The sequence below is a fragment of the Urocitellus parryii genome, chromosome 10 (genome assembly GCF_045843805.1).
Source record: "Urocitellus parryii isolate mUroPar1 chromosome 10, mUroPar1.hap1, whole genome shotgun sequence".
In the NCBI taxonomy this organism is placed as follows: Eukaryota; Metazoa; Chordata; class Mammalia; order Rodentia; family Sciuridae; genus Urocitellus; species Urocitellus parryii.
In genome coordinates, this window is record NC_135540.1 from 49,699,622 (window position 1) to 49,756,559 (window position 56,938).

General features: G+C 36.9%; 1 protein-coding gene and 1 pseudogene across 1 annotated transcript; one reads left to right on the plus strand and one right to left on the minus strand.

The window, feature by feature from the left end:
• Positions 1-1,057: 1,057 nt before the first annotated feature.
• Positions 1,058-49,693, minus strand: Slc9b2 (solute carrier family 9 member B2). The gene is made up of 13 exons (XM_026398135.2): positions 49,624-49,693; positions 34,199-34,338; positions 33,086-33,266; positions 26,846-27,016; positions 23,918-24,060; positions 22,908-23,035; positions 21,447-21,622; positions 18,353-18,459; positions 16,157-16,306; positions 10,753-10,861; positions 8,167-8,303; positions 3,582-3,802; positions 1,058-1,134 (listed from the first exon to the last, which is right to left on the minus strand). The coding sequence occupies exons 2-12, from the start codon at positions 34,286-34,288 to the stop codon at positions 3,584-3,586; spliced, it is 1,611 nt and encodes a 536-aa protein (XP_026253920.1). The 5' UTR covers positions 34,289-34,338; positions 49,624-49,693; the 3' UTR covers positions 1,058-1,134; positions 3,582-3,583.
• LOC144257345 (U2 spliceosomal RNA) lies at positions 20,994-21,127 on the plus strand (annotated as a pseudogene).
• Positions 49,694-56,938: the final 7,245 nt, after the last annotated feature.

Consider the following 56,938-nt stretch of genomic DNA (forward strand, 5'->3'; position numbering starts at 1 on the left):
GGGTGTGTGGGATCAAAGGCAGAGTGAACAAAAAGAACACACACATTCCCAGAGTACAAAATAACTTTAGGAAAAAAACACTGAGGTAAAATAGAATATAATATTAATCAGAGAAGCAATGTCAGTCCAGTCCCCTCATGTGCTCAAATACTCACAGCTTACACACATAGCCCATGACTGGCTCTCTACACTTTTCTAGCCTTATCTCTCATTAATTCTCTTTATCAAGCTCAAGTGCTAATCACTATGTTCCAGACTTCACTGTCTTCAAACTTTGCTCATCTTCCAGCCTTCCACCTTGTTATTCCTATCTTTACCTTACTCTCTGCTATTAACCTATCCATCCTAGTTCTGTCCACTCTGGAACACCCAAGTCAAGTATCACCTCCTCTAAGAAACTTATTAGCAAATAAGATGTATACAAAAGCTGAAATCCAAATGAAAAATTTACAGCTTGTTCTTAGTGGGGAAGTGGAGGAACACCTCTTAGAGGAAGGTGATGCTGTGAACTCAGTTTGCATGTCATCAGTAGTCATTTCTTCAAGTAACTGTCTGGAATACTAATTAACTTATACAAAATATAATTGGTTTAACCAAATCAGAATACTATTAAAAATTTTCAGGATCCCAAAGCATTAGAAATGGAAGTCTGTATAACAGCTCTTAAGCTATTTTGTAATCTTTTGTTTGCCTCTTCTACTAGGCTGTCAAATCCTTAAGGAGAGGAACTGGACTAGTCCTGATGATGTGCCTGCATCACCAAAGACTTTCAGTAAGCACAGTTGCCTTTTTATTTGGGGGTTTCACAACTATGAATTCAAAAATCTGGAGATCAAAGATATTGGGGGAAAAATCCAGAAATTTCCAACTAGCAAAACTTGAATTTGTAGCATACTGAGTACTACAGTACATGTGAATGAAATGATAGGCAGGCATTATATTAGGTGTTATAAGCAATCTAGAGATGACCTAATGTATATAAGAGGATGTGTTTCTGTTGTATACAAATATCACTCTATTTTATATAAGGAACTTAAGCATCCATACATTTTGGTATCTAATGGGGAACTTGAACCTAACTTCCACTGATGTCCAGGACAACTGTTATCTGTTGAAGGAATGAAGTTTCAGAGTCTGCAAAAGTAGAGAAACAGGTAAGCATTACATTTATGGTGTCCCATCAAAGTGTACCTAATTAATAAAGTTCAATTTGAAACACCCATATGACTTTTGGTATAATTTAATTCTATTCATACTGAGAAAAATACAGAACCAGAGAATAACTAGAGTCAGGCTGACATAAGAATGAACTCTTTGCTTAAAAGAGGTGAATATTAAGTTAGTTAGAAGAGCCATGGTGGAAAGGGCTGGCATTCTGGAGATTAGCTTTGTAGGATTAGAATATTCATAATTCAGTTATTTAATACATATTTAATATCTACTTCAAGATTAGATTGTAGGGCTGGGGCTGTAGCTCCGTGGCAGAGTGCTAGCCTCGCATGTGTGAGGCACTGGGTTTGACCCTCAGCACCACATAAAAATAAACAAATAAAATAAAGGCATGCTGTCCATCTACAACTACAAAAATTTTTTTAAAAAATTAGATTGTACTTTGAATTCCAGGTCAAAAGGGTTAGTTGGGATATGACAGATAAGCAAAAAACACTTTGGAGATACACACACACACACACACACACACACACATATATATACATGCACGCACACATATAAATTAATGTGTGTCATGATAGAAACCTAAAAATACATATACGATGGTGTGAGGGGGAAGGGAAGAAAAAAAAAGAGAGAGAGAGAGAGGGAGATAAGTGTCACAGTAGTATGGGTAGACAATAGGGATGGGAGGGGAGGGGAGGGGAGGGGAGGGGAGGGGGGAGAGGGAGGGCAGCAGAATACAACTGATACTAGGATTGCTGTATGTATACACATGGATGTATAACCAATGTGATCCTGCAATCTGTACATTTGGATAAATGACAATTCATACCCTATTTGAATCAAATGTATGATATGTCAAGATCATTGTATTATCTTGAGCAACTAATAAAAAATAAATAAAATTTAAAAAAAAAGAAACCTAAACTATATTTGAGTGTTATTCTTTTAGCAGCGAGGACAGAGATGACCTAGTATTCCTAGAGGGATTTGGGGTGATACATAAAAGCAGAGAGAGCCTGTTCTAAAGTGGGATAAAATATGACTTATGGGCAGGTTCACCTTTCTTCTTATTTTCTCTGCTGTCATGTCACAATGTCTGGAATTCCCAAGACACAAGTTAATCTTTTGCTTTAGTTACCATCTTTAAAAACCCCTGATAACATGCAAAAATACATTGTTAATATTGTTAAGTAATGTTAGTAAAACCTAACACAATGGTGGCTCTGGCCAAGTATTAACTTGCCTTCCCCCTAGGGATATGCATGCTTAGGTAGAGATGCTTCCTCACAGCTGGATAATGTCAGCACCAATAGAAAGTAAGAAGAGAAATGTGTCTGACCTCCACATCACTTCCTTAAAAATAAATGGCTTTACATGCATTTTCTTTTTTTCCCATACCCCAAGGGCTAAAAAAGAGACCTGGTAGAGATCTGTCTTTAAACCAGGTTCTAAGCTAAGGCATGGCAGACCTTCACGATAGAAAGACATGGGTCTCAGAGAAGCCCCATGAGCTAAGCCCTTTATTAGCATTAACTGACCACCAGTTTCATGAGAGGGAAATAGAATTGTGTTTTGAGAATTTATTTTTTGATTCCCTCCTTATAGCAACTTATATTACCCCAATTAATGTGACATTTCATGACATTTGCCAAGATTTGAAAAATTAGCTCTCTCTTACTAGAGAATTGGAAAAGCCCAAAGATGTGGGCCACAAGAAGCAAATAAGAGTTGGATCAGGGAACTGGCACAATTGGGAGGTAGATTCAGAAGGGCCACTGACATGAGGACTGAGTATCCAGGTAGGGGATAGATAGGTTCTTTTAATATCTGGATGGACCAAAACCAAGAATCAATGAAGACACTTTGTATACTTTAAAATTTTGGTGGGGCCAAACAGTTACAATACTTCATAGAAAGGGAGTGAGAAAGGTAAAGATAGAGAAGGAGAAGAATAGTAAGGGCAGAAATTGACAAGCGACTGCATTTTGGTTTTTAAAAATAAAAAAGGAAGTGAAGCCAGAAACAATTCAAGTCATGAGAGCTCAGTGACCATGAATCCTGAAACTGTTACAGTAAGTTAGAACAAGCTATTGGATAGCTGAGGAAGGTACTGAACTTGGTCTCTGCCATGTTGACTTTAAATCGTGGCAGTAAAGTAGATATGTCCTTATACAAATTAAGATAAAGGATGAAGGGGTGTCTAGGGGGAAAAAAAAAGACATCCGTAGATGTAGAACATTTCCACCCACATGCTAAAGGCAAGGGCTAAAAATGCTGTTTAAGACAGTAACACGTTTGTTCTATTACATTTTAAATTTAAAATATTACAAATATCAGTATCCATTCTGATGAAATTGGCTTCTGGGAGAAGCTTTTTATCATTGGGTTCAGCATTTTTCTTTCACCTCTAAACTGGTTGAGAAGTCTCTCCTTGAACCTCATCTTGATTTTGCTGTTCAAATTTCTGGAGAAGCTTGGGACCAAGCAAACCAATAAGCAGACTTCCAATTGGGGCTGTGATGAGGATGGACAAAAACGCCACTGTCAACACATCCATTCCATATTCTTCCAACTCTTTATCTCCATGTGATCTTGCTGTGTCCAAAGCCACAGATCCTATTGCAGCCTACAAAAGTTTAAGGGTAAGGTTGGAAATATAAGACAAGCACATATTTTAAAAAATGACTTATGTTATCATTTGCAAAAACAACATTCTTATTCTTTGGCTCAACTAAGAAAGTTGAATTTGTCTTCTTTCAACACCTACTGCAGCTGGTTTTAATTATCTATAAATTCTGCTCTTGCATGGGGACAGACTGTTGACTCCAATGTACCTCTTTGCATAAGGCTTGGTTAATAATGGTCAGTCACCTACATTTCAAAACGCAAGGCAAATATGGACTATTAATCAAATATAGCCTGAAGTGCTATATAACAAATTTCTTTGGAGTGAAGATGAAACTTACTAGTTGTTTCATTCATTTATCTTTGCAAGTGAGAAATTAAAATGATTTATAAAAGGAATAATATTTATTGGAAGATTTAAATGAATAAGTATTAGTTTGGAGCCTGAACTAATGGTTCAAACAGCATGAAACATGAAAGCAGCAGAGACTTTCAAAACTTGAAGTTAATCTTATTAGGTATTTGTTTAACTTTGCCACCAGAGTTGGTGAAATGTTTTATTTAAAATGTATCTCCTAGAGAGTATTATGAAAATTCTCATTTTCTTTTAGAGGATAAATGTATTATTATGAATGTACATGGGGAAAGATGTATTGATCAATGTGGTTAACCTCTTATTCCTTAGCAGAAAAATGTTCACCTCTAAAATAATAAAACAGAAGAGAAAGTATTATACATCAGACACAAGGGCTAGTTGCCCACAAATATCTAAATGTTTCTTTTCCCTTCTATAATAAAACTCCCCAGTTTTCTCTGTCACATTGCTGTTCAATCAGAGAACTTATATTTTTTTTTCAGCCTCTTTTATACCTAGATGTAGCTTGTATCTAAGTTCTGGCCACTAAGAGATGAGTAGAAGTGATAACTGCTACTTATAAATTGTTCCTGAAAGGAATGGACATATATATTTTATTCATTTCTCCCTTCAAATTGGATTTAAAAAATACTAAAAGCTGGACTCCTGGGTAGAAGGCACATGCTGAGGATTGTGCTCACCTTGACAGGTCTGGAATGTCCTTGCTGGATTGTTAGTAAAAGATTTTTTAAAATCTGTTTTATTTAGTCCCTACACACAGAGGCTCTTTGTTGTTGTGGGTTACTCTGTTCCGTAACTAATTTCAACATTTTATGAATTCCTGGATGTGCTTCACACATTACATTACAATGCCTACTTCTCTTTCAGTTCTCTATTGTGTGTTGTTATTGTTTGGATCTTGAATATCTACTGAAAGCTCATGTGTTAGGCAATGCAGGAATGTTCAGAGGTGAGATGATTAGATTATGACAGATGTAACCTTCCAGCTGGATTAATGCATTTAATCGATTCATAATGTGAATGGATTACTGGGTGGTCACTGCAGGCTGGAGGAAAGAGGTCACTGGGAGGCATGCCCTTGGACTACATCTGGCTCCTCTCTTGCTTTTTCCTCTTCTTGGCTGCTATGAGCTGAACAGCTTTCTTCTGTCATTCCTTTCTGCCATGACATTCTGCCTCATCTTGGGCCCAGAGCAATGGAGCTGGCCAAACATGAACTGAACCTCTGAAACCATGATCCCAACATAAACCTTTCCTCCTCTAAATTGTTGATGTCAGGTAATTTGGTCACAGTGATGAAAAGCTGAATGTCTTTCTTCTGTCATGCCCTTCTGCCATGACATTCTGCCTCATCTTGTGCCTAGAGCAATGGAGTTCACCAAATATGAACTGAACCTCTGAAACCGAAGCCCAACATATACCTTTCCTCCTCTAAGTTGTTGTTGTCAGGTAATTGGTCACGGTAATGAAAAGCTGACTAGCACATGTGTGTTTGTGTATGTACATTTTGGGTTTTGTGTGTATGCTGAATTGTGCTTTCAAATACATTTCTTATAACAGATCACAGACAAAGTTTAAAAACACTAGTATCACTAATATAGAATATGCATATATTAGAAAGTCTTATTTCTTCTGTAGTGCCAACAGAAGAAAAAGAAAATTCTATACAATATAGTCAGCCCTCCCTGTCCATGGATTCTGAATCTATAAATTCAATAAATACAGATTGAAAATATAAAAAAATTATATCTGTACTGAATGTGCCTAGTCTATTTCCTTGTCAATAATCCCTAGACAAATAAATAAATATTATTTATTTGTAAATAAGCAAAAATACAGTATAACCACTTTTCACAGCATTTATATTGTATTAGGAATTATAAATAATTCGGAGATAATTTAGACTATATGGGAGTATATGTATAAATTACATGCAAATACCATGCCATTTTATATAAGGAACTTGAGTGTCTGCAGATGTTTGTAGTTAGATGTGGTCCTGAAACCAATTCCCCATGGGTACTGAGAGATGATTGTACTTGCTCCCATTAGACTTACATTATCCAACACATCCTAGATAATTTTACTTATTTTAAATGTTGTTCTCATGGTGGGAGAGTGCTAGCTTTCAAATTTTAACATTTAGAAACAACTCTCTCATACACAAGGTAAAGTCATTATTTTGATATTTATCTATTGAAGTTACTAGAATTTGAATGAAAGCTGAAAACACTGTGAGGGAGAAATTATTCCATTTACTATATTGCACTATCTCTGAGCCATTATATCTCTGAAATCTTTTGAAAGTCTGATGGAAAATTTTTTTTTCAGGAAGAATACCCAAGCTCAGGGCCACACAAAATCTGGAATATAATTAGAGAACATACACATCTTCCAAAGCCACTTAAATTAAGAACATCTAATTTTCAGTTTATGACAATAAAAGTTTACATACTTCAATAATTGCCAAATAATCAGGTATAGAACAGTTTAATCTTGTTAGATATAATTAATCTGTAAATACACAATATAATCAGGGATGTATTGCATTTGCAATAAATCATAATCTAGACAGTTCTAATTTAACTAGCAATAAAAAGTATTCTAAGGCGTGCTTGGTCAACAGTTTCAAGCACCTATCCTTAAGGGCTTTCTTTGTACGTTGTTCATTGGAGTGCACAAATTTTGTGTCAAGTGATCAAGACACATGTCATATCAAGTAATGATCTAGGAAATGAATACAATAGTCCTCCTTTATCTGTGGGGGTTATGTTTCAAAATCCTTAGTGGATGAATGAAATTCTAGATAGCCCTGAGCCCTACATATTACCATGTTTTTCCCCCTTTAAGTGAAGAACTTTCACCATTTAAACTAAAGGTTAAAAGAAGTACTTAATGGTTTTCTTTGGCATGTTGAAATTGCCAGCATCACTCTCTTGCAAGTTGGAGCCATTATTGAGTAAAGCAAGGGTCACTTGAAAAAAAGCACTACTGCCAGGAATGGTGGCACATGTCTGTAATCCCAGCAGCTCAGGAGGCTGAGGCAGGAGGATCGAGATTTCAAATCCAGTCTCAGCAAAAGTGAGGTGCTAAGTAACTCAGTGAGACCCCGTCTCTACATAAAATACAAAACAGGGCTGAATATGTGGCTCAGTGGTCGAGTGCCCCTGGGTTCAATCCCCGGTACCACCAACCCCCCACACAAAAAATTAAGAAAGAAAAGAAAACAAGCACTGCAAGACTGAAACAGTTCATATGACAACTGAGACAAACACTAAGTGACCACCAGGTGAGTGGATACTTTGGACAAAGGGATGATTTATGTCCCCAGGCAGGACAAAGCAAGATGGTGCAACATTTCACGATGCTATTCAAAATGGCAAGTAATTCAAAAGTACAGAATTATTTATTTCTGGCATTTTCCACTTAATATTTTTAGACTGGGTGGGCCATGGGTAAGAGAAACCACAGACAGTGAAACTATGGATAAAGGAAGATTACTGAAAAGCATTTTTTCTGAGTTCTTCTTCAATAAATCTTTTCTCAATTACATATGCAATTTCTGACAAATCATAATTTATTCTAATCTTTTTGACATTGAAGTTTCTCAAAACATTAAATGGGTCAAGCCATTTCTGTTTTACTCTTCTGGGAAGATAATGAAATAAAAAGGGTTAAAAACTCTCACTTTCAGTGACTTAGGGAGCTCTAACTTATGAAAATGCAAACCATTCCCTTCTGTCACCACCAGTTTCTAGTACTGTAGGAATTTATTGGAATTTTAGTTATATTCTGGTGATCTAAAGAAATTTAAATGAGCCATCACATTTAATCACCAACATACCAAAAATAAACTTTAAAAGAGTGTATTAGTATAAATGTTTCCTAAATCCACCTCAATTATTAATTTTCACAAAATTTAAACAAGTCTTCTTATTTGTCATCTTAAGAAGTCTTATAAAGTGCTAAGACATCCTATCCATCATTACCTGGACTGTGGCCTTCGGAAGCCATGCAAAAGAAATAAATATCTTTTCCTTTATGTTAAAACCAGCAAAACACACCATCAGAAATGTAGTCAAAATTCGTATCAATACTGCAATGCCCAAGGTGGCAACACAAAGGCCTGAAAGAAATACTTCATTTTTAGAAATAACAAAATATCTCATATTTAGTTGCTGATTCAAAAAAATAACACTAACAGCAATAATTTTAAAACATTAAACTATTAAAATATTGCAATGATTAGGCATTATTTATGAAAAAAATCAATATTAAGTATTGATCAGTTTGTTCAAAAACAGATATTTCCCTTAGATTAAAACCAGAAATTCAACATATTTGAATTTTTACAAAGGAGATTTGAATGTTATCTCTCATATACTTTTATAGTAAGAGCCACACTTTATTCTACTTGTTTAACAAGAATTTATTAAATGATATCATGAATGTCAAGCTTTAAGCTAGTTACTGGGGACACAAAAATGTATCATGTACAAACTTTGCTTCTATGAGCCTTACAATTAGAAAAAGGCAGAAACATAAATATCTAATTCATAAATACTATATGATAACTGAAGGATAAACAAATTGGTAAGTATTCGTAGAAGTGGAAAAAATAATATTTCATCAAAGTAATTGAGAACTCTTTGCAGAGTATAAAATTAGAGGTGATATTAAAAATATTCATCAGCCAGCATGAAGGGAATGAGCCAATCAGATGGAGCTATAGACGGCTAGTGTCTTCAACAAAGAGCCACAAGAGTTTCATAAAGAAACCATATTCTAGATTCACAACAGATTCTCCTGCAATGTCTATGTGAAGTTCAGAAGGGATATGTTATTTTTTCAAGTTCAAAGGATAGACATCACAGGAGGGTCTTTTGTGAACCCTCAATATGATTTCTTTATGGAAGGTTTTTGTGGCTCTTTGTTGAAACATATTTCTCTCGGGTATTCAAAAGTGTCTGTTGCCTGCTGCACAAGATACAAAAGATTTGATTCTGGAATGAGATGGTTTACAATTGATGTCACTGGGATAAGTAAGATCAGAGAATTGATAGAGGAATGAAAAGCCTTGGTAGAAACTTTGATGAAGAGCAATGTTTAAGCTACATATGTTATAAATGAGGACTTGGAGGACTCTGGAAAATAGCAGAATTCAATATAAGAGTGCTTTAAAGAGACACAGCACCAAATGATTTTGAGAAATCAAGTAAAACAAAGGCAAGATTTAGCAATGAAATCATTCTGAGAACACAGTTGGTTATATGATGGGCCAGAAGTAGACTGAAATGTATTGAGGAAGGGAATGGGAATTTAAATGGAATCTAAGTTCAAAAGGAGGAAAAAAGAAATAATGTTTATAGGTAATAGGCAAGATAAATGAAGAAAGAATACATATATTTATCTATTTTCAATACATTTTTCCATGTATGCATTATTTCAAATTGTAAAATACTTATAACATCTACCAACTTAGCCATTTTTAAGTGCACATTCATACTATTGTGCAGCCAATCTTCAGGACATTTTCACCTTGCAAAACTTAAAAATTTAAAAACTCTGTGCTCACTTTCCCCTACCCCTAGCCCCTGACAACCACAAACTACTCTGGATACCTTATATAAGTGGAGTCATAATAGTATTAATTTTTTTTTGTTACTGGCTTATTTCACTTAGCCTAATGTTCTCCAGGTTTAACCATGTTGTAGCATGTGTGAGAATGGGAGAATATTGTTTTTTTTTTTTTTTACTAATATCTTTTTTTTTCTTTTAGAGAGAGAGAGGAGAGAGAGAGAATTTTTTTAATATTTATTTTTCAGTATTTGGGCTGGGGCTGTAGCTCAGTGGTAGAATGCTTGCACTGAGTTTGATCCTTAGCACATAAAAATAAACAAATAAAATAAAGGTATTCTGTTCATGTACAACTACAAAATAAAAATTTTTAAAAAAGATAAGTGAGATTAGAGACTGATTAAATTCTAAAGAGGAAAAAACTGTAACAAGTATATTTGAAGATGCATGAGAAAAAGAAAAGAATCTATATGTGTGATTCAGAAGGCAGTAGCAAGGGATGGGGCTCATACTATGGATAGGAGAATATCGTGATGAGGAAAGGAGAAAAGAATGAATATATATACACATTGCTGTGTGTGAATCAATGTACTTTTGAATTGTTTGAGTGAATAAAAGATTGAGTGAACAACAAACATTTGTGTTTCATGGATACTTATTATAGAACTAACTAGTTATCTTTAAAATTCCAGCCCTTAATCAGATCAGGGCTAGATGAACATTCCTATCCTTCAAAAAAGAATTTTAACACCTGAATTTTCTGGATAGGAGTCAGTAGTGATTTTTTCTTTACCAGGAACTGTATTAAAGGAATAGAATTTAATGTCTTAGATTAACAAGCATTGTTTTCTAACCAACCACTCTAAAAGATTCAGATCATAATTAACATTTTATTTAACTGTAAAAGTGGGAACCACTGAACACATAACCATTGAATATATTTCTCCTGAATATAAAAAGACCTGATTTTAGTTCAAGAAGCACTTTGAAATTCTTACCAACAGTTTCTGGTCTGAGAGATACAATAGATACCTCTGCTCCAATCAGTCCAAAAAGAAGTGGCTGAAAAATGTCCCAGGCAACTGCAATTATCTTTTCAACCTCTGCCTAAAGAAAACAAACAAAACACATGCATTTTTATTATGTGAAGCTACAAATGTCAAGAACTTAACTAATTGAATCAGAATAATTTGATCTGAGACAGATTCTTTCTTTCGTGTGTGTGTGTGTGTGTGTGTGTGTGTGTGTGTGTGTGTGTGTGTTGCTAGAGATCAAATGCAGGGCCTCTTGCATTGCTAAGTAAGCACTCTACCACTGAGCTACATCTCCAGCTCAAGATAGGCTTTATTTCTGTGACAACTATAAACAAAAGATGAGCTAAGAACAGCAAAACAAGTAAATGAAGATATTTCTAACACAAAAGTGTAAATGGCCAAAGAAATTAAGATGCTAAAACTCAGGGAAATCAGAGAAACACAAATTAAAATGATCTTTTGAGGGGCAGGAAGGAGGACCCATTACATAAGAAAAAATATTAAGTTTTCATAACGTCAAGTATTTGTGAGATTGAAAGGAAACTCTAATTGGTAGGAGAGCAAATTGATAAGCTTTTTTATGGAAGAGAAATTAGGATCTGTTAACATTGTTTAAGAATTTACATTGAACAGATATTCTTTTCAATTAACTAATAAGAATCTATATTTTTAGATGACATTTAATGCTCACTGTCATATCTCTTTAAGGATCTGTAATTCCTTATTAAGCAAATTGACAGAGAAAGATTACATTATTTCTCTTTTCCCTTCATTTTAATTTTTATTATTTCTGGTATGTTTATTAGGGTGAAGATTCTATTTCTGTTAGCTTATAAATGTTGAAAGACAAAGCACTTTAGGGTTTGATTTATTTAACAGTTCTATAGCTATAAAATGCAAAAACTTTATAGTTTCACATCATAAGGAAAGAGATAAACTTAGGTTCAAAACTATCACCATTAATTGCAAGTAGCCTATATCTTAGTACCTTATTTGTAAAATAATAGATTTATATTAAGATTTTTTACCATTGAATAACAAAAACTAGTTCTACCAAAACTCAAGTCCATTTGCTACCCTTCCACACATCTTCAAATTTTACCCTAATTTAATCTTTTGAGAATATCATAAGAAAGCTTAGACTTTAATTGATAATCATAATGATAAAAAAAGAATGAATGATGCTAACTTTAAGTTGCTTAGTTTTTTGTTGGGATGACTAATTTTAAGGGGAGTCTTCAAATATATTTCATACATTCAGGACACCAATAAAAGTGGAAAAACTAAAGAGTTTATCAGATTACTTCTATTTCTAAATAGCAGACAAAAGCCACAATTTGTTTTTTTTATTATGACACTGGACTTGAGCTTATTATATACTGTAAAACTTTAAAATGGGAGAAGAATCACATCTTCTTATGGCTTTTAAATAATTTCAAAACTAAAATGATTTTTTAAATAAAATGGAGTCATCAAGTAGGCAAAGTACAAAAGAGTTAAGACTACAGCAATAAAAGTTATTATCTGTTGAAAATGAAGGCTACTTTATACATCTTTATACACCATTATAAAATCCTCAGAAATGTAAATCACTTCCAAGGATGGACAAAAGAAGAAAGTTAAGAGAAAGAGGGGAGATTTCTTTATGAGTTAAATATCTACTTGAATTGATAATTCTCAGATAATTTAGCAATTCATAAAATTCAAAGTATATGAAGAAAAGAAAACTTTATAATTATAAAGGTCATCAAAAGAAGCACTGAATTTGAAAACACAGATGAATGAGGGATTTAAAACGGTGACCGTATTTAAAAGACACAATTAATGATTATAATGAAAACTAAGCAGAAAACATGAGATTGTGTCAGAAAAATACATACACAAACACAGTTTTATAAAATATTTTAGTTTCTTTAAGTATAACAACTTGGGGAACTGCTGTCTTCCAGTAATTTGCCAAAATAATAAAAACAAAGTGAAAGAGAAGAGGCACCAGATATATGTTCTCCAGGCCTTTTAGAAAACATGAAGCTGTTACTTTGGTCACATTGCTGGGAATATGCAAGAAGGATGATATTGTGGACATCAAGGGAATGGATATTGTTCAAAAGGAATGCCCCACAAATGTTACCACGGCAAAACAGGGAGCCTACAAGCTACCCAGCATGCTGTTGGCAATGTAAACATGCAAGCTAAGGTCAAGGTTTTGCCAAGAGAATCAATGTGTATATTGATCATATCAACCCAAGATATCTTTCTGAAATGCATGCATGAAGGAAAATGATCAGAAGAAGAAGGAAGCCAAAGAGAAAGTAGCTGGGTTCAACTGAAGCACAAGCCCGCACTCCCCAGAGAAGCACACTTTGTGAGAACTATTAAAAACAATAAAAATAAAAATCTGAGCTTCTGGAACCTATCATGGTATAATAGCTGTAAAAAAACAAAACAAAAAAACAAAAAACAAAAAAATCTCCTTGGACAGTAAAATACTTTTCTTAATTGAGTGGAAGTGTGGTGTTCTATCTTAAAGAAATATTTAAATAAAAAAAGAAAGTATAACAACTTAACAGCAATGTTGCTAAAGTATTGCAGAATTTACAGGAGTGTCATTTCCATTTTCCTATGTAATAGTTACAACAAGTTTGTAGAATTTTTTAAAATAATTTTATTGTTGAGAAAACAGTATTAAAGAAGGCAAATAATTTGCTTGGGATTATACAGCTAGAGGGTAGTAGAACTGGAATTAGAATTCCATCTCCATAGCTTAAATCTTATACACTTTTCATTATGTCATGCTGCTTTGGTAGTAGTCAACAGAAATAATAAGGGCTATTATTTACTGAGTATTCATTCAAAGACTAAGTGCTAAAAGCTCTAGAGGATTTCACTTATTCCTCTGCTCGATGAAGATGTTGCTATAATCACTCCCCATTTTACAGAAAAGTAAATTGAAGCTTGAGAAATTAGATAATTTCTACATGGTCATATAGTAGTAAACTACAGAGTAGATATTAGCATTAGAAATCTCAGCTCTTATACTATGTTATCCTATTGAACAAGGAAGAAAAGAATCCCAATTCTGGACTCATTGGTTTGGTGCCCTCAGAAGTAGGAACTTATCCAGAGTCCTAAATTAGAAAAGATATGGAGAGTATCTGCATATTACTGATTCAATAAACATTAGTTTTCTTTCCTTTCTTTAAGGAACCATTTTGATTTACAAAAATGGCCTGTTTTTATCCAGGCTCTGCCACTTACTAGCTATTTGACCTCAGGCAATCTATTAAATATTAATAATCCTTGGTGTACCCATTTGGAAAATAGGTCTAATATCTACCTTTCAAGGTTATTAATATAAATAAGTGATATATCTTTAAGGAAAATTTTAAATTATGAGAGAAAAGCTTATAATAAGATATTGTTAGGTCTGATGCCACAAAAATAGGAGATCTGAGTGCTGAACAAGATAAAAAAAAAGGTACAAAAGGTTAATATATATTTAGATGTCTATGTGAGTGCATATACTTAATAATAACTTAACAATCAACACTTTATACTTCAGACAGATTCCCATCATAGTCTACCTATATTCTAAGCAGATGAAGTTGTAATGAGATAGGTATCACATTATTACTGGTAGAAAAGTAAGCAGATACAATTCTAGAAAGCAGAAACTAACAGACAAAAAAGACCTGTCAATGAAAAAGGGAAAAAATATAAATGGTTAAATACATTTTTTAAAAGGTTCAATTTCATTGTTCATAAAAGAAGCTTAAAAGAAAACAAGATACTACATTTTACCTCTTAGTATGACTAAAGATCAAAAACAACAATATTCAAAGCTAGTGTTTGAGTGTGGTCCCCAGACTAGCAGCATCAGCAAACTTTAAGAATTACCTATAGACTCATTCATACAAGATATTTATCTATTAAAGAGAATCTTCCTATTATAAACTGAGTACTTATATCATCCCTCATTTTCCTATCACTTCACTTTCCTTGTGGGTAGAGGCAAGGTTATAGGATGAAGGGGTGTGCTGCTGCCTTGCTTCTTTCTAAGGATTCTGCTTTCTGTCCCCCCTGCCAGCCTGGGCTGCTGATTAATGAATCCTGCTCTTGGAAGCACTGACCCACTCCTTTACAGAATAGCATATGATCTTGCCAAGTTCAAATTTATTTTTTTAAAAAAAGAATCTGGAAATTAAAATAAATAAATGGCAACCAGCCAAGTTTCAGAATACATATTGAGAAAATGAATATTGTTAAAGTTTTTGAAAATAAGAAAAACCAAAATAATTTTATTTAAATAAAAAAAAACTTTTGACAAATTAGCTAGTAATTTCATGAAAAGATCATTAGCTTTACTCATAAAGAAAAATAAATCAAATTAGTAGTGATATATTTTTCACCTCTCAGATTTCAAACAATCTGAAGACTAAAAATTACTTAAATAAAAAAAGCAGATCCTCTTATATACCATTGTTGGGAATGTAAATCTGTACAACTTTTTAATGTAGAAAATTGATACTCTCAAAAATACAATTATGCATACTCTTTCCTAGAGCAATCCTATTTCTAAAAAATGTATTCTATAAAGAAACTCAAAGATATACTATATTTTGTTGATTTTAAGACATTTTTACATTTCTGAAATTAGAATGTTATGGTATAATTTAATTGGTAGTATTTTTCTTTCTTAGTTGTATATAAAGTAATGGTATTTTTAAGAATTGATAATGTCTTAGAATTTAGGAAATATGGTATATGTGAAGATATTTTATTGAAGCACTGTTTATCTAGGCATAAAACTAGAATAACCTAAACATCTTTCAGTAGGAGACTGGTTAAATAAAGTGTCATCTACCCATATAGTGCAATATTCTACAACCATTAAAATGTAATATAATAAGGAAAGAGACTGGTGTGGTAGCCCATGCTTATAATATCAGCTACTCAGGAAGCAGAGGCAGGAGGATCACAATTTCAAGGTCAGCCTGGACAATTTAGTGAGACCCTCTCTCAAAATACAAAATGGGGATGTAGCTCAGTAGCAGAGCCCTGCCCTAGCATGTATAAGGCTTTAAGTTCCATCCCTAAAACCATAAAAGATAATAAAAATAAAAACAGAATAAGGAAGACATCAGGATAATATGACCATGATATATTTTTAAGTAAAGCATCAAGTTTAAATTAATATGTAAGGAGGGAAAAGGATATGCATGTATGCACTGAGTATACATTTGCATATGGACAGAAAATAACTTTCATGATTAAAATTTTGCTTAATTTAATGTTAAGAAAGTATCTGAAAAGAAAAAAATTAGTCTGGCCAAAAAGAACCATTAGCCAGATTTAAAATGCTGCTCACCTTTTTGTTGCTCCATCCCATGCCTGCAAGGAAAGCCATGACCAATGTGCACAGTCCTCCTGATCCAGGAAATCCAAAGTGCACACTGCTGAACACAGCTAGCACAGAGAACCCCAAAACCAGGAATGCCCTCTTCCACACAAGCTTGTCCTTTAAGAGAAAAATGCTGATTAGCTCAATTATTTCAAATTGATTTTTAATTATTGATTCAAATAACCGATTTTTAATTATTTATTTTTCCACATCCACAATGTAGAGGGAAATGAAAATGTCCATTTCAGTGTATGACATTTATTTTCTCTTCCTTAATAAGCAGAGTTACCAATGTAAGATCCTCTTTTAGGAACACCAATTCTCTTCCTCTGCATTTATCAATGCAGAATTTCACAAGGTTTAAGACAGTTGGCACCAAAAAGTACATGGGCTTTGGAGCCAGAAAGAACAGGTTAAAAGTCACTTTTTTATATCATTGGTTTAACTTTTCCAAGTTCTGTTTCCTCATGTCTGAAAGAATGTACATCAATAGGGTTTTTGTGAAGCTTAAAGGTACAACTTTATTATTTTCAGTCTCTCTCTTTAATTGGATGCTTCCTTGGGTTTTTTTTTTTAATTCTTGAATACCAACAGGCTTTAAGAGCCAACAGACTGAGACAGTAGTTGTTTGTTCTTGTTATTGCCAAGTGTAAGAACTGTGCAGTTTTTTTCCTTTTCAAATTTCTTTGTCACTTTAGAAAGTAGGCCTTAAAAGGTGATTGATGGGGAGGCATGCAACTCTGGAGATAGATTACCTGAGTTCTTTCCCAGCTCCACTATTTTCTAGCTACATGACCTTGTTCTCCTTACTTACTTTCCTAAGCCTCAATTTTCTTATCAGTTAAAAGTTTATATTAATAGTACTCTCTTTATTGATTATTGTGTAGACTGCATGAGATGAGCACTTCCCTCAGAATGTTTAGTGATGACAGAAATGTTCTGTCTGCCCTGTCTATAGAAATGATGTATATCTGCTACAGTCACATGTATCTATTGGCTGCCGTATTGAACAGAGCCCCTAGATGATTTACTATGTCATTTTAGCACAGTAAGAAACAAATGTAAGCTATCATTTTTATTTTATTGTGCAATTATAATAATCTTATAAGGAGCTAGGGATGTTGCTCAGTAGTAGAGCAATTTCCTAGCATGCACAAAGCCGTGGGTTCAATTCCCAGTACCACAAAAAAGAGAATAAAGAATAATACCATAATATCTGCATTCATAAAATTCTTTACAGATATTTTTACTTGAAAGTTTTTGAAGTGCAATAAAAATTTAAATCCGTATATACTCTGATATGGTACCAGGATTTAACCTGGGATGCTTTACCACTGAGCAACATCCAGCCCTTTTTATTTCTGAGACAGAGTCTCACTAAGTTGCTTAAGGCCTCACTAAGTTGCTGAGGTTGGCTTGAACTTGAGATCCTCATATCTCAGCTTCCCTAGCTGCTGGGATTATAGGCATGTATCACCGCATCCACCATTATTTTTATTAATTAAATTTATTTATAGTTGTTAAGTTTATGATTCTCTTCAAAGTACTCAGAAACTTCAGAATAAGGCCAATTTATAGAAAGAACATATTTTCATAGGTTTATCTGCTCAACAAGAAATAGGAGAAGAAAACAAAACATTTGTTTCTCATTAGGAAATAATTGTGTATAGTCAAGAACTTTGATATACTTGAAAAGAAATGCTTTACTGTATTTTAATAAGATGTTAAAAGTCTTATCTATTTGAAAATATTAGAATCTAAGAAATTTTGATTCTAAAAAAGAGGATCCAAAAAGGCCATCATATAATCTTAACTTAGTTGAGTATTATGAAACTTCAAAAACTTCAAAAAACACGCATATCTTATTATTTTGGAATTGATGTTATTTATTTTAATGTGAAATTCAAAATGTACATAATATATTTTATATAATATAATGTATTCATATAAAATACAAATATAACCCAGGACTGCATTAAAATCTCATATATTTCAGCCTTCATCATAAATTTCATGAATAGCATAGACATAGCAATAAGCAACTTTAAAAAGATGAACCATTTTATGAAACATGTCCCTCATATCCACTTTAAGGGAAGTATTCTAAAATGTTTTTCTAATGACATTTTAGAGTGTAACTTTCCTACAGATTAATTCTTTCACCTGGTCACAGCTTGGAAAATACTGATTAAAAAATCCAAGAAGAGATCCAGTTGCCACACCAATTACCACCTCCAAGACACCTCTGAGGACATTAAAAACTGTGGAGCCTGAAAAACACAAAAAAGAAAAACTCCAGAACTCTAAATCCATAAAATACACAAGCTTTAGACCACAACCACCAACAGAAAGCACCTAATATGTGGAACGAAATTCTTACAAACATTTCCTACTCTTTACATTCTTTTTTTTTTTTTAAGTAGCTGATTCTTTTTTTATATTTTCTTTTTAGTTTTAGGTGGACACAATATCTTTATTTTATTTTTATGTGGTGCTGAGGATCGAACCCAGTGACTCACACATGCCAGGCGAGCGAGTGCGCTACTACTTGAGCCACATCCCCAGCCCCACTCTTTACATTCTTAAATCTAAGTGTTTTTAAATGTCTAATAAAATGGGTCTATCTTATAAGAGTATTCAGATTATTGGGAACCAATTTCAAAACAAGCATAAGGTATAATTTATGCATTTCTTTATGTTTACCTTACCTACTTAAAAGGCCTGACAAATTGTGAAAAATTCAATTCATGACTCAGACCTAGCTTGTTCTACTACATTATATGTATAGGCAAAGGGAGTAAACAGATGTAGTTAAGTTGTCAAATTACCACTTAAGAGCTGGATATTAAAAAAATATTAACAGATAGACATTGATTTTAGTAGCAGATAGACATTGATTTTAGTAGCTCTGATTTGTATGGAATACCGTAACTTAAGGACCTTGTATGAACTGGGGATGTAGCTCTGTAGTAGAGCACTTTCCTTTTGTGAGTGTGTGAGGCCCTGAGTTGAACCTCCAGTGTTGCAGTGGGGAAAAAGAATCTGGTCATTAAAATCAAGAACTGTCTTCTTCTTCTAAAATGTTTACTCTAAAAATAAATCTGAAATTATTTTTGAAATTTCCCCTAGAAGGCTCTTTGTTGCCTAACCTCTTTGAAATATTATAATAAAGCAGTAAACAGAACCTACATTTCTCCCCTCACAGCAAATAGGATTTTGGAAACTAATTTTTAAAACAATCTTTGTTAGCACATTGTATAGAAAATTATATTAAAATTGTCCTACACATCAGCAATTCTTCAAGACTGTCCTAAGGAAATAACTGTACTACTTATTGTGATTTCTTGTTATTATGGCAATCACTTATCTTATTTAAAAAGAACTCCCTCTGATGTAATTTCATTTAGCTAATGTATCTCTGCTAGGTAAATGGTGTGCCTGTCAAAAGCCTCTAGCTACAATAGCAGTATTGTGCTCAAGCTGTTACAGTCAATAATTTATTCTAAGTGAAAAAAATGTATCAAATACCACTGTTAATCATTGTAGATTTTTTACCAAGTTTTTGTTTGTTTGTTGTTTGTTTTTTATAAAATGTGGGGTGCAACCATTACTCAAAACTTTTATTTTTAAATTGTGCTAGTATTACTTAAAAATCATTTATTACTAAACTTTTTGATGCATGATTAGGATGTATGGGATACTTGTGAATATATGTTAATGCAGTAGCAATGACTATGTGGTGAAATACAGTAGCTAATTAGTTTCAGTCTTTTGTAAAATAAGGTCTTTATAAAAAAAAACCTGTCTCAAAATTAAAAAAAAAAAAAAGGCTGGGGATGTGGCTCAGTGTTTAGGCACCTCTGGGTTCAATCACTGGTATTAATACACACACACACACACACACACATATGTACACACACACACACACACACATACACACATTTACACACATTGGGCATCTCCCCTGAAATTTCTAATTCAGTAACCTATCAGGGTTCAGATCCAAAAGGTCAGAGGACCAAATTTAGGGGGTAAGGTAGATTAACATGACAGAATCAGCTTGGAAGGTTCTTGAAGTTATCACATTCTTCCCCTCCGCCCTCCCCAACCTGGACCCTCTTCTCAACTCCATTTCTCACCTCATCCCCTTCTTCCCAGTCCTCACTGTGATGTTAATGCAGACTCTGCTCAAAGCAGTGGTTCCTCATCCTGGCAGCACTGGTTTCCATTCCCAAGAGCTCTGGTTTAATTGGTCTAAGGTAATGTCTACATAACAGTATTTTAAAAGACTATTCCCCAGATAATTCTAATGTGCTTTCAAGGCTGAGAACAATTGTTTTAAAGACATACCAGGAAAGCAGCTAGAACATGGTCTGCATAGGTTGAGGAGAGTTAAAATTAAGACAAGAATGTCAATTGGAACTCATAGGGTAAAAAGAAAATTTTTAATTTTTATTGGTGCTTGAACAAGAAAGTAACATCATGAAAATAATGTTTTGAAAAGATGATGTAATTTACCAGGACTGGGGAAGGCTGATTCTGAAAAATAACAAGGGATGAGGTTCTAGATAATCTGTATGAATCATATATAATCATAAAATGGAAAGATAACTGTAGGGATTGAAGAGAATGAGAATAGCAAATTTTCAAAAAAGTGTTTTTACTGAAGAATCTGAAGCTAAATTTAGTCTATAATTACACTCTGTCAATAATAGGAAGTTACAAATTTTATTTTCCAATTTTTGCAAAAGATTAAAAAAGAAACTTAATCTTGTGCTATGTCAAAGGATAATAAAGGTGCTGAATCTCTTCTAAGCCTTTTGCCTAAGATCAAGTGTAGTATCTGTTAACATCCTTTCAGTAAAGGTATTAAATAACAGCAGAGAGGAATGCCTTCAGTTTTTCTTTTGTTACTACTTGAAACAAAATACATCCATTGCAGTATGTATTACTATTAGTATGCTACCCATTAAAATCGTTGCTTTTATTTTTCTTTGTGTGAAATCTCTAGAATTAAGTTTTCCTAGATCTCTCCAAGGAAGGCTTTAAACTTGCTTGCACTGGCTGCTCACTCCTTGGGCAATCTGTATCTAGAGGGAAGAAGTGAAATTAGATACTTCGGTGCCTCTCTAGGTTCAGGACTTTTACCCTTGTTTCCCCGATTTTGAATTTACCTTAGGCAAAAATGCTATGCTTCCAACATTTTAACCTATGTCTCTCAAGAATGAGAGACCAACATAGGAACAGATTAGTCTACCTGTGGAAAAGGCCATGCCCAAGCATGTGTTGAAGCCGGTGATGGCCAGAATGTCATCGAAGCTGCCAGCAGCCATGAGTAGGGTTGGGACCCCCTTCTCAACACCATAGCCTCCTGCCTGCAAAAGGAGCATGGATGGCACCACAACAGCTGGAGACACGGCTCCTAGGACAAAACTAAGTACAGGCTGCTTCAGTCACATGTCACCGTATTCTGCCCATTCTTATTATTTAAAAAAAAAAATTTTACAACAACCTCTATTGCTTTAGATTTTTAGATTTTGGACAGCTATAATCTTGAATGGCAGAGAAACACTATACACATGAAAGTTCTACAGAACATTGTTTTCCAAAATAAGTATACCCATGACCAACCTGTTTGGGAACTATTTAGGTTGCCTAGAATAAATATTTATGAATGGTACAGAAGTCTTCATTGGGTTAGGCCCCGGCAAAGCTACCTTTTTAAAAACAAACCATTCATTTTAAGAGGTCAGAAAAATGACCATGGTTGTTCTGAACTTGTACCCAATGATGCTGGATCTTTAATTAGAGCTTGGTATGCAAATCAAGGCAACAGATTCAAACAAGAGCGCCGCAATGACAGTGACAGTGATCTTAATAATCGCAGCAGTTGTGGGCTGCGTTAGAGTGCTTGCCTCACATGTGTGAGGCACTGGGTTCAATCCTCAGCACCACATAATAATAAATAAATAAATAATAAAGATATCATGTCCATCTACAACTAAAAAAATAATAATAGCAGCAGTTGTAATACCGAAGAACATTTTATGTGCCTAACACCACTTTGAGCACTTCACATATATTAACTAATTTAATCTTCCTAACAGCCCTATGAGATTGATACAGTCTACCTTCATTTTATAAATGAGGAAATTGAAGTACAGACAGACTACATAATTTGTCAAAAATCACACTCTGGAAAATCACAAAGTTGGGATTGGATGCCAAGTAATCCAGAATCTTAACCATGAGAAGAATTTTATCCTTCTAGCCTACTTATTAGCACTAAATTCCTACTAAGTACTTCTTTATTTATTTGCTTCTCATGGCTATTAAGTATTAGGAATAAAAGGCTGCTAGTAGAAGGGACACTGTGGCAGGTGTTGATCATGAGTGCTATGTTAATCATCCTTTGTGTAGACTCTGGGGTAAGATCCAGCATCTCTCTCACAAGCTTATAATCAGATCTCCATCTGACAAAAGACCACACCTTCTTCAATAGTTTGAATTATCGTAATTACCATAAAAGTTAGTGTCTAAAGAGACACAGACCATAGTTTGAAGTTAGAATATTTAGATGATACTGGATTATCTCTGCTGCATTTTCTGGTGTTCTTAAGAAAATACTATTATGTATTCTCTTGTATGGGATCAAAGAAAGTCCTTAATATCCCTCCATATTTTCATACAACAAAGCAAAAAAAAAAAAACCCATTACCCCAGTATAAATCCCCACTGCCATGGTAAACCCATTAGGAAGTGGGCAAGAAGAGCAGATGTGCATGCCTCCACGAGACAGGGACCCATGGACAGTCGTACACACACACCCTTCAACTTCTTCAGTGCCTGGAATATAAAAGTAAGCATACTAATATAATCCTCTGAAGACATGCAGAGACACAACCGTAAATGCTTTCTCTTCAGCATTCAGACTGTGTCTGGGTCATCAAAAACTTCCCAGGTAGTTAGTTTTAACAAACATTTTAGCATCCTAAGTGTTTTAGAGACAGCTTATGTAATCCTCACAGTAACCCCATGAGATAGGTAATGGTACTATCCATATTTTTAAAATCTGAAAAGGCACAAGTCCAAGTCATGTTTTCAAAGGTCATGAAATTGGTGAGTGATGGGGCCAGGTATGCACCCAGGTAGGTGGCTTCTGGAGTGAGTACTCACAATCCTCACACTAGCTGACTTAACCTTCTCAGTATTCGTTTTACTTATAGTCTGGGGCCCAGAATGAGGCCAAGTGAAGAGCTTCATCCCCTAAGGACATTCATTTCTGCATTCCAAAATATATGAAAAAAGCATTAAGAAAAAGCATTCATTCAATATACTAAGCAGTTTCCTGAATCAGCATAATTAGTCCTACATACTTATAAAGGGTTTTGCACACCAAAAATATATTGTTCCCCACTTCCCATCATCATTATTTATTACTATGGCCTATAGCTCTGTCAGAGAAAAGGAGAGCTTCTATTCTTGTGTTGTCACCACACATAGTACCTCCACCTTTCTCCAAGAAAGAGTATGAGAATATCTTCTGAGTTCCTGTGAGGCACAAGGTCTTACCTGCAAAATAACTCTGCATGAAATAAATTATATTTTCTTCTTGAGAATGTCATACAAAGTATCTCTATCCAATTCCCGAAGCTCAGTGATTCTAAAGATATGGAATGTTAGAGGAACAAAATTCCTATTCAATAGTAAGAAATTTATATTTTATACCTTTGAATCTAGACCAAGGCCAGCACGAACCAGTATAATAGACAGGGCTATGCTTCTCAGAGAGGAGGACCACTTGTGCTTGATCTGTACATTATCACTGATGACTGGAATATTTCTGAGGAGAAATCCAGCAAGCAGCATGCCTTGAATGGAGAAGTCAAACAAGAATGAATCAGTTTTCAAATGTAAGACAATATTTTTCAGCATTTTACATGTGAAAGAGACTATTATATAATCTTATGTTTAGTCCTTAGATAAAATTGAGTTAAACTTTTATTTAAAAAAATAAAATGATATGATGAATTAGAAGAGCAAAGAAAGATTTTAATATACACATAAAAAGTAAGATTAAAATAATTACTATTTCTTTTATGGCTTTTGCTGGTAAATGGATGGAACTGGAGAATATTATGTTAAGTGAAATAAGCCAATTTCAAAGAGCCAAAGGCTAAATGTTTTCTCTGATATGTGGATGCTAATTCACAAGAAGTGGTGGTGGGGGGCAGAATAGTGGTATTTTGGACTAAACAGAGGGGATTGAAGGGAAGGAAGGGGTCATGGGGGTAGGAAAAATAGTAGGATGAATTGGACATTATTACCCTAAATGCATATGTGATTACATGACCTGTGTAACTCTGCATCATGTAAAACCAGACAAATGAGAAGTTATATTCCATTTATGTATGATGTGTCAAAATGCATTCTACTGTCACATATAACTAGTTAGCACAAATAAAAAATAAACAATTACTATTTCTCAAATAATTAAAGATCAAAAGGAGAAACAAGATGCAGCTTTTGGCTAGAGATAATAATTAAATCTTAAACATAAAATGTTTCAGTTCAGTGTCAGCTCAGTCATCCCTTTGTGTGCAAACAGCAACCAGTTCCTGAAATAACTTGCTATGTCAGTTTACTTGAAATATCCATAAGTACTTACATGGCTTCTATTTCACTCCACACCAGATAACTTAATAACAAACACATAACTCACTTTGCAAAGGCTTTAGAAATTATGTTGAAATGAACACTGCCCTGTCAGTCAGCTGGTGGCTCTTCTTCAGTCAGCCAATATTTACTGGTTGCCTTTAGTATTTCAGACACTATGTGGGTATTAGGAATATAATGGACAAGCAGCAGGAATTATACCTCAACAAACTTTCAGCCTCTAGGAAAACAAGACAAACTAACAACCCCAATATTAGGAAAGCATGAGGGGGTGTTGTATGAACTGAGAAAGGGAGGGTGAGCAAAGGGGTCCAGGGAAGGGGAAGGGTCTGCAAGATTGTAAAATGCCTGGAAGAGACACTAGTTTATTCAAAGGTGTAAGACAAAATGACACATTCTGGGAACTTCACATAGTTGTGACTAACTTGAGTCTTGTAGCTTATGAGGGAATTCTCCCTCACTGATGCCACATGCCCACAGGGTAAAGATTTCTCTGAGACAGACTGTGAGGCTTATATCCACCATTTTTCTCCAGCAGCAGCAGCTTCTCCTCAGGTCCTTATAAGCACCACAGTTTGCATGACTAAATAAATTAACTAAAGTTGGGATATTTTATGAGAACAAATTATATGCACACTTTATGACTCGCTATAGATGCCATGATGCAAGAATGCACCATTTCTATTACTGCTATTTAATTCATTACAGCCATTTAATCTAGAAGAAAGTCTCTGAGTTCACAATTCTGTAATCATGGTCTTTCTAGAATGTTTATTGGGTAACAGTGTGAAAAAATCTATAGTATCTATTTGTGTGTGTGTGTGTGTGCGCGCGCGCGCGCGCGCGCTCGCCTGTGCTGCTGGGGATCGAACCCAGGGCCTTGTGCATGTGAGGCAAGCACTTTACCAACTGAGCTATATCCCCAGCACCTATACTATCTGTTTTTAAAAGAAATATTGATAAGAGTAATATGCACATGGTAAAATTAAAACATTACCAGCAAACATAGAGTGGCAGTACTGCCCTACCCTCAATTACAGCCTTCCATTTTTACTCCCCAGTTAATTCTCACAGAATGCTTTCATCACTGCTTGTCAAATTCCTGCATCCAAAACCAAAAATGTTTCCAGTTCAACCAAGATTGGACAAAATCAGATTTAAAAATGCTTACCTACTATCTGATTCCATAAAGAAGTCACATCCTTGGTAAGCGAGTGTAGTGTCACCATGAATATTGGTTGATACTTTTATTTATGTTAATGATTAAGACAAAAGGGCAATAATAGAAATATATGTTAAAATGTCACTTTTGCCAGGCATGGTGGCACACACCTATAATCCAAGTGGCTTGGAAGGCTGAGGCAGGAGGACCACGAGTTCAAAGCCAGCCTCAGCAAAAGCTAAGCAACTCCGTGAGACCCTGTCTCTAAATAAAATACAAAATAGGGCTGGGGATGTGGCTCAGTGGTTGAGTGCCCTTGAGTTCCATCCCCAGTAACCCCCACCTCCCAAATGTCCCTCTTTGTCAATGTCGTGAGATGCTTCCAATACAACAAATCCTGATTTGTAGTATTTACTGGTTTCTGTATTACACATACCTGCCACACAGCCAAATTTTAAGCTACCAACATGCCAGAGGTGGGAAGAGATGGGCAAAGGCACACCATTACATGATATTTCCATAATCTCAAGAGCACAGATATGGGGAAATTCAGTAAAAGAATTTGGAAGTTATCAGTCTTGAGTATTTGATTGCTCTTACTCTTTAATGTATGTTATTTAATTGTAATTTTATATAATTTAATTTTAAAAAATCACCATGTTTAACAACTGGCTCAAAAACTCCTCAAAATTTACCAACTGGTTTTGGGCTACCACACAGCAAATACAGAAATACATACTTTATTTCCCAAAGCTTTCCAAACTACTATTATGAAAATATGATTTATTGGAAGAAAATGGGAAATGTTTAGCACTTACCAAGAAGAGGAGGAAGAGGAGGCAGTGTTGGTAACTTAATGAGCCCAAAAAGTTTACCTCCAATGATGGTAGAATAGAATAGGATTATAATTCCAAATAAATTTCCTCCAGGAAGACATTCATTGCCAGTAACTGACCAAACTGCAGCCCACAGAAGAACAACCATGGTAACTGAAACAAATCAGGAAAACTTGTTTCTATAAGTAAGTTGTAATAGGCAGGTTTTGAAACAATCTAAAATAATTTTTAAAAATAAACAGTGAATGCATAAGAAACCTTTATAGCCATGTGCAAATTATAAAGAACATCAGTAAAATGAGCAACTGGGTAGTTTCCAAGCACTTTTAAAAAACAGGATATTACTAATACTTTTGAATCCACCTATGTGGCCCTCTCCAATCTCATCCATCTCTTTGCACACTGCAGAAGGAACCACTGTCTTGGATTTTTTTTAAACCAATTCCCTTATTTATTTTATTTTATTTATTTTTTTAGTAATTTTATCACAAATACCAGTTAATACTAAAAAGAACAAAATCATTATCTTTGCCCTCTTCTTAGGAATATGAAATACTTGAACTCTAATCCTACTTCAGTTATGTTAGTTCTGCCTTCAGTTAAACATTACCTTTATTTCTTTTCTACAATCAACATGGATTTAGAATTATGCACATTCTTGCCTTTTTTAAAAAAAAGTCATCATTCATTATAGCATCTCAAATCTTTCATCTAGGACAATTATCCTGATACCCGAACTATTTTCTTTAGTAAATTCATTTCCACTAAAATGTGAAGTATGTTTCCAGTTTGAATACAGGTGTTCTATAAAATTACATGCTAAAAATAGAAAGGCTCATGAGAAAAACTGAGTTAGGACAAACTACTCAAAACTTGAAACTTATGACCTAACCACTAACAAAAATGTTCACAATCCTAACCAAAGTAACAGCACAGATAAATCTCCACAGACGTTTGTATCCCAGGCAGGCACTCTACTCTTTGTACACTTCCTACTTCAAGATGTAGATTCTTGAGGATATTTTCTTTAAATACAAAGCAATTGTATCAAAATCTGATCCATATTGCAGTGCTCTCCTTTAATAAAAAAAAAAAATTTAACCGAGGGAAAATTTGTTGGCAGAATCTTCATCTGCTTTCTCTCCATGTGTAGTTAGTTGCTTTATAAGCTTAATGTTGTGGAACATTTAAAATTTCCTAATGCCCCTAAACTAGTTATTATCTCTATGAAAATAAGGCACTTCAATAGGAATTTAAGTTTTTAGAAGGTCCTCTTGTAAAGGAGGTTTAATCTTTAATTGTGAGAATACACATACCTGATCTTTTTGTTTTTTATTCACTTTGACTTCATTTGCTGTTGCTTAACAATGCAAAATATTAACATGTGAGGAAAAACATGCACAAACATGCAAATTGCATATTATAGTAACACAATTCCCTATTTACCATTGCATCCGTGCTAATTCATGGTATAGTAACATTCTGTATCAGAACATGCTCTATTTCTTATGACAGTCTTTGGAAGAAAATTGTTAGTTTTGTTGTCTGACATTATTCTTATTTTAAAAGATAGCTTTTCTAGGTATATCTCAGGTTTACCTTAAATTGTAAGTGAAGAGTTATTTTTTTCTCAATCCCTTGATTATATTCTTCCTTGGTTTTCTGGCTTTCAATGTTGTTATTCAGTTTAATTTTGGCCCTTTTCCAGAAACTTTTCCCTTTGGTTTGTTTTAAAATATTTTTTTTTTTTTGGTTTTCTGTAATTTTTGAATGAAGTGTTTAGAATTGGCTTCCTTTTGATGTGCTTAGAATTTATGTTTTTTTTAAAAAAAAACAATTCTGGAAAATTCTGTCTTTATTTCTTCAAATATTTCTTATCCAACCTCCCTAATATTTTGTGAAATTATGATTAGTAGAAGCACTCTACTTCCATGTTGCTAAGACTGTTTTCATATTTTCCATCTTTGTGTGTTCTATAATCTAAATAATCTCTTCAGTTCTATTTGCTGGTTGATCAATTTTTTTAACTTCATCTGCTGCTTACTCTACCCATTGCTTTTTAAATTTCAATTATTATACTACATCTTTCTAGAAGTTCACATTTGTTCTTATTCAAATTTATATAATTTTAATCGGTATTTGTTTTGTATTCACATTTGTACTTACTATTTAACTTCTTTAGAAAAATGTTTCAAGGTCTATTTTCTGGCAATGCTTTTTTTTGGGGGGGGCGGGGGGTGGTACTTAACCTAGAGTTTCTCATACGCAGGCAAGCACTCTACCACTAAATTACATCCCTAATAATTTGAAAATTTTATTTTGAGATAGGTTCTCAGTAAATTGGCCAAGCTGGCCTGGAATTTACAATCCTCCTGTCTCATCATCTTATGCAGCTGGGATTACAGGTGTGTGCCACCATATCTGGCTAGTAATGCACACTTTTGAAATCTCTGTTTTGTTTCCTTTTTGGTTGTGATTTCTTTTTCCCCAACAGTGAGTCTCCCTTGAACTCCATCTGTGTTTTTGCTGAAGCCTTAGGCTAATGTGAGTTTTCCCAGAAGGGATCTGAATTTGCTTCTACCATGTGCTTTCAAGTTTACAATCCAGGACTACTTTTAAGTTTATATTCAGATTGAGTTTTTTTTCTTTGAATTTGGAGCACAAATAAGGGTGAAGTTACCTTCTCCCTCCTTCTCTCCCTCGCTTCCTCTCTCTCTCCCCCCTTCTTTTTCTTTCTTTTTTAGTGGACTTCACCTTAATCCACACACAGACATACCGGCTAGCAACCACAATTTAGACAGGTAGGTTTGGTTGCAGGCCCCATTGACAAAGCAGGTTTACCTGAAATCCACCATCACTTTGGGTTCCAGTGTTATGTGGGTGAAGGAGACTCATTTCTCCTATTACATGTCTCCCACCCCAGGTAGGCTTTAGCTTGGCTTCCTGTGCTCTTGTGGATCTCAAAATCATTCTCAATTTCACTGGGGTTTGACAGAAACCTCTAGGGTGAAAGTTGGCCTGAGTCCTTATTTACCTTTCCTAATTACATTTCATTTTTGGTTTCTGATAATTGCTTGTTTTCTTGATTGATCAAAGGTGCGTGAAAAAGGCTTAAAATATTTTTCAGACATTTCCTTTAAGTGATAGGATTGTTCATTGGATCTTGTGCATGTTGTGATTTTATAATTTGTCTAGAGACTAAATCCAATGTTTCTTTTGTAAATCCTCATAGAATTTTTCTAGATTTTCTAGGCTTGTTCCAGATTTTCTTGATATAGTGTTGCAATAAATGATATAATGAAATAACTAGGAGCCTTAAGTATTTTCCAATTGACTACAAGGGCTAAAATTATTATGCAATATTAGAGATAGACTGAGAAACCACAATTTGGCAGCAAATAAATCCTACTTTGTCATAGCATAAACCTGACTTTATACTAAATTCAGCAAGACAGAATTAAGAGAACGTTTTCCACTTTAAAATCACTTTTAAAAAAACTCTAGCCAGACATGGTGGCACACCTCCATAATCTCAGTTACTTGGGAGGCTGAGGCATGAGGATCACAAGTTCAAGGCCAGCCTCTGCAATTTAGCAAGGCCCTAAGCAATTTGGAGAGACCTGTCTCAAAATAAAAAATAAAAAGGGCTGGGGATATGGCCCTGGGTTCAATCCTTGGTATGGAAAAAAAATCTAACTTTCCTTTCCTTTTCCATATTGGAAAAATTTATACACAAAAATGCAAGTTCCATATCATACTGACGGGACTCCCGATTTACCATTGCGTCTGAGCTAATTCATAGTGTAGAAACAGTCTGTATCAGAAAATGCTGTATTTCTTTTTTTTTGTTCTTCTTCTTTCATATTTTTTTAGTTGTCAAAAGACCTTTATTTTATTTATTTATATGCAGTGCTGAGAATCAAACCCAGGGTCTAACACATGATAGGCAAGCGCTCTACCACTGAGCCATAACCCCATCCGAACATGCTGTATTTCTTATGAGGGTCTTTGGTAGTAAATTGCACCACTTTACAAGTGATAAATATAGTTGGACATAGCAAATGCACATTCATAAGCTTCTCTAAATCATGTTTAAATCGGTTACTAATTTATTTCTTGTTCATGCTTTTTAGAAAATGATATTTTTACATGTAAGATTTACTTCTTAGGAAGAATGCTTTTATATACCTAATGAGTGCAGGAAAAAAATAAAGAATAAAGTAGTCTTGTAAAACAAGTGATGAGGTTTTTAATCTACTGTGACCCCCATTTTTCAGGCAGCTTTATGAACAATGATTATATACTTTGTTAAAAAAAAAAAAGACAATCAAATCACATCCTTCATTTTCACTCTTATGACAATCTGAATCTGTTTAATTATAAATGTTTTAACAGAAATGTACCTTAGTTTGAATGGTGTTTTGGTCAGCATTTTGCTGCTGTGACTAAAGGACCTGACCAGAACAACTGTAGAGGATCTAAAGTTTATTTGGGGGCTCACAGTTTGAGGTCTATGGCCTAAATCCATAGACAGCAAGCTCCATTCCTTAGGGCTCAAAGTGAGGAAGAGTATGGTAGGAGGGAAGATGCTCACCTGATGATCAGTAAGCAGCCAGAGAGATTACACTTGCCAAATACAAATATATATCCCAGTGCCCCATCTCCTCCAGCCACACCTCACCTTTCTTCAATTACCACTCAATCCCATCAGGTGATTAAGTCACTGACTGGTTAACGCTCTCAGTTATTTCTCCTCTAAACCTTCTTGCATTGTCACACATGAGCTTTGGGGGGACACCTCATACCCAAACCACAACAAATGGTAAAAGTTAAAGGTATTAAATTATCTGTGCCCTTATTAGGTAGTGCATGTTTTGGGATGTGATTTTTCTCTATGTGTTTTAAATAAACTTTGATATTTCCTTCTGAGCTAGTTCAGAACCGGACTTGATTTCATTAAAAACATGTCCAGAGCCTAAAGTATAACTTATTATACTTGTCTTTTGCTGTCAAATGAAAATATTTTTCAGAGTTCCCAAGTGAAGAATAGCTATAAAGAATTGAGCTTCATTTTTTTCAGTGCACATAATCTATATGGGCAGCCACATATTTACTAAATGATGTTGACATTTCTCAACACAATTTAAATTTTTTTTCTTTTTTATTATTTGTTTTAGCTGTCAATGGACTTTTATTTAATTTATTTATATTTGGGGTTGAGAATTGAACCCAGGGCCTCACACATGCTAGGCAAGTGTGCTACACTGAGCCACAACTCCAGCCCTCAACACAATTTTTAAAACTCTCTTTAAATTTGCCTTTTTAGACAGTTTTCTAGCCTCTTCTCCTTTTTCCTATTATATTGCATGTTCCTTAACATTACACCCAAACATACTTCCTTTTTGAACACAAAAGGCATCACTGAATCAAACTGATAATGTATGAGCAAATTGATAACAGAGTGACCTTTGGCTGCCTCCAAAAACCAAAACCATTTCTAAAAGACAAATATATCCCAATTTTAACAATATTCAAAATGGTACTAAGATTAATTCTCTGCCCCCCAAATCCTCAAAGTATTTTAAGTAATGGCAGCCCTGCTACAACATGCTGAATTGCAACTCAAGACCTTACTCATGAAATGACAGGGAACCTGGCTCGGGGCAAAGCACTTGTCTACCAAGCATGAGGCCCTGAGTTTGATCCCCAGCACCGAAAAAAGGAAACAAAACAAAACAAACAGAAACAAGCAAAAAACCCTTAAAACAAATAAAGGTAATGAAGATTCACTTGGAAGCATAAATTGTGTTTGCTTAAATATTAGTTGTATTACTTTAACAATAATAACAATCAATACCATCTATAAGCAATTTCTTAAGCATTTTTCTACTGTAGCTCTAAAGTAATTTTATAAAATTATCCAAATATACAGATGGAAAAGTTCCTCAGTCTCTGTTCTTTTCTCTTTCCCACTCACTGGAATGGTGGTGACCACAGTGATTTTGGAAGCCTCAGGTTGAAGATGATGGAGCCTTTTGAATCTGGTCCTTCAGTGAGTGCAGAACTGAGTCACCTACCACTGTGAAGTGTTTGTCTACTAGTTTTCATGTAAGAGAGAAGTAAAGTTCTTTTTTGTTCTTAAACCACATGATTTTTGGAATCTCTCAGTGCAACTTCATCTTTTACCCTCTCTTTCTGAATCTATTCTTATTACATACATACCGTTTGTTATGATTCTGTCCAGTAAACCATGTGGAGGGCAAGCCAATATCTGTCTCAGCCTCTGCAAACCACTTGATTCAGTTGGTATTTCTTGTAGCTTTTTTTCACTGCTGTGTAACAGGTTGCTTCCTTCTGTTGGTTCATTTCCATCTGTACCTTTAAGGTTCATGACCGTCTCTTCCTGTATTTAAAGCAATTTTTTTTTAAGAGAGAGTGAGAGAGGAGAGAGGGAGAGAGAGAGAGAGAGAGAGAGAGAGAGAGAGAGAGAGAGAGAGAGAGAGAGAGAGAGATTTTTTAATATTTATTTTTTAGTTCTCGGCGGACACAACATCTTTGTTGGTATGTGGTGCTGAGGATCGAACCCGGGCCGCACGCATGCCAGGCGAGCGCGCTACCGCTTGAGCCACATCCCCAGCCCAATTTAAAGCAATTTTTAAAAATCCTTAATATGGTATCTTTCTACACAGGTTTATAGTTACTCATTCATCACATTACAAATCAAATTGCCTTTCCTAGAATCAAGGATAGTTCCTTGTAAGGAAAATAAATTTCATGACTAGTTAATTAGTGGACGGCACAAGATCAATATTAGGAGTGTTTACCACTAAGTCACTATTTTTAGATGTGTGCCAGCCTTAGGTCAGGACAGCTACTGATGACCTTAGTAATTTGGGAAAACTAGCAGTCACACCTACCCTGTGACTGCTATGTTTAGGAATTAAGAAAAGGAGAGTTATGAACTGAGTAGTAGAAATTAAGGAGAAACCTGTGTGTGTGTGTGTGTGTGTGTGTGTGTGTGTGTGTGTGTGTAGCAGGAGTACTGGGGATTTAACCCATGGCTTGGCTACTGGTAGGCAAGTGCTTTACCACTGGGCTACATCCCAGACCTTTTTTATTTTTATCTTAAGACAGGGTCTTGCTAAATATAAATAGCCTAGGCTGGCCTTGAACTGTGATCTTCCTTCCTCTCAGCCTCTGGAGTTGCAGGGATTACAGATGTGACACACCATGCCTCCAAGGAGAATGCAGTTGTAGCAGAGCTTGGTAATACATAATCCCTTCCTTAAAGGAATGGCTAGGATTTTCTACATTTGATTTCTACAGTCATTTTACCTGTGTTTCTTGATACACAGAGGTTGTATGATTCATCCCTGTGGATGGTTCTGAATCTTGACATTCAATTGTTTTATCTTTATCCCCCATGATTTGTAGTTATGAAGACGATAATACAAAGAAGAGGAACAAGATCTATTCTGAAAGAGAAACAGTGTAAATACAGAGCAATAATTTGAAAATCTACTTATTTCGTCCCTTAAGACTCTGCAAGGCTAAAAGTAAGTTAGACTATTCTTAATTTTCAATTGCTGATCTCTTCTTTGATTCCAATATACTGTCTTCATTCTTATCTACCCTTTTACCTCTCTGAAAAAAAGTGCTTGTTGAACCAATCGCATTTTTCTTTCCCACCCTATTTCTTGAGTTATACTTCAAAACATTCTGAGCAATATCACTATTAAATTGTTCTCTTTAACAGTCCAACTCAATGAAGCAGGAAAGTCCCAAGTAATTTTCCAATGTTGATATGAGGAATGAGACACCAAGGGAGTTCTTCAGATTCCATAATTTTCAGAGAAATCAGTCACTAATTCCTGTCTGGTTCTTATTTCTAAATTAAAGTTAAAAATACAATACCAGAGGCTGGGTTTGTGGCTCAGCGGTAGAGCACTTGCCTCATATATGTGAGGCACTGGGTTCAATCCTCAGCACCACATAAAATTTTTTTTAAAAGGTGTTTTGTCCATCTACAACTAAAAAAAAATATTAAAAAAAATATAACACCAGTGACTAAGTAACCACAGTATCTTAGACACTGTGATAAGCGCTATGGTAGCCACTTGCTAGTCATGTGGGCAATTTGTAGATTACAAAACACTTTCTTTGGCTCTCCATAGGTTTGCAGTATACCAGGAAAGAGAAAATTATACCAAGAAACTAAAAATATCTGTAAGGAAGACGACAGGTTGGCTCAATACACACCCACTATAACCCCTTTCCCTGGTTTGCTATTATAGAGGGTGAAAAGCCAAACATTCCAATTCTTAGCCACTTGCAGCTAGTGGTGGCCACATGTCACAGTTACATCCATATAAATGAAATATAGGTGGGAGTCCCTGGGAAGACCTTTAGAAGATCAAACTTTTTTATTCTTTGTCCTCTAAATTTCCTCTTCTTCTTCCAAGAATGTAGATACAATGCCTGGAAGAGCCGCAGACATCCTTTAACCATGAGAATAAGGATTTGTAGTCAGGATAGCAGATGAAACAGATAGGAAGAGCTGATTGCTTGAGAACCTCTTAGAGTTGCTGCACCTGTCCTATACTGCCGAGCTTTGAGGTAATCGTGTATGTCACTGTTACTCAAGGTTTCTTTTTCCTAGTAACCAAACTTATTCCTGGTGTCAGAAGAACAATGTGTATCACAATAAAGATACAGAGTACAAACTTTGGTAGAACCAAAGAGAAATTATTTAAAAGAAGGAAAAATCTAATTCATCATATCTTTGAGTGCCTCTTATGTGCCAGACATTATGCTGAGCTGTGAGGACAAGGATAAATTAGACAGGACTGCTGCCTTGAGGAACCATCTCAATTTAACAAACTACCAGGACATCTGCATTTAAAATTTCAAAGAACATTATAATCTTATATCACCACCACCACCACCACCATTTTTTTCCTCCTTACAAAACAATGCTAACCACAGTAGTACCTTAAAAAGTCTTAAGTTTGACTTTTATTCTATATGATATAAAATAAACACGTATGGGTGTGTTTATAATTTTCTAAATTTAAAGATGTTAATGAAGAAAGTCATTTAAACAAGAAAATGTTGAGCTCAGGGAATACTTGTTTTAAAAATATAGAGGCAGGAAAACTGGTGGGGTTTAAGGGGAAACTTTGCTGGAGCCTGTGGTAGGAGGTTAAGGGTACTGGGGCATGAGATTAGAGTTAGGATATCACATCCCAAACCACAGCATTTGCCCTTAGCTTTCTGAAGACCATGATCCTTCATCTCAAGGTAAGGGATGAGATCTGCTGGCTCTGGAGTTGGAACAAGTTAGATCTGAATTTCAGCTCCATCATACACTAAATTGCTTAGCTTCTTTGTGACTAATTCCTGATCTATAAAAGAGAGACAAGAATAGTTCTAACTATGCATATGGTAAGCATTCAATAATGTTGGTTTTTGTTCACGACTTGTACTCCATCTTTACTATTCAGATGAGCATACTAAAGCCTACAGAAGATAAATGCCTTTTCTCAAATAACATCCAATATTAGCACATTTTAAAACTGTAGAAACATTGTGAAACGAGATGGTTCTTTTGAAAAAACAGCCTCTACCTCAGAGCAAAGCCTGTCCAAGGAAGCGGGCGTAACCCTTGGCCTTGGAAAGACCCACAGAGCACTCCTAGGCACATACCCACCCTGCTGAGTTGTTTGGCTGCAAATGACAGGAGAGATCTGTGATGCAAGGTGTCCCTGACTCAGTCAGGCTAGGTGGGGATCCATAGCAACCCCCTAGCAGCCACAAATCAGCATGAGACAGGGAAAATACCTGGGATGCCAGATGACCCTCCCAGTAGTTTATGGTGGTTGATAGCATGCTGGGAAACCATGTAGTTCAGCATGTACTCCCCTCGTGGCCTAAACCAATCAGTTCAAACGAATCCCCCTCTTGTACTAACCAATCACCCCTACCCAACTTTTTCCCTCCAGTGACTGTGCTAATCATGTTTTAAAGTTGTTGTTTGATTTTCCCGTGGTGTGTGATGATTTGCTAAGAGATGCTATGATGTATGTGGGGGTCCCTGCCTTCCCCAAAGAGTGTATAAAACTGTTGCAAACCCTGGGCTCAGGGCCTCTCAGTGTCACCAGTTGCTGTGTGTGTGCGGAGGACGGAGCTAGCTCGCAATAAACACCTTCTTGCTGCTTACATCGATCTTGGACTCTGGTGGTCTTTTGGGGGTCCCAAACTTGAGCATAACAGATGGGGACTCATCTAGGATCCCCCTTATAAGCCTACCCAGACACCCCGATCGAGAGGTCATGGAAACCCGGCTGGTAAGTAAGGCATTGCCGATCTGTAATTTTCTGTACTCTGGTTGCCTGCAGGTTCTGGTTCTGTATTGGGTGGTTGGCAAAAGGTCCAGGTGGATGCACCGAAGGGCAGCCAACGAGGTTTGTGGGAGACGATCCCACCCCCTTCTGGGTTCTGAGTGGATTGCCTTTAGTAAAGTACTTTATGAAGTATTTAGTAAAGTATTTTGTAGCTGATGGATCCATGGTCGGCTTCTGCTTTTAGTTTCTGGGTAGCAATCCATGACGCGCTGCGAATTCTGTGTTATGTGTATTTGTTTCTATTGTCCTGTCCGTCTCCACCCTAACACCCTGGCAAGGGAACTAATCTCCCAGTCTGGGGTCGTCAGACCCAATCTGAGGGGGATACTTCCCCAATCTGTTTGTCTGAAGGGAAGGCCCCAGTTGGCTTGGGGCCAGCACCCCACTTCCATTTTTGTCGACAATCTGAAAAGGGAATCTGCGTCTTTGTGTGTCTTTTTGCCTGTGTCTCTGTTAAGTGTGATGGCATTGTTTTATTTTGGACAGATGCAGTGTCCCAAGTTCCGATCTGCCTTAGATGTGTGGAGGTAACTTTAGCTAAATTTTAGCCTGAAAATGTCCCTGGTATGCTTCACCTGCTTCCCTGTAAGGGACCAAAAGTCAATAGAATGCCAGCTTTTCTGTTCTCCTATTTTACACCTCTTTTAGCTGTGTTTTAAAGAACTTTGATAAACTTTATTCCCCTTTGTTAAATGGGACTAGGGAAGCAATGTTTTCTTTTCTTCCCATAGTTGGCTTGAGTGCACCCACTGCAGAGGGAAATGCCTGCTGGGGATCTAAGAACTGAATATCTCTCTTTTTCTTTTTCTCAAAACCCTGTCCTCATTATTAAATTGACATTAATTGGCTTTGAGGACAGGAACCGAACTTTCAGTCACAAATTTTGGCACCCCAGAGGGGACTCTAGAGGAGCCCCTGCCCTGCTTTCTTGGGGAAGACTAGCACTCCAAACAACTGCAAGCAGAGGATTAACTTTTGAGAGCCGACTACTGGAAAGTTAGGAGATATGCCAGCGTGCCTGGGATTCAGACCTAACCCAAGGAGCCTATCCTGTAAGTAAAAGGAGGGACTGAGGGACTCCCAGCAGCTGCCAAAGCTCCTTTTGCTTTGGGGAACTCCCTCCTTCCTTCCCTGCACTGTAAGGATTGCTCCATCTCTGTCTACTTAAAAAGAAGGGGGACATTGAATGCAGTAAAATTCCCACACCGAGACCCTTGATTTTACACTTCTGGTTTCCTCTCTGTGAGAACGTCTGGTCCACTGTGAGAACATCTGGTTCCCCTCTGTGAGAACATCTGGACATCTATGGTGCCACTGGTGTGGGAGTCATAATTAAATGGGAGTTAGAAACTTGGGGAGATTTTTCTCTTATCCGATCTGTTTTAAAAGTTCTTGTCTGTCAGCCATAGTCTGGAGCTCCCTTCAGTCTATCTGTCCTGTGTCTTTTTTTGGTATCTGTTTCTGGCCCTTTAAGACATGGGCAATAATGTGTTGATATCAACTGTGGGGTTTTTAAACATTGCAATGGAGATTTCACCTGTGAAAAGCTACAAGGCCTTTACTATGATGTTATGTGGGCACAGTTGTGTTAAGTGTTGTCAACAGATGAAAATAATGATGTCTTTATGAACATTGGCAGATATATAGAGCACTCATGAAAAATTTTTAAAAATGGATTCAAATATCTTTGATTCACATGATTTAAACGGTTCAACTTAAATTGGGTAAACAGATGAAAGTATAGATGTCTTTAAAATTAAGCTTACAAGTTTTTCCTAGGTGATCAAAAAAAAAACTAATAAAATGTTGATGTCTATGAAATAATCTGCCTAAATTCAGAAATTTACAAGGATTGCTTCAAAATGTGAACAGAAAAGGAGGTTAACAGATGGAAAAGAGAAATTAGAAGGTTCTAGGAATGGATTTAATAGAAGGAAAATGTGTTTCTGGATAAGAGAGTCTATGTGATTAAGTAAATAAGAGGGTTTAAGTAAGTGATAAAGAAGGTCTGTGTAAGTTGGTTATATGTGTAAGTTTTTTGAGCAAGTAATCTTAAAGAAATTAAAATTATACAACTATGGTTAAACAACAACTGTTATTTTGCAATATTGTAATATGTTATTTCTTTAAGAGCTAAACTTGGTTAATATAAAAACATCAGTGTAATTGTGGTGCTACTAATGTGTTCGTATCTTCCAGGTATACAAGTCTGTAAGGTAGAAGCTTTAAAAGAGCATTATATCAAGCTGGTGTTCTAAAGTTGTATAGTAATTTTAGGCTTAAAAGAAAAACATATGGAGATTTATTTATATCATTTGATGTTCTATAACTGGACCTGTTATCAATAGGATATGTAAAGTTTTATGCTACTTTTTACACTGGGGTACAATTTAAATGTATTTATTTTTAAGTTAATGAGAGCCTAATCTGTGTAAAGGATAATATTGTAAAACACAAAAGTACTTTGCTACTTTTCTACAAAAGGTTAAAAGCTTCCAGCCTTTCTTTAATTCATGTTTTAGATGTGATATTATATTGTGTTAGCAAATATTCATGTGAACTTGAGCAACAATTTATGTAAGCTTTATAATATGATGTTTAAAAAGCAAAGATCAGCTTCAGAACTAGAGCACTTTACTTAAGATTTATGAAGACCCCCACCTTACCTGAGATAAGGCTCTGTGTGCCATCTTACTACATGTAAGAATGATTGTGAAAGAAGTAGGCCAGATTTCAGTACATTTAAAGTTGTGTCCAAAAGTTTTTTTTTTTTTTTTTTTTTAAGATTACTAGGATCTCAAACAGGGGATTATAATGTATAACTCTGCCAAAGTTCAAGGTAGCTATTACACGAACTAAATATGTTTTTACTCTTGTTAATTTTGTTTTGTGGTTTTCTTATAAATGGTCTAAAGATTGCCTGTTAATGTTTTGCAGAGGTACTGCTTTAAGAACACACAACCTGAGTTGATTTAAGATAATGACTTATCACCTACAGGATAGAGAGAAAAACATTAAAGCCCAGTACTCTTAATAGAAGGCTGTTGAAATTTATTTGCTGGATGTTTAAGATTAAGTTTTAAAATTAAATTAAAAGGGCCAAGAAAACCAATATTTGGCTCTTGCCCTCTGAGTCAGTCTGAATCCAGGGAATAGGGGACTTGTCTAAAGAGCTTTGCAACTCTGGGCCACATAACCTCCTGATCAGGGAGATTAATGAGACCACTGAAAGCCAATCAATGCATTTGCTATGAAGAGGAGGGTCATCGGAGAAGGGAGACATCCATGTTGCTTCCAAGGGAAGCTACATGGTCAAGCAAGGCCTGAACCCATCCTAGCGCAAATGGCACTAGGAGAATTGAGAAGCTTCTCCAAAGTTCCCCCAGGATTCCCAAGGAAACTCAGCTGACTGTTAACAATAGATAGAAACAAAAGTCAGTTTGACTTGCTTCATCTTAAACACTTAGCAAAGACAGTTAAAACCAAAACACAGCTATTCCTGGGCATTTTAAATAATGATAATAGTTGAATGCAACTTAAGGTATACACCTTGTGTTAGCCCTCAAGGATAAGTAAGACTGGAGGCTACAAAAGAGATTCTTAGGCAGGAATGCCTGATAACTATCAAAAGGAACTGCCAGAGTAGTTTTTAGTTTAAGGCCTACAGATATCCCTAACCTACACAGGTAGGCTTGGTGTTTGCTAGTATGATTATGCAGCCCTAAGTAACAGAATTAAAAGTTTCTCTATTAGACACAGAGGTCATACTAGTAAAAGGGTTTTGCAAGATCAGATGACATTCAATTATTAAACTATATCTTATGGAGAAGGATATCTGTAACACTAAAAGTTAAATGTTATGTTTACAGTCCTGATAACTGGGGATGTTAAAGCCTGGTGAGGGAACTTATATAAAGTGACATGTTCCAGCTGCTGCAACATTTATTCAATACTCATGGCTTTTGTTTCTCTCATAGAAGCATCCATCCCCAGATGACAACCTGTTTTTCCCCAACCAGACTTCAAATGGAACTGACTTCTAAAAGGGAACTCACACATCCCCCATGTCGTCTGCCATGTCGTCAAGCCCCCTCACGTTCGACACCCCTTTTCAGCTCTGAAGCAGCCAGAATGAGCCGTCACCCCCTTCTCCTTACAGCAACAAGGAGTTACTAAAATTAGAGGGGGGAATGAAGCCAGAAATAGACAGTGTAGATAGGTAAATCCAGTCAGGTTGGATCTAGGAGGCCAATTTTGAGTGAGTCTGGGAAGTTGAAGACTGTCCCCTGAGGGTTACTGTTTACCAAGATGTAGAGCCTGCCCAGATAGTTCCCCAACTGAGGGAACTATGATTGGTTCCCAAGTTTCCAGACAAAGGGGGTAATGAAAAACCAGCCTCTACCTCAGAGTAAAGCCTGTCCAAGGAAGCTGGCGTAACCCTTGGCCTTGGAAAGACCCACAGAGCACTCCTAGGCACATACCCACCCTGCTGAGTTGTTTGGCTGCAAATAACAGGAGAGATCTGTGATGCAAGGAGTCCGTGACTCAGTCAGGCTAGGTGAGGGCCCATAGCAACCCCCTAGCAACCACCAATCAGCTTGAGAAAAATACCTGGGATGCCAGATGACCCCCAGTAGTTTATGGTGGTTGGTAACATGTTGGGAAACCATGTAGTTCAGCACATACTCCCCTCATGGCTTAAACCAATCAGTTCAAACAAATCCCCCTCTTGTACTAACCAATCACCCTTACCCAACTTGTTCCTGCCAGTGAATGTGCTAATCATGTTTTAGAGTTGTTTTCTGATTTTCTCACGGTGTGTGATGATTTGCTAAGAGATGCTATGATGTATGTGAAGTCCCTGCCTTCCCCAAAGAGTGTATAAAACTGCTGCAAACCCTGGGCTTGGGGCCTCTCAGTGTCACCAGTTGCTGTGTGTGTGCGCGGAGGACCATGCTAGCTCGAAATAAACACCTCTTTGCTGCTTACATCAATCTTGGTCTCTGGTGGTCTTTGGGGGTCCTGAATCGAGCATAACACTTTAATCTATATCTTCAACTTCATGTAATTTCTACCAAACAAGTGCATTGTATTTTTCATAGTCTCTGCTACATGTTTTGTTTAAAATCACACACATATATACATATATTTGTCTCTATATATCAAAATATTTATGTTTGAAAACACATTCAAAAGCAAATATCAATATTTTTATTTTCTACTTTCTATTACCTTCAGCTTTACTCTCTCCCATAGTTACCAATGTGTGAGTCAGCTTTCTGTCATTGTGAGGAAATACCTAAGATGATCAACTTGAAAAGATTATTCTGACACAGGGTTTCAGAAGTTTAAGTCCATGATCACTTGGACTTGTTTGGGACTGTGGCAACTCTCGATAGAATTTGGGCTTCCTCTGTGTGAGGTGGGGGGCTGCGAAGAAACCACACAACACGGAAGTGATTTTGAAAAGTGAGGGTGGGAGGGCTCTACGACTTTAGAGGTTCTGCTTCCACACCGGGAAGAGAGCAGAATGAGCCCGCCTTTGGTTTATTTACACATGGAAACTTCAAAGGTTTTCTACAGAAAGTTCTTCGCCAAATGAGGCAGGAGATGGGCTGTCTAAATGCAATGGGTCATGCCCAATTTCAGAGCTACCAGAGCTGTCCCATTGGTAGAGTGAGGGCAAAGATTTCATACCTTGGGCCGTCTACACACAGGAATGCCAGGATCCTCTTTCCCAAGAGAGAACTAAGTCCCCCATGGCTCAGTCCTGAGTAAAAGACCACTCAAGTAGCTTTACGGGTGGTGCACCACAGGCAACAAAGCACTTCATGGTAGGAGCTATGGCAGAGGAGGCCTGTTAACCTCACAGTGTCCCAAAAACAACGAGAGGGAGAATAATGCCCTGGGTTTCCAATTTATTTTTTTGTTATGTTTTGGATCTGAGGTGTTCTACAAAAATTCTTGTGTTAATGCAGGAATGTTCAGAGGTGAAATTATTAAATTATTAGAGCTATAACCTAATAAGTGGATTAATCCATTTGAAAAATTAATAATTTGAAAGGATTTCTGTACTGGGTGGTAAATGTAGGCAGGTGGGGCATAGCTGGAGGAGGTAGATCACTGGAGATAGAACACCTTCAGGTGTTCATCTTCCTTGTAGCACCTTTCCCTGTCTTTTTCTGTTTCCTGGCCACCATAAGTACAGGGATGCTTCTCTGCTATGCTGTTCTGCTATGCTGTTCGGCCTCTTCTCTGGCCCAGAGCAATAGTCATCTGACCATGGAATGAACCTCTGAAATTGTGAGCCTCCTCTAACTTGTTCTTGTCAGGTGTTTTGATCACAGCTGACTAACACACCCTTCAAGGGCACACTCCCAGAAAATCAACTTCCTCCCACCAGATCCTGCTTCCTGGAGGTTCCATTACCTCCCAATAGCAGCAACCACATCCTTAACCTATGGGCCTTTCAGAGACCTTATCTAAACCATTCAAGAATGTTAAGTTTATTATAAGCTAAAAGTTATAAATCCATTTAAGTTGTACAATGTTGGTGACAAAATAAATGTTGTGTCTAATGACAAGTACTGTTTACATCCTCCAAATTACTAGTTAACTGACTGATTACTTGTCACTCAGGTATGCCTTAAGATTTTAAGAATCAAGGAGGTTTTTGTTTTTTAAATTTCAGTTAAACTGAGATACTTTGAAAGACTTTTGTGTATTGGATAATTATACTGAGAACTAGGAAGGCAAGTTACCTTTTACTTAAACATTAAAAGTACCTATACACAGAAGCTTCCCAATCAAGATATTGCATCACTGAGAATGATAAACAATCTTTTAATTATATTAGAAAAAATTTATTCAGCTACTAAAGGCAAAATTTTATAGATCTCATAAATTCAGTAAATAAGATGAATTTAGTGAAGGTCTACAGTTCAAATACAAATTTCAATAGAAGTGTGAAGTCTGATCCAAGCCAAGCGACTTGACTATTAAGACTGTTGTGATTATCCATTTGCTTGAAGGCTAGTAGGTCAAGCATTTTCTAAAAATATATGCAAAAGCTGTTGGCCATTCATGCTCCTCTTTTTTATTTATTTATTTATTTTAATTTTAGGTGGACACAATATCTTTATTTTATTTTTATGTGGTGCTGAGGATTAAACCCAGAGCCTCATGTATGCTAGGAGAGCACTCTATCACTAAGCCACAACCCCAGCCCTCATGCTCCTCTTTAGCATACCTAATAACCAGAATTTCCTATGGGACTAATTCAGATACTTGGAAACTATCTTGGCTTAATTTGAACTTTATTTTCAATATAAGGGACATATGCCACCAAAATTATAGAGCTGTGAAATCAAAAGAGACTGTTTTTACCTTCACATTTGAAAAAAAATTGCACTTAGGTAAAGAACAAAATCAATTCTATGTAGGCACATGTATGTAAATAAACAGAAAGAAATAAGTCTATTAGCAGTTTCCTTTGAGTAGGGAAATAGAGTAGTTGGACTTCCAATTTTTACTTTCTACAATTAGATATTGTTAAGATCCTTTATAATAAAATTACATTTAAAAAGGGAATCCATATAATTCTTAAAGCTTTAGAGAAAAGAAAATAATATGGTTTTCTTTATTTTTTTCACAGATACATTCTGGTGATTTGATTTGAGATAATTTCACCTCACACAGTTTAAGATCATTTCTTGTGTTTGTGATTTTCAAAGAAGGTGGGGAAAAGCCTAGAATCTTTTACAGAAATAATTTTCAAATATTTGTTTTTAAAGTAAAAAAATTCATCAAATGATATATTATCTTAAATTCAACAAGTGGAACAGATAAAGTTGGAGCTGCAGGATTCTTACTGGTTCACTCCTTGTTCTCTTGGCAAGTGAAGCATACTTTGAAAACCACTTCTATAAATATGCTTGCTCATAAAGGAGGTATTTGTTAAATGAGTCTTATATTTTTTAGTTTATTTTACCAATATAAATGTTTAATAATGCCTTCCATAATATTCTAGAAGATATAAAGGAATAATCAGCTTGCAAATGTGTGTAGGATCTCAGGCAAGTAAAATACACTTGTTGCTATCAATTCAATTATGACTGACAGATTGCTGCAGGATAAAGACGGGTTACTCTTTGTTATTTCTTGTCATATGGATAGGATGACTTTTGATAGGTAATCTTACCAAGCACTTACATATATTGCTTGCTATTGTTTGAATGTATGTGTCCCTCCAAAGTTCATGTGGGAAATTAACCCTCAAGGGACAGTTAAGAGATGGGGCCTTTTGGCAAGTAAGTCATGAGCATTTCACCCTCATGAATGGGACTAGTGTTCTTATGTTATGGTTTAGATATGAGGTATCCCCCCAAAGCTCATATGTGGGACAATGCAAGAATTTTCAGAGGTGAAATGGTTAGATTGAAAGGTGTAACCCTACCAGTGGATTAATATACTGTATTTACTGACAGTAACTGTAGGCAGGTAGGGAGTGGCTACAGGAAGTAGGTCACTTTGGTTGTGCCTTTGGGGTATACAGTTTGTCCCTGGTGAGTGGAGCATACCCTTTCTCTCTCTCTCTCTCTCTCTCTCTCTCTCTCTCTCTCTCTCTCTCTCCTTCCTGGTTGCCATGTCCTGAACTGTTTTTCTCTGCCACACCCTTCTACCATGATGTTCTGTCTCACCTCAGGCCCAGAGCTATGGAGTTAGCCAACCATGGACTTGAAACTGTGAGCTGAAATAAATTTTTTCTCTTCTACGTTGCTCTCATCATTTATTTTGGTCACAGTGATGAAAAAACTGACTAAAAGAGTTTGAAAAGAGCAGTGTAGTGCCTTTTGCTCTTCCCCTTCGGCCAGTGTTCATCCCTTCCTCCCTGTGAGGATGCATCAAGAAAGCACCATCTTGCAAACCCCTACCAGACACGAAATCTGTAGGCACCATAATCTTGGAATTTCCAGCCTCAAGAACTGTGTGAGCAATACATTTCTATTACTGTATTTGTGAATTATAAAAATTCGTGATATTTTACCAGAGCAACAGGAATGGATGAAGGCATTGCTGGAATACTCTGCGTAGTATATTCATGCATTTAAAAGAGCATCACTATGATCGGTCATTGAATATTATCTAATGACCACAATAATAACCATCTCTCACCTGTGGTGTTTACCCATTCGTGTGTTGAAAGCATGGGTTCTCAGGCTCATACAGGATTTCTACATGAACAAACATTGCAGTTTCTGGACTTTGCTTAACTCAGGTCAATGGTCTCAAAAGGAGTCCTACTCAGCAGTGAGGAATTCACAGGCCACAGAGGAGGGCTTAAAACTTTCCTTGACAATTACTGAAATGACGAAGAATGTTTTCCTGAACGAGAATGACCTTATCTAAAAGCTTCAGGTGTGTTAACCACAGCATTACCAAAGGAAGACAACCACTATGCTATTTACTTACTTAATCTATCGCTTTGGTTGGCTCTTCTTGAAGAGAAACACTGTATAATGAAATATGAATCCAGTGCAACTATCCCAAGGTAAGAAGGGGCCTTACTTTGCTTAATTGCTTTTCTTTCTATTTTGTCTCCCCATAAAGAGCAAATGTAATTTTTTGAAAGTATAAAATATTACTTTTAGGTCTACTGAAGTAAAAAATCTCCAAAGATTTAATCTGCGGAAGTGTAGAAGACATAACTTAATGCCTACCTAAAAACTACGTGTTCAGGTATGATAGTCTGTCCCTTCCTTGGCTTTGGTGATAAAATCAGTATTGATCTAAATCAACCTCTGTAACAACATTCCTCTTTGCCAGTTGTTGATTTAGGGCTAAGCTTGATTCATTTTTTGCCAATGGAATTTATAGGCAAAGCTACTGGGAGTCAATGGTAAGATTTTCCTTCTTAATAAAAAGAAAAAAATCTCTCCTTTTGTTATTAAATACATATGTGAAGGGAGATTGGGAAGTTTGGGTTATGGATGAGACTGTGTTTCTTTGAACTCTAGCAACCATTATTGACTAATAAAAAAAATGAGGATTAGCTAATCACAGAAAGCAACCAAGGGCTATGACACCATTGAATTTTTAAACAAACCCTGGACACTGTACGCTTTGGATATAAGTTGTCCCCCAAAACTCCCATGTTAACGCAGGAATGGTCAGAGGTGAAATGATTAGACTATGAGAACTGAACCTACCCTAATCAGTCCATCCTAATTTGAATGGTAACTATAGAAAGGTGAGGCATAGTTGGAGGAGGTGGGTCACTGGGTGCTTGCCCTGGAAGGGATTCATCTTTCCCATGGCCCATTTTCCTCTCTCTGTGCGTCCTAGCCACCATGAATTCCTCAGCACTCCTTCACCATACCCTTCTGCCATGATGTTCTGCTTCATCTTGGGGCCAGAGCGATGGAGTCAGCCCACCATGAATTAAACCTTTGGAACTATGAACCAAAATAAACTTTTCCTTCTATAAGCTGTTCTTGTTGGGCACTTTGTTAACAGCGATGAAAAAAAGCTAACACAGACCCACTTACCTCCAGACATCTTGTGTGAGAAAAGTAAATTTTTATTTCTTAAGGGACTTTTGGCCAAAAGTCCTGTCACTACAGCCAAAGTCAAAGTAGTACAAAAGGTGATTTTGATTCAAAAGCAACTCTAAGACACTCTGATCAGAGGCAGCAATGAGGAGCTTTTAGCTTAACACATTGCAAAATCTTCTTAAAGGATGACTGATTAGAACACTGCCTTTGCATTGATACTTCTAAAAACTGCAGGAAATAACATTTCAGGGACTAAAAAAACAATTTCAAAGTTTTAAGTCAATAGAAATTATATCAACTGTAAGATTATATATAGTTTTTTATATATAGTTTTTCCCTCCTTCATCCCCAAAGTTCAATTGTAATATTTGAATACTGAATGAAAAAAGTTGGGCATGTAAATATTTGGTTATTTTTAAATGCCTATTCCTGAAACAACAAAAACAATGTTTCATTTCTTACTTTAACTACTTGTAAGTTTCATTTCATTTCTTGCTTTAACTATAACTTGTAAAATTCTAGTGGTCATTCAAAATCTAACTCAAATGTCATCTTCTCAAATAGTATTTCCTAACTTTGCAAAAACAGACTCCTTTTAAAACATATATTTATTTATTTATTGTACTGGAGATTGAACCCCAGGGCCCAGGGCATGGTAGGTAACTGTGTTATCACTGAGCCGCATGCTTAGCCCTTTCTATTTTAAGTTGCTCAGGCTGACCTTGAACTTGATGATCCTCCTGCCTCAGCCTCCTGAATAGCTGGGGTTACAGGCTTGTGCTACTGCCTCTGGCTGACAAATGCCCTCCTGTTTTCTCTGAGAACATATTCATTCATTTACAAACATTTATTAAGCTTTGGTTATTTCTAGCTCTTCTTCTGGTGATGCAGAAGTGAAAAGCCTTAAATAGTTCCTATACTCAGAGCTTACAATATAGATAGATCCTTAGCAACCAACATGAAGTGTGGCAAAGTTTCTGTTTTAGGCATATTAGCTAGCATATGTTAACAACCAATGAAGTTAATTAAACTTTTACTGGGTTTGTATAGTGTGTAAGGCACAAGAGATATAAAAATGAATAAAATACAGTCTCTGTTTTTTAAGGGAGGGACAGAAACTGATAATGTGTTCAACAAACTAGTTTCCTCTGCTGCCTGGGCAGAGTCAACATTTCCCAGTCTGCCTTATAGGTTTGTGTGGCATGTGACCTGTAGACTGGCCAATGAGATGTGGGCATAAAATAATGTGCTATTTCTAGGATTCATCCAGAAGAAGCCTTCATGAAATTCTCCATATCCCCCTCTCTTTCCCATTTTCTGAAACTAAGGACTCTTAAGTGCTTAGGAGATAGCAAAGCCATAATATAAAAGAATCTTGACTTCCAGAATCACTGAATAGAAGTCCACCAGCTGAACTCTTGCTTGGACTTTACCTGCATGAGAAATAAACTTTTGCTGTGTTTGGTTACTGAGATTTTGGAGTTCTTCTGTTATAGCAGCTGGTGTTGCCTTATGTACTTTAATTATGATGTAAAAAGTGCAGAGGGGAGAGGGTATTGCTGTGCTTGGCTGGGGGTGGATACATGAGGATATGTGGGAAACAAGCCTTAGAAAACAACTTGGTCATGTAAAGAAAACATAGAAGACCATTCCAGGCAGAGAAACCATATGAGCAAAGAGTAAAATATGAATAGGAAGGTGCATATAGGAAATTCTATGTATATCTGTATTAATTAGAACACAGAAATGTTTGTGATCTGAGCAGTCAGAAGAAAACGCTAAGTATACATTCTTGAGCTATTACCTCCTAGTCAGGTTAGCTTGGGCAAATTCATAAATCAGTCTGGACAAGTTTCTTCTTGTTTAAGATGGAGACAATGCCTATGTCTCCCAAATCCTAAAACAGTGTACTTTATAGAGTCCATAGAGATGCCTTCTGCTCCTCTGTCTTCTTTTATTGAAATATCCTTTGAGAAGGAAGCCACCCATGCACATGGTACACTGAAGAGCACAGATAAGGGACACTGGTAAATTCAAACTTCACAGAAGACACAGAAAAAACAAATTAGAGAATTGATTTTTTAAAAGACAAAGAGCTTTCATTATGTTTGTTAGAACAAAGAGACAGGGCTGGGCGCAAATTTCATAAATCAGCTCAGCCTTTGATCAGGAACCAGACTACACCTATGGGAATGGACCCATTTTCCTGGTGGAAAATAAGCCACCGAAGAAAGGAGGGGACTGGGCTTATATATGTTGTGGGTGATGTAGTGAGCATGCCAGTCTGGGCACTCAGGAATTTGAGTCCTTGAGTTGGGGATTGGTAGACAGCACCTGGGGAGGTACTGTCTTGAAAGAGATTAGTATTTCCTAGAGACTATCACTTCTAGGTTGGATGAGACACTGTCTCCCCTCCTGTGGCCAGTATCCGGGAAGGACTTGTGTTGGGAGAGAAAAAAGTCATCATTGTATGGTGTTCCTATCTATTTCTTTCTCCTGGGTCTAACTATTTTGGGGTGTTTTGTTTTCCATATCCAATAATGTTGGCAAGACATAGTTAATAACTTTAAAAGGTTATTAAAAACACTCCAGAACTTATCATTATTGTGGCTTCCTTAGCACAGATGACACATGACTAAAATACTGAGAGCACTCCTTTATTACATGATTGCATACACAGGCTACTCCACTTCCCTGGTACTGTATTACCAAGCTTTGTGTAAAAAAAATTGTAAATCTTTTTTTCCTCCAGAAGAAAAATGTGTTCTGTCGCTAGGATTTGTATGCTGACCAAGAATCAGAAGCACACTAATAGGACTAATAAATATTTGGCCATGAACCAGATAGTCAATAATCTCTTGTATTCTGTAAATATTTTCAAATGAAGAAATGTTTCACATTATACTTGTAAAGCAAGAGACTTTCAAGGGTCTGTGGGTAACAAATAAATGACTTCAGGAGCCAGGCAGGTAATAAGTAATGTGGAGTCTGTGGCATCAACTGGAGTGGGTCAAGCCCAATTGAAGACATTCAAATCACCACAGGCCTCTGGAGCTAATCCTATGGTTTTACCTCCCATCTAAAGAAACTGAGATTAGGGTTAGGTGACTCTTAGAGTACATATAGTAAGCACAGTAATCAGAGTCAATGCAGAAGACAGAAACCACTCCAGATATTTAAGGCAGAAAGAGATTGTACACAGAGAACTGGGTGTTCATGAGATTGTGGAAGGGCTAAAAGTGTAGGGTCTAGGCTGGGTCCCCAAGAATTACTTCTACAACTCTAGTAACTGAACCATTAAGGAATTTTGCCATAATCAAGAAGCTACACAGGGCCTCTGGAGTTCAAGAACACCACTAAAGTTGTGACCCAGATATGCTGGGATCTAGAAACTATCTGGACAGGAAACACAGAATATACTTGCCACTTCCCTCAACTGCCCCTTGACAGCCACAGGGCTGGTGATTCAACACAGTGACATTGAGTCTGAGTGTCTCAGCTGCATAAGTGCCTCTCAACACCCACAATTCTGAAGACAGGACACTGGCATCTCCTGCGAGTTTTTTGCCAGAAGAAAACAGCTACAGGGGCTGGGGTTGTGGCTCAGAGGCAGAGTACTTGCCTCACATGTGTGAGGCACTGGATTCGATCCTCAGCACCACATACAAATAAATAAATAAGGATATTGTGTCCATTTACAACTAAAAAAAAATTAAAAAGAAAACAGCTACAAATAACAGGAAGGTGGCCTCTACCTTACCCTCTCCTTGCTTTAGAAACATCAGGCAAGTTTACTTGCCAGACCCTAATTTTTATCCAGAACTCTATCTCAAAGGAAGTCTGGGGAAATGTTTCTTAGCTTTTTCAGGTTCTGCTGTGCAAGAGGGCAAAAGCAAACAGGAATGGACAAGTGCCACCTTTCACATTCACCTAGCAACTGCAGCTACAGGCCCTAGGACTTAGATTTGGATCATTAATTCTATTCTTCTTATTCTATAATTACCTTTTATTGAAGTCCTGAAAATGTATCAACAGGGTTATTATCCTACAAACCTTCAAATACTAGAATATAATCCAGTTTGGCGCAGAGAAGACACACAGGTGTTTGCTGAATAGATGTTTCATTCCTGACTTTGAGAGAAACAGTAAACTAGAATTCCAGGAGAGTACTGCGTAGCAGCAATAACTGTCAAGTGGAGGCCCATTAGGGAGGGGTGAGAAAATGGAGTTGACTTGGCAAAGGCATCTGCTCTGTGTCTGCTAGTGGTATAGATTTCTTGTTAGGAAGCTAAAGGAACGGGAGGATTCCCGCCACTAATCTTTGGGTGCAACAAATCACAGCAGAGTCTAGGGTGACATAACAAGGGTGTGATGATAAGCTGATACCTGATAAACCAAAGGCCACAGCTTCCACCGGCTTTGAGCAGGTCCAGGCAATGGGATCTGATGATGCTTAGCACGTTGAGAGTGCTAACCTACTCCACCAGAAGCAACACCCTCTGGTTGATTTGACAACTAAAAAACAACGAGGAAAAATCCCACTACACACACACACACACACACACACACACACACTCCACAACCGGAAAGGGTTGGGCGCTCACTCCGGATCGCAGGCTCCGCTAGAGCTACACGAATCACGCGGCGGAGAGGGTTTCTTTGCCCTCGGTATTCTCCCCCGCTACTCACTCCGCAGGCTGTGGTGCAGGTGACCCCGCTTCGCCGGGCGCGTTAGGAATTGAGCATCTGGGCGGCGGCGGTCGGGGTCGGTCTAGGCAGCGGACACTGGGTGTCGCGGGCGCATGGCCCCAGGCAGCCCCACGGGCACTGCTGCAGATAACCAATCCTGGGGCCGATTACCCGCAGCCCCGCCTTTCCCACACACCCACGCCCAGCGGTACAGCCGGAGAAGGTCTGCCCAGCGCACGGGTGGAGGCGCAGGAGCAAGCCTGGGGGGTCCGCCCGCCGCCTCCCGGCGCGCCTAGAGGGGTTTCGGGTTCCGCAGCGCGTGGCTCGGCCCCGCCCGTGGCAGGAGGCCCTCCGCCAGCCCTGAGACCTGGGAACCTCAGCGTGCGGCCTTTCAGTCGCTTATTCTAAAAAAAGTGTGCGAGTTCTACCGCCCCCTGGAGCCCGGACACGCGCGCGTTTCCCCAGAGGAGCTCCTGGGAAGGGTCGGCAGCGTGCATGCGCCCCCAAGCGCAGCGCGGTTTCTTGCAGGAGCCTGGAATGCGGGACACGCAGCCCTTTGCGTGCTTATGATTCCCTGAACCAACTTCTAAATTCTGTATTTCGACTCCACTGTGTAGTTGTACTATTCAGAAATGTCTTCTTGAGTCAGTGGGAAAACAAGACTTTTTTTTTTTCTTTAGATGACAAAAAAGAAAAGTCTTGTAGCGTTCATCGTTTCTTTAACCCGTGCCCTATTGCTGTATTGATTTAGATTTTAACCCTTCCACCAGCATTTTGGTTCTTTTTGATTTTCACTCCCATTTTCGTGGCTTCTTTTCCTTCGTTTCCTCCTCTCCTACATTCATGCGGGCTCGCGCACGTGCCGTGTTTGTGGTGTGTATGCGCCTTACCTGTCTTTTCACTCCTTTATACAAGTGCCAATCTTAATCCTGCCTTCAGGCAAGAAGGTCTGTCTTCAAGTAAATATCTCCACCAGACATAAATCATTCACTGTCTCCCAGATCCTTCCTTGTGATGAACCTCAGGTCCATCCAATATTACTCCTCAGAATATCTAAAATGATTCTTTAACTAAACTGAACTGTACCTTTTCTAAGCTTGAAAAAATTTCTGGTCACATCAGGCTTCCTCTTATCACAGAATTGAAAGTTTTTTTCCCTTTTCTTTCAGTCATATGATCTTCATTGATACATTGCCTGATTTGATTAACATGACTTAGGAGAACATTGAATTGGGGGGTTAGGCTTCACTTTTTCACTGCTTGTTACGTTTACCATTCTTTATGGTTACCTCTGAGAGAACTAACTGAATGTCTGCTCATGTTAAAATTAATTTTATAGAACTAATGTGTAGATTTGAATTCATTAATTTAAAGCTATAAGAAACTGATGTGACTCCATTTTTGAGAAACCAGCTTCTCTCAAGGCCTGTCCAGAGGGAGGGGGCATGACCCTTGTCCTTGGAAAAACCCTCAGAGCCCTCCTAGGCACAAACCCACCCTGCTGAGTTGTTTAATAGGAGAGATCTGAGGTGCTTGGTGTCCCTGACTCAGTTATGCTAGTTGAGGACCGTTAGCAACCCCCCAGCAACCACCAATCAGCGGGAGACAGCAAAATATCTGAAATGCCAGGTGACCCTCCTCTTAGTTTTGGTGATTGATAACATGATCAGGCCACCCTGCAAGTTTAGCTTAAACACTCTTGTAATCCCTCCCAGCCTAAACCAATTGGTTCAAATGTATCCACCACATGAACTAACCAATCACCCTTGCCCAACTTGTTCCCGCCAGTGAATGTGCTAATCAATGTTAGGAGTTGTTGTTTGATTTTCCTGCAGTATGAAATGATTTGCTGTGTGATGTTGTGATGCATGGAGTATCCCCCCAAAACCTATAAATCCTCACTGAACTGAGGGTTGGGGCTCACTCTTCAGGACCACTGCATCGAAAATGGTTGTGAGTCCAGGCTCAAGGTAGCAACAAAGACTCTTTTGTGATTGCATTAGATTCGGCTCCTGGAGGTCTATTGGGGTCCCATGAATCTGGCATTACTGCTATACATGTAAGACCTACTCCTGCATAAAGTATTTCATGATATTCTTAGAAACTTCAATATTCCATTAACTGATTAGCCCAACTCTGGAATTTCATAAAGTAGAAACTAAAATCCAATATAAATTGGGTGACTTGGTCTAAGCCACAAAAAGCCTTTGCTATCTACCTGTGGAATACTTGATCTAGAACCCCAGAGCAAACGTAGTCAGTGAACTCATTCACAAAACTACTTAAAATATCCTTTGTTGTGCATTCCAAACCCAGTTTCATCAACTACATAATATTCTTCTCCATCCATAAAGTGTTATCCTTTAATTGTCCATTTTGAAATTTTCCTTGCTAATTAAGGTCCTAGAGAAAAGTCTAAGAATAAACTGCTCATTTATTGAATAGCTAGGTATTGGTGTATCCTACCACTTTGTCTCTGGAGGTCTTTACAACAAATAAACAACAAGCATAAAATCCTAAAACTGAAAACAAAACTTCTAAAATGTTGTAGAGTTATCATTTGTACATTTATTTAAACTATTTCTCAAAATTTTTTATTAACTTTGTTTCCCATTAAGTAAATCTTTATTTGTCTAAAAATTATTTCTAAATTTCATATACTCTTGTCAGTTATCCTGGAATTTGGTGACAAAAATCTGTACTCAATAAACCAAAACCAAAAAACAACAAACTCTCAAACTCACAATATTGACAATTAATTAACTATATATTTCTTAGGCCCTTGTTAAATATAATTGCTCATTTTAATACAAATTGTTTAGACTAATAATACCAAATTAGAGATAATATCTGTGAGCATGGCCTTAGGCCTAAGCCTAAGCAACTCCATTTTAAAAACTCCAGTTTGAAAACTCCGGTCTAAGAGTTTTCTAGAAACTCTAATGGAGTTAAAACTAGGCACACCTAACAGATCCCTCCAGTATTGGCCTCAAACAAGTTACTTCCCCTCACCCTGATAAACAGAGTGAAGCCTCTGCCAGGCTGTCCTCACCTGATAAGAGGGAAAGGCAAGAAGATCAGGGTGGAGACCACCAGACCAGATGTTTCTGACCCCGGGGTAAATGATGTCACTGAAAAATCCGGTGGTAGCTGGTAAGGATTGAAAAGGGGGTCAAAAGCCCCAAAATTTAGTATAAATAATAGAGCAAACATCCAGCAGAAACAAGGATGCCCTGGAGTTGGAGAGCCTGATGAGGACCTGGCATCCCATCACTTGTCATCGTTTTCCTGATCCTCTGCGTGATCCTTACAACTCTCAAACTCTACCCTCATCTGGACCTTGGTGAGAGCAGCAACTTCTCCCTTGGATCCTCTCCTTAACCACTCCATGCTAGGAGAAGCCTGCCTTGGTTCCGGAACTGATCACCATGGTCTAAGTGAGTGTGCATCTGCTGGACATAAAGCCTAAAGCTTAAGACTTTTGAACTTTCATTTAGAGGGAATGTCTGTCATTAGCCTGTCATGATTAAGTGTGTTTTGCAGTGCTTAGAATTAACCTAGAATTATTTGCTGCAAATGAATTAATCTAGAATTGTTTGCTATGAATTGATTATGTATATTGCAGTGCCTAGCATTAAGGACTGTCATTTTCTTGATTAAGAAACTATAGATGTGGTATAAAGATATATTAAGAATTGTAATGCAAATAATAATAATAATAAAAATAAAATAATGTGAAAAAAGAACCTATAGAGTGAAATTGTATTGAGTAATTTGAGTGAACAGCCAACATTCTTGTACATAGTCTGTATTATTAGTTATCTTTAACAGATTGAGAGAGATATTGACAAGTTTAAGAGAGAGAAGAGGTTCTTTGACTGTTTTTGCCTTAACCAAATCAGGCAGCCAATTGGGTATATCAATCGTCCTCTTCCAGCAATTCTTCCTATTGAATGTCCAGCCACTTGGGCATGGTGTGGGAGGAGCCAGGCCTGGGTTCTTCCCAATGGCCACCCAGTAGCTATTGTTATTGTGTTCACAGGCCTGGGGATCTCCGTGGTAACAGTCTTTTGGAGGGGTTTTGTTAGAATTTAAAACTCTTCTTAGGAAGAGTTTGGCTACAGTTTGTGGGACAGGATGGTATAGGGTTTAACCTTCCTTGCACTACACTTTGAAAGAGAGTTAGCAGGTTTAGGCCAGTAGACATAGGTCTAAAAAGGGTGTGGGTGTACTGTGTTGCCATGGGTTCCTAGATCCTATCGGGAGGCCCATCTTATGTATGTTCTTCTCCTCTGGAACAGGAGGGAAGGTGGCACATGGCTGTGAAAAACGGAGCTTGAGAGGGTTATCTGGGGATATCTCACAGGTAAATCTGGGTGATTGTGGGGGTTCTGCAAGGTTGGGAGCTGTGGTAGGATTGTCCTCTGGAG

What these genes read in the sequence shown, in the direction of transcription:
- Slc9b2 (XM_026398135.2), bottom strand. Translation starts at nt 34,288, where the DNA reads ATGGGGGATAAAGATAAAACAATTGAATGTCAAGATTCAGAACCATCC. An exon ending in TCCTCTTCCTCCTCTTCTTG is followed by an intron (nt 24,061 to 26,845) that starts GTAAGTGCTAAA and finishes TCTCCATTCAAG; the next exon opens with GCATGCTGCTTGCTGGATTT. An exon ending in TTCCGAAGGCCACAGTCCAG is followed by an intron (nt 3,803 to 8,166) that starts GTAATGATGGAT and finishes AAACTTTTGTAG; the next exon opens with GCTGCAATAGGATCTGTGGC.